The 72,089-nt window shown below is 29.7% G+C and overlaps 2 protein-coding genes across 2 annotated transcripts; both read left to right on the forward strand.

The window, feature by feature from the left end:
• Positions 1-1,435: 1,435 nt before the first annotated feature.
• LOC122502388 lies at positions 1,436-28,017 on the forward strand. Its single transcript, XM_043612409.1, has 6 exons — positions 1,436-1,563; positions 16,643-19,589; positions 23,787-23,882; positions 24,033-24,248; positions 24,381-24,701; positions 27,898-28,017. Exons 1-6 carry the CDS (start codon positions 1,436-1,438, stop codon positions 28,015-28,017), a joined length of 3,828 nt encoding a protein of 1,275 aa, XP_043468344.1.
• Positions 28,018-54,994: 26,977 nt separating this feature from the next.
• On the forward strand, positions 54,995-55,972 carry LOC122502389. The gene has a single exon (XM_043612410.1). The coding sequence runs from the start codon at positions 54,995-54,997 to the stop codon at positions 55,970-55,972; it is 978 nt and encodes a 325-aa protein (XP_043468345.1).
• The last annotated feature ends 16,117 nt before the right edge of the window (positions 55,973-72,089 follow it).

Here is a 72,089-nt window from a genome sequence, read left to right on the forward strand (position 1 = left end):
TGCTCATTGATTGCGATGAGATTAATGGAATTGATTCAGCAATGTTCAATCAATCCCTTCCGGAGTTACAACTTTGGCTGCTAGTTTCCAGTGTTCCCGATTTTCTCGGTCCCTTCTAGGTCCCACGCCATAGTTATTCTTTAACTTTTCTCTAATGTCCAAATCTTTCTTACTTTTTGCGTATGTCTTTCCAAACAGGAGTTCCACCATTTACTACTCCTGTTGGAGTCCACTTTTTTGGCTACACAGCTTCTTTCAAAAGAGCAGATAATCGAATCTCGCAGATATTCCGCTGCGAGTTCTAATTCTTTATATGTTTCATAAGAGGTGGGGAAGCACTCCATGGAGACCTTGCGGTCCTCAATATATGAAGCCCAATCAGTACTCCTAGGATAACGTCCCCATTTATGTTCCCGATCTTTCGATTCCATTCTGAATGTCATAAGTCTGTGGTCCGAAAGAGAATCTTCATCAGACATCCTCCAGTTTCGCACACCACTCCACACAGACTTGGAACAGATCGGAATATCCAACACTTCTATTCTGTTAACAGTAACGAAAGTTGGCTAATTACCGATTTAAAATTTCTAAATCCGTATCTATGAGAAAATCTAAAAGTCTTCTGCCTCTGTCGTTAATGTCAGTGCTGACCCATACGACATGGTGCGCATTGACATCTAACCTATCAAAGGGAAACTTTGCCGTTGACAGTAATCTACCAACTTCTCAACCTCCCTAGGTGGTGCGGGGTCATCCCCCGATCCCGGAAAATAAGCAGAAGCTACTACAACCTCCCTTTTATTTCCGTTCTTTTCCAAGTACTTAGCCTTAACAACAGCGAAGGCCCTAGTAGTTAATTCCAATAGAGGGAAAGCGTCTAGACCTTTATAGATCAAGCAAGCCCTTGAAACTGGTTCCTGTCGTTAACTAATTAGCTCCCCACAGCCATTTAGATCCTTGCAAACCTTGTAAACTCAAGGTTCTTAAACAAAGGCTATAGCTGCCTGCATCCTTTTAAGGATTGGTTAGAATCGCCGAAGCGCCTTTACAATGATGCAATTTAATCTGCATACAGTGGATCACGGAAGCAGCCATATTTCAGACTGACTCACGGTCCTCTCTGTCGCCCCCACACCCTGATCGCCAGCATCGTAGAGGGCTCTTCGACTATCGCGTGGGTGGTTTTATTTTTATTAATTTCTGTAGTATCCATTAAGGTCCCACGAGAAAAGAGGAAAAGAAGGTCTATCCTTAAAGAGCCTCTATTTAAGGAAAAGGCTAATAACATCTGAGAGGTCGCCTGGTATCCTAGAGTCTCGTTTAAGATACCTCCATTCGGAGCCCCACCATGGAAAGGTGGCGCCCAGAAGGACGGGCCCCTCCTGTAACACAACCGCTCCCGAGCTTTACGAGAGCTAAGTTATGCCCTGATATCATGCATCCATGGACACGAGTTTATCGCCATGGCTCAGCCAACCAAACCATGAAAGGGTTTCTGCTTAGTCAGACTCCGCCAGCAGGAAATTTTCGGAATGGACACGCGGTTAAGCCTTTGTCCATCCCGTATATCTCGATGACCCCTCTAAATCACCATGCCCTGGGACACTGCCCAGCAAAACATAGTAGATTCAGTTTCTCGAGCAACCGACCCATTTTAAAGGGTTCGTCCCCTCTGTCCCCACGAAAGGTCTCGAGAAGTAGTTTCCTGCCGGGAAAGAGACCCTCAAAAAAACCTCCCACCAACGGCAAGGTCTTGAAACCCCTAGGGAGGGATCCTGAAGAATGGAAAATTTTATTTATATTTTATAAGTAGTAGTACCCTTACCCGAACGCTATCAAACAATCAAAATTTGGTGAAAAAGGCATTCAAAATTTATAACTTCCAAATTCAATAAGGGGTCATTCACAAACTACGTCACGCTTTTTCGGACTAATTTTGACCCGCCCCCCTTCTTCACATTTTTTACATGCAAAAAATTTTTCTTCCACGCTTCGTCACACACAGCTTAACACCCCCCACCCCTAGGAGTGTGACGTAGTTTATGAACGACCACTTATTCTAATCATCTGAAAATTACCTGAGTACTAGTAAGGACTCACAAGTAACACTACCCAAGTGAAACTCATCGATTTTATTAAAACTTGGTATACATATACTATGTCGAAAAATATTTGACACGTGTTTTTTTATATCGGCCCAATATGATATTTAAGGGCTGAAACTACCTTTTGAAATATTTACATCCCTTTTAGACAAATTATATTATCAATGAAACAAATCAGCCAATTATAGTAAAAATTTGTATAAAAGGGTTTTTGGGGTCGCTGATTACACAGGTCAACAAAAAAAGACTTACTTTTTTTTATGAGATAGCGGAATGGTTTCCTATGTATTTTTGGACGCTGAACACGATCCCGACTTCCAAATTTGCCCATCACGTCAGGATTTTGAGAAAAGTGGGGGTAAAGACCCCAAAAACGCTTTTTTGAGGATTTTCAACATTTCTTTTCTCTTTAACCTGACGTGCTAGAGACTTCCACAAGGTCTTAAATTAAAGCTTGTAATGTGCACTAAAAGACCAATATCCATAAAATAAAAAAAAATTAAAATTTTTTTCAAAAAATGGGATTGAAGACACCAAAAATTTGTGTTTTTGGATTGCTTTAATAGACTTCTTGCAATCGCTTGGATTCGCTTGAAAATGGGTACTTGGGGTTTTTGGGGTCGCTGATTACGAATCCAATATTTGTTTGCAAAAATTTAAAACGGCGAAACCAAGATGGCAGATGTAAGAATTAAGAATTGCTTGGATTCGCTTGAAAATTGTTATTTCAGGGATTTTGGGGTCGCTGATTACGAATCCGATATTAGTTTGCAAAAATTAAAAATGGCAAAAAGTCTATTAAAGCAATCCAAAAACACAAATTTTTGGTGTCTTCAATCCCATTTTTTGAAAAAAATTTTAATTTTTTTTTATTTTATGGATATTGGTCTTTTAGTGCACATTACAAGCTTTAATTTAAGACCTTGTGGAAGTCTCTAGCACGTCAGGTTAAAGGGAAAATAAATGTTGAAATTCCTCAAAAAAGCGTTTTTGGGGTCTTTACCCCCACTTTTCTCAAAATCCTGACGTGATGGGCAATTTTGGAAGTCGGGATCGTTTTCAGCGTCCAAAAATACATAGGAAACCATTCCGCTATCTCATAAAAAAAAGTAAGTCTTTTTTTGTTGACCTGTGTTACGAATCTGCAGTTAGTTTTTCAAAATTCAAATAGGCGGATCCAATATGGCGGACGACATTTTGAAAATTTTATTAGATGCACTTAAAACTCATAACTCAGGGGTTTTTGGAGTTGCTGATTACGAATCTGCATGTTAGTTTTTCAAAATTCAAAATGGCGGGTACAATATTGTGGACGAATTTTTTTAAAACAATCGGTTTTATTTAAAATTAAAAACTTGATGATTTTCTATGTCATTGATGATAAATATGAAGTCAATTTTCAATAATATTTAATTGTGATTGAGTAAAAATTCCTGAAGTGTAACAGCAAATTTTGAGGTACACTGTATTTACTTGGTAATACATGAAAATGAAACATAATTATGAGATAATTAAATGTCTAGAAGGATTTTTCAAAAAAATTAAATTTCATTTAGTTATAAACAATTAAAGTTTTTTGAATTGTTTGATTAAAAAATTAATATTTCGGAACAGAATAAACGAATCGTTATAAAATTTGATATATATACTCAGAAAATGATGTAGTTTCAAATGAAATAATTAAAAAATTAAATTGTTTAATTTTTGTAATTGTTAATGCAAATTTAATTGTTTATTTATAAAATAAACAATGTTCTTAACGTCGTAGAAAGTTTGTTCAAATTTCATCGTAAAGGATATTTTCTAACGATTCCATAACCGTTTGAAAATTCAGTGTCCCGCAAAAATCTTAAAAATAAATTTTTAAGAAACTTAAGGAAGCAACTTTTAGAATTTCGATTTTTTATTATTATTATTTTAATGCAAATAACAAATAAGTCATGACTTTGATTGCTTTTCGTCTCATATATTAGAGAAAAAATTGTTTCTTCTCAATATTGCATAAATCTTATGAGTATTAACATATAAAAGACAGAAAATGATATTTCAACAATAAAAATTTTTTTTTATAATTTTGAACAACTTTTAATTTTTTAAGCTAAATTAACAAATAAATAGCTCGCTTGTTTGTAGTAGAACAAAATTTGTTTCTTTTCTACTGACTTTAGAATTACGTCACTATTAACAGCTGTACATAATTATTGTTAAAAAAATATAATTTATTAATGTTATAAACAAATTAACTTAAAAAATGAATTATTCATTTGTTTATAGTCGAAATGGCATCTTTTTTTCTAATCGTTCTAAAATAATGTTACCAATAATATTTATGGACATTTTTCATAGTTTTTTATTTGTTTATTATATAAACAAATAAAGTTAACTTAAAATGAACTCTTTACTTGATTATAGGAAAAATGGCTTTAAAAAATGTCTATGAAAATATTATTGGTAACATAATTTTAAAACGTTTAGTAAAAAATTCAATTTTTCTATAATCAAGTGAAGAGTTCATTTTAAGTTAACTTTATCTATAAACAAATAATAAAATATAAAAAATGTCCAAAAATATTATTGGTAACATAAGTTTAGAACGATTAGAAAAAAAACGATGCCATTTCGACTATAAACAAATGAACAATTCATTTGTTAAGTTAATTTGTTTATAACATTAATAAATAATATTTTTTGAACAATAATTAGGTACAGCTGTTAATAGTGATGTAATTCTAAAGTCAGTAGAAAAGAAACAAATTTTGTTCTACTACAAACAAGAGAGCTATTTATTTGTTAATTTTTTTAGCTTAGAAAATTAAAGTTGTTCAAAATTATAAAAAAAAATAATTTTTTTCGTCGAAATATCATTTTTTGTCTTTCATATGTTAATACTCATAAGATTCTGAGTATACATACCAAATTTGATAACGATTCGTTTATTCTGTTCCGAGATATTAATTTTTTAATAAAATACTGCAAAAAACTTTAATCCACCATATTGGATCCGCCATTTTGAATTTTGAAAAACTAACTGCAGATTCGTAATTAGCGACCCTAAAACCGAGTTTTTTGAAGAATAGAAAATTTTATTTTAATTTTTAAATAGTAGCAGGTCCACCCGGACGCTATCAGACAATCAAAAATTTGGGAAAAAGTAATTTTTTTTGTTAAATGGCTTGTTGCATAGCAGGTAGCCAAAACACGAGGGAAAATGTAATTAAAAATTTATTTCTTCCAATTTTAATAATTCTAATTATCTGAAAATTGCCTGAGTTTTAGTAGAGACTCAGCCCTACACAATCCTAAAGAATGGAAAATTTGATTTTAATTTTTAAGTAGCAGCAGGTTTACCCGAACGCTGTCAGACAATCAAAATTTGGTAAAAAAGACATTAAAAATGTATTACTTCCAAATTCAATAATTTTAATCATCTAAAAATTACCTGAGTTCTAGTAGGGACTCAGATTTACACAATCTTGAAAAATAGTAAATTTTATTTTAATTTTTAAGTAGTAGCAGGTCCACCCGGACGCTATCAGACAATCAAAATTTTAGGAAAAAGTAATTATAAATTTACTTGTTTTGACTTACCGGTCACATCTTGAAAATAAAACTACATGTGCTATACTCTTCCCTCAAAATTTACGTTAACTTTAAGGGCAGTTTTGACCTACACGTCAAAACTTGCCAAAAGTATAGCCACTTAAATGCATTTATAAAACAGCTAAGACATTAACCCTACTTTTTGACAGAACGATATAAAGCAGTGTACTGTTCTAAGTTTTACCAGAAGATAGGACTGTATCACACTGAAGTATCGATTTTATGATAACTCCATGGAAAAACAGTTCAATTTTGACTTTTAACCTGAAGGTCAAAAAGAAGACCCGTAAAAACTCCCTAAAGCAGCGTCATATTTTAAAAAATACAAAATGTATTGAAATTTCCTGAAATATATATCGAGATTTTGACTCAATTAATAATATTCCAGAAAAAACAAATTTTTTCAGAAAAATGATCAAAATTAATATTAATTAATTTCCGAAAACTACAATGTATTAATTTTTGTACTCTTTTTTAATATTTGCGAATTTTGCAAAAATTATGTTTCGAATTCTTTAGCAGGGTTATTTGGGGTAAATGTAAACAGTAGATGTTTCAGCTTTTACAAATTTAAAAATAAGTACGACGTCAATATTTTTACTTCAGCTCACCTACAAGATGTTATGAGTATTGCCAATATTTTGACAATTGGCAATGCCATAGTGTAAGTTATCTTTTAATGCAAAAAAGATTGAAAATCAAGCTTTACTGTTTCAGTATTTTGTCTCGCATTTGCAAAAAATAAATTTAAAAATCAAACAAAAATATGTATTTCTTCTTTATTAATGCCCTAACAAAAGTTGACTTTGATTTTTGATTTTCATCAATTTAGTTAATAAATAATTAAGTATTTACATTGGTACCTCGAGAATTCGAAAACTCGGGGTAAATGTAAACAGAACTTCAACTACCTTTTAAAAAAAATTAACTATAATAATCTTCGTATTCTTTCATTCAGTCTGTCCAGAGCGTGTACATTCTGTCCGCAGTGAGAGAGAAAGGTTGATAGAGAGAAAGAGAGGTAAGTATCGCCTGTCCTTTTAGTTTAGAGTAGGAGCGAAAGAGAGGCGAATATTATTATTATATCTATATATATTAAGTTAGTCTTTCCTTATATACTCTGTTCACAGTGAGAGAGAAAGAGAGGGAGGGAGGTATTGTCTCTCCTTTTAGTTAAGAGTAGGAGCGAAAGAGAGACGAATAGTTAAGAAAGTAATTCCCACTTTTTGGGTTTAGAAGGGGGTACCATGTTTTCTCCATTTTCCGTGTCAGGTAGAAAGAGAGGAACAGAATTTGATAGGGGAAGAAAAAGTGGGGAATTTTACTTTGAAGCCAAAATACGAAATGGGCGTCTTATTTCCTTATTGGCTAATTATTTTTCTTTTTTCACTCACAGGTAGATTAAGGAGTAAAAGAAAGGCAGATCAAGAACGAGGTATGAGTGAGAGGTATAAATTTTATCGTTGTTCCATAAACCAAATGGACAATTTTTCATCAATTTTTGACTCCCACCCCGCCTCCAGTTGTGAACAATCGCAAATATTTTAAAAAACTAATTCGTATAATTACACTGTGTGACAGTAAAATGGCACTTTAAATCGGACCTATCCTAACTTGTTCGTGTTAAAAAACTGAAAAAAGTAGTATGTTTGAAATTTCCCAAACACCCCCAAAATTTAATTTTAGGGGCAAAAAACCGTTTTTTGTGTTTTTATGTAGACAATTATACGTAACTTCCGTAATTTTCAACCGATTTTCAAAATTGTTCTTTTGTTTGAAAGAGGAAAAGCACACCTTTTCAACCGTGTATTGCTCGTTTAGTCAAAATAAAAATTGATAAAACCGCGGTTGAAAATATTTGCGATTTAACGATTTTCATTACATTTTTTCAACTTTAACGAGCTTTTTAGAATAATATTCGAATTTACACATTTTTTTCATGATAATTTCTTAAAAGTATACTTAATTCTGCGTAAAATAAGCATTTTTTGAAAAAAATTTAATACAAATTGAGGGAGATACGTGAATTTTAAGATTTTAAAATTTTTTCGCTAAATTTACAAATATTTTAATTTTGTTGTGGAATTTACATCAGGGCACTTTAAATTTTGTATTCACTAAATTTAATTGATTAACTGAAACGGCATGCATGTCAAACTTGTTTTTGATAGATTTAAATAAAGACAGAGTCCGTATTTAGAGGGGGTCCGGTTAAATTTTAACTTTTCTATAATTTATATTGTTTAAGTGTGTCAATGTTTTTCAAACATTATTTAGGATTCAAATCTATTCTATGTTATCAAAATTAATAAAATTGTTCAGTATTGCGAAAGAAGCATATGAAAAGTTCGACAATAAAAAATAATTAAAAAATGTGGTAGAAGTTCAAATTTATATTTTACGAAATTTTAAGGCATTCTTATATAAATTGTCAAATAATTATCTGTTATTCTTTATTTGAAGATTATACAATAGATTTTAATCCTAAATAATGTTTGAAAAACATTGACACACTTAAACAATATAAATTATAGAAAAGTTAAAATTTAACCGGAACCCCTCTAAATACGGACTCTGTCTTTATTTAAATCTATCAAAAACAAGTTTGACATGCATGCCGTTTCAGTTAATCAATTAAATTTAGTGAATACAAAATTTAAAGTGCCCTGATGTAAATTCCACAAAAAAATTGAAATATTTGTAAATTTAGCGAAAAAATTTTAAAATCTTAAAATTCACGTATCTCCTTCAATTTGTATTAAATTTTTTTCAAAAAATGCTCATTTTACGCAGAATTAAGTATACTTTTAAGAAATTATCATGAAAAAAATGTGTAAATTCGAATATTATTCTAAAAAGCTCGTTAAAGTTGAAAAATTGTAATGAAAATCGTTAAATCGCAAATATTTTCAACCGCAGTTTTATCAATTTTTATTTTGACTGAACGAGCAAGACACGGTTGAAAAGGTGTGCTTTTCCCCTTTCAAACAAAAGAACAATTTTGAAAATCGGTTGAAAATTACGGAAGTTACGTATAATTCTCTACATAAAAACACAAAAACGGTTTTTTGCCCCTAAAATTAAATTTTGGGGGTGTTGGGGGAATTTCTCACACATCATTGTTCATAGTTTTACTAGACCTACGACTTGTACTAGGTCTCTATAAAAGTGCTGGCAACTTTTTTTATTTTGTCACACAGTGTTATTTAAGATTCAATTATCTTCGAACAATGGGTTAGGCTTTCTGAAGTGTACCGATGGTTTTTTAAGCCTGTTACGCGCTGTAAAAAAGACATGGAGCGTGCAGTTTCACGGGCGGTTGCACTGCGGCGTTACATGCGTTGAATTGGTTTGAATTTGTTAGTTAATGCTTTATTTATTAAGCATTTGACACATAATTTCGAAAATTTTAATTAAAATTAAATTCAAAATGGCGGATCCAATATGGCGAATAATATGGCGCTTAACAAAAATATAGCTTTATTTTGTAAATAAAATACGGGCCCAGAAATTTTTTTTTGTTTTTATTTTCGGTTTTTTATAGTGTCAAGAATAGTCTCCTAAAATAATATTGCAAAATTCAAAGAAAACAAAAATTATACATCCTTATTCTTCGCCATGTCAAAGATGTTTTTGTATGCGGATAAGCAATCGTATGATTTAAATGTTTTCTCATTTGCATTTTTTAAAAAAGACAAACAAAAATGTATTTGGTGTTGCTGATCAAAAATTAGATATCAAATTTTCAAAATTGAAAATGGGGGATCCAACATGGCGGAAAAGAAAATTTTTTTATTTTAATTTTTTTTTTCGTCCACTATATTGTATCTGCCATTTTTAATTTTTAAAAAATTATGTCATATTCGTAATCAGCGACCCCAAAACCCCCCGTAACGATTTTCAAGCAAATCCAATGATTTAAAAAAAAGAATGTCCGCCATATTGGATTCGCCATTTTGAATTTTAAAAATCTGATTCAATATTCGTAATTAGCGACCTCGAAAACCCCCGAGTAACGATTTTCAAGCAAATCCGATGATTTTTTAAAAAAAAATTCAAAACTTATGAACAAAAACTTAAAATGCGTTTTTCTCAAAATGTCTTTTTTTGATCTGGAAAGAGTGATATCTCGAGTTCTTCTAAAGCGATTTTAAAAAATCAAACGGCTTTTGATTCAGCGTCATCATGCCTATAAGTGGAACCTCAAAAACTGGAAAATTTCCAACTTTCTTTATTTTATAAGGGAAATTCTGAATAAAAACACCTTTTTTTGCATATTTTAGAGAAAAAGTACTCTAAAAAAACTCACTTTTTTAAGGTTCCACACCTAAAGAAATATCTAACGAAGAGAATGCCACTTCGTTTTTGGTTTTATGTGTTATAGAAAGTTTGGAATCGATCTTACCACCGAGAATGGGCATTTTCGAAAATGGCGTATATCGCCGCCATTTTGAAATAAAAATGAAATTTTTTTTTACAAATTCTTAAATAAATTATTTTTTACATGTAAAAGAAATTTTTTAAATATATGTCATAGTTATTTTAATAATATATACTAAAAAAGCCTTCTTTTTGCGTGTTTTGAACAGTCATTTATTTGTTCGACCGTATGAAAATAGCGATTTTTTTCCAAGGGTAAAAAAACAGTTGGTCCTATCCTTTTTTTGCCCAAGGTAAAAAAGGCCGCCATTTTCATACAAGTCGAACAAGTGAATGACTTTTACTCCCTGTCGTCTGCTATCTGAAATCGACACTTTTGTGCATTACAAATAAAAAATATCGTATGTAATACGGGAATAAAGGCAGCCAATTTGTTCACGATGATTTTTGTGACACGAGTCGAGGTCTCGGGGCGCCCTCGACCTCGACTCGTGTCACAAAAATCACCGTAAACAAATGGCTGCCTTTATACCCTTGTTGCTTAATATAATATTTTTACAAGATTAATGATTAGGTACAATTTTATTGTGTCATTTGAAGAAAAAGAATAGATATTAATCTTATTTAAAATTTTTTGACAGTCTTTATTGTAAAAAAATTGATGCAATATCCAAATTTTCATTTCGACAATTACACAATTACAACTCCATTTTTAAAATAAGGATTTTTTTTGCAAATGACCGACAAAATGGGCCCTTTTCATTTTTTTAAAGAACCAATGAAATCTATCAGTTTAATTATCGATAAATTAATGAAAACCGCAAATTCCTGGTAATGAGAAAAGTATGAAAAACATGTTTCCCGACATGAATTTTTAGGGAAATAAGAATTTAATATAAGTGAAAAAAATTTTAATTTACTTAAAATAAAAAAACCTTTTCATTTTTAAAACTCTTTTTAGTTGATTTATTTTATATTTTGACTGACTCGATTATAAGATTGCAAACTTTTTTTTTATATAAAGATACTAGTGCACCAATAGAACCTTTTGCGACAACGTCATCGAATTACGAAAAAAGTAGCCATGGTTCCTCGAAACGTCCAGAAAAGAAAAAAGAAAGTGCAAGAAAACTTGATATCTGCATTGCAAGTCTACCAAGACAGAAAATCTGGTATTTCAATAATTATAGAAAAAATTACTATTTACATGAAGAAAATAATTTAAGAAGGGAACCAGTCAAATTTTAACTTATTGAAATTATTACTGTTTGCCCCATACGCTCATTTTGAGAATAAATATTAGTTTAAAAATAAGGTATACTACACATGGTTGTTTTGAAATTCTAAACAACAGTTTTGACAATCTCGCCATTTCAGAGATATTGACATCTGGACGGTTTGTCCCACTCTCCCCAAATATTATAATATTATTTTAATGATTAACGCCTAAAATAAGAAAATTCTTTGTGCAAATTCAACCTATACTTTTATGAATAAAACAGATTATATTTTATACCGCAAGTATGTTTCTTATAGGTATTGAGTGTGCTCTTTTCGATTCCGGGGTGAAAAAAAAAGAATTTCGTTTAAAACAAAAATTAAATATAGCGGTTTTATCTTTAAAAACAGAAAATAAATTTCATTTTTTCAAGTTTGGTTATTTTTTTACCCATTTACCCATCCAAATATTTGGATTCAGTAACCTCAAAAACATAAAATATAATGATATCTGGCATTAAAAGAAATAAAAAAATTTAGCAAAGTTGTGACACGAAAACTTTATTTTGACTACTCTGCTAAGGAGTTAAACGTGCATGAATAATATTCAATTCTCATCCATAGAGGCACAAAAATTGTATACTTTTAAAAAAAGTAAATTAGAATGTAAAATTTAAAGATGGCGGACCAAATATGGCCTAAAATATGAAAGGAACTTTGAAAGGGGTGGTGACTATTTTTCAAAATACTAAAATGTAATTAAATTCGCCTAAGTTTTTCTACTCGAAGGCTTTTGGGGTCGCTGATTACTAATTTAATGTTATTTTTAAGAAATTCAAGATAGCGGATTTAATATATACAACAAAATTTTTTTTAATTTATGCAATAAACCTTAATTTTGTCACTCGGGAATTTTTGTGGTTGCTGATTACGTATTCAATTTTAGTTTCCCATAAATCAAAATGGCAGATCTAATATGGAACAGAATGTTTACTTTATGCAATTAATCTTAATTTTGTCACTCGGTGGTTTTTAGGGTCGCTGATTACGAATGCGATGTTTGTTTTCAAAATTTCAAATGTATAATATGGGAAAGAGAAATTAAAAAAAAATTTCTATACACGCTCGCTGGTCGTGAATCGACGCAAGTGCTAAAATAATTGTCAGTGAGCGCTCCTATGACATTTACAGCTAACTGACTGGTATTAGAACTCTCAAGTAACAAAATTAAGGTCAATTGCATAAATCTAAAAGAAAATTCTGCCATATTGAATACACCATTTTAAATTTATGAAAACTTACATCAAATTCGTAATCAGCGTCCCTAAAAACCACCGAGTGACAAAATTAAGGTCTATTGCATAAAGTAAAAATTTGTGTTCCATATTGGATGGGGGGAGGGTCAAAAATTAATAAAAAATTGTCCTCGTGGTTTATGGACGGCTTATACCTCGACTTATATCATGACTATTAATAAATCTCGGTGTCAATATTTTGACAAAGAAGGAAGAATACTTCAATAAAATAATTCTTCTGATGTATAATTAATATATATATAAAGTCTTTCTATCGCTTGACTGAACTAATCAAAACAAAAACCATTATTTTGTAATTTGACTTGCTTGGTACTTCGAAACGTCTGTCAACACAGCATTTCTTTAGTCGTGTTGCAAATGCTTGGTATGACTTGTTTACATTTAGTTTTGAGTAGAAAATTGTGTGCAATGTTTCCAGATGTTCAAACAGCTGTCCAATATACTGTATGAAACATGAAATTTTTTTACAAATTAATTTATTGCAACTCTCACAGGTATCTAATGACACTTTTTAAACAGATATTTAACCATTATATATCTGTCTCGTATTAAAAAATGTTTTAATAATTTCCTAATTTTAAGTACTTTGTGGTGAGTAAATATGTTTGAAAATGTACTCAATTCCCACAAAACTCAATGTTAAAAGTTAAAAACAAAGACGCTTATAACTTTTTTCACAAGTCCCCACAGGTCTAAAAAATTTAACTACATTTTTTAAAAACTTTTATCTAACAGTGGTACAAATTTCAACAAATTGGTAATGTTAATTCTATTTGCGAAAAAACCTTTCTATTATCTTGAAAAAATCTGTAATTACCTTAACGTTTTATAAACATTTTACAATACAGCTCAGTATGTTAAATTTAATTTTTGGTTTTCGTGTTTTATTTTTTTTAATTCTTCAAAAAAAATTGTAATCTTTTTCCAATATTTTAGAAAAAGAAAAAAACGGATCATAAGGTCTTACATTTTTATATACACACAATAAAAAAGGTCCTGAGTATTAAAATACAGAAACAGAAATATCGCGCGCGCGTAGCTCTGCTAGTAATTGAATAAATTTGCTTTTATTTCACAATTTTATTACTTTGGCAATGTAAAATTACATAGAAAAGGAAATTAGGTCTTCTTGAAAAAAAAAAAATTGATAAAAAAAAAATTTTAAATTTGATCAATTTTTAAAAATATTTTTAGGTTCATCCGCCATCTTGGATCCGCTATTTTGAAAATTTAAAATTTAACGTTAAATTTGTATTCAGCGACCACAAAAACCCCATAGTAGCCAAATTCAAGCAAATTTGATCAATTTTTAAAAATATTATTTTTAGGTTCATCCGCCATATTGGATCCACCATTTTGAAATTTTAAAATTCGATTTTAGATTCTTATTCAGCAACCTTAAAAACTTCTTTTTACCAAGTTGAATGAAAATATATTAAAATTTGTTCAAGTTATTCAAGTTTTTACATTACTAATTTTGTAATGGTTGATTGTTTATTTTATATGATACATTATTATCAGTCATCTGGCTGATTTACTATACATCTACGAAGAATTTTTTTTCAGTTTTTCTATTCCTTAAAACAGTAGTATACTTGAAATAACTTGTTTCTTAAACCTCGCTCAACTACAGTGGTGTTTACAATTACCCCGAATTTTAGGAAAATTTCAAAATCTCGGGGTAAATGTAAACAATCATATTTAGGTGATTCAGGTGCATCAATATTTTTTTGTACCTCATAAAATTTTTCTAGGGAAGTAAAGTAACAAGTTCATGCAAAAGAAATCCGTCCGTTTTACCTTTTAACAAAAAAAACTAAAGTTTTTCGTGAATAATAGATATTCCGTTTACATTTACCCCAAATGACCCTATTTTTTATTATTTTCATTTTACACTAAATAGTAGAATTTAAAATTATCCTAATATTAATTTTAACAATTTAAATTAGTTATTGTAAAAGGAAAACTTAAATAATTGCATTTAGTAATTTTTAATTGTATTTTAGTATGCGTTTATTTATATTTTATTGATTTTTTCATTTACTATTATTTAATTTCTCAGTGCAGCTACAAATTTTTTCTCAGCACTGAGAGTCAATATTGAACCATTATTGTCTTCACATTATTGGCGAAGTACTGGGGGAAGACCAGCTTTATTTATTTATAAAAAAATTAAATCGATAAGTCATAACACTAATTAAAACCTTTTATATTGTTATTAATAGTTTATATAATTATAAACAAGATTTCCATCTTTGCTATTTGACAAATTAAAATGAATATTTTTTTAACAACTTTACTACTGTATAAATCCCCATCCAGTCTCATTCGAAGACCCTGCGTTTACTTTGTACCAACATTTATTAAAACTCAAATACGTACTTAAATAATAATATCGACATTTACAACAAAAATTATTTATCAAAAATTTATCTAATGTATAGAAATATAGTTAAGACCCAAAGTAAAATAAATCCAATCGCAAGTTAACTTATTTTAAATTAATTACTATTTACAATATTTAAACAAAATATGACTTTATGTTTCACACAATTAGTAAAGTCAAAAACAGTTGTAATTTAATTCTCTTTGAAAATATATCATTGAAATTTTAGAAATTTATTACTCAAATCTTTATTATATAAAAAATTAAAAAAGAGAAACAATTTCTAAAACTAAGATAACATACATTTCCACTTGATTAATAGAAATTTTATGTTCCAATTACATTTAAGAAAATTGCATTATAAAAATTTTTATTGGCCGTTTTTTAATTTGTTTTTCTTGTAACATTTTTTATATAGTTTGTATTAAACATTTTTGATTATCCTGACAAGATAAAGAAGTGTTCTAGCACCCGAAGAATGATCGAAATTTTGAAATAGGGAGGAACGTTGGTCGGTAAATGAGAAAGCTCTAATCGATGATTGGTCTCTTAACTTTACAAGGTAAATATTTAGTTACCTAGAGCAACTTCTAACCTACTGTTGATTTTTTGCAATAACATTTATTTATTAACTTAGATTTTTATCCAACGAACTGATGAGAATTCTTAACTGATCATAATCAGAAATAATCTCAATAATCCTAAAACAAGAATAATTAAGTTAAATTTTGTATTATGCAATATTTATTGACAGCATTTTAAGCATGACAATAGATACTACTATTTCATTTATTATTATTTGATATTCAATTTAATCATAATTTACTAATTTGTTTAGTAACTGTCATTTACTAATAAAAATGCAGGGTTTTATTTTTCAAAATTTGTGTTCTTATCCTTTGTAACGCCATCTTGTTCAGAAATTTGTATTCTTCATTATTGCTCGAAAGATAATAGAAAATGGTGAAAAAGTTTGATCAATATCTATCTGAAAATAGTTTAAAATTACAGTAAAACAAAAATTAGTGAATGTTTGGTGCAATAATTTGTTTAATAGATTTTTTTAAATTTGTAATTAACTTATTAAATCTGATAATCCAGTGAATTTAGTTTTAACTTAAAATGTGCGAATTAAGGAAAAAACACGCACTACATTTTCATTATGATAAAACGAAGATGCGTTTTATTAAAAAAACCAGGCAGGTTAAATAACCTTTTTTCGTATTTTGCTATTCTTTTGTAATTCTATAAATTTTATATTATATTATATTGATAATTTAACAGGGTGTCCAGCAAGGATTAAAAAAAAATTCCCTGACTCTTTTCTGACTTTTTACTAACCTTATTTTGCATTTTTCAAACAAAAATAAGGTTAATAACATATTTAACAATAAATTAATATCGAATGAGAGTAACAGTAATAAAAACCATTTTAGTCTTGTTAAATTACAAATTTTTAAAATTTTTTTATAAAATAGAAAATTCCCTGACTTTGAATCAAATTACCTGACTTTTCCCTGACCACTGGACAGCCTGTTTAATTTTATAATTAAAATCAATTAGATTACTTTTAAATAAAGTTAATTTTTATTTTATGCATTACAAATGTTTAAAATAATATTTATACTCTTCTCTAGATGGGAATTACCAAACCAAAAATCTGAATCTTATTGGAATGACGTATGTAATGATTTAGAAAAAAAAGTACGAAAAGTAAGAAATCCTTTCTCTCATTTTCCTTTCATATATCATTCAAATAATAATTTATATTTTGATCCTCTCGATTCCGTAGAATTAAAAAATCTCAGTCAAGTTCAATCTCACGAAGAACCTGTGGTTAAGGTCTCACCACCAACACCTTTACGAAAATTGTCTTTTATTTTCGCAACGGAAAATTTTCACAATAAGAATCATACAGTAAATAAAAATGATATTCAATTTGATGACAATGTCTTATTAGAGTTACATTTGCTCAAGGAAAAAAAAGACCTCTGTTCAAATAGTTTTAGGAAAGATAAAAGTGATATTACCAATTTACAATTTTACACCAAGAAGAAATGTCCTTTTCACAAAAATGAACCTGCCCCTCAAATTTTCGACGAAGATCTGAAAAAATACTTGTCATCGAAAAAAGTTCAACCCTTAATTTCAAAAATATCATGCTCATTACATTCAAATAAAATCGAGAGAGATGATAATGTAATAGAAAAAATAAAAAATCAAACTTCATTGGAAATTGATAATTTGGACAATTTAATAGAAACAAATGATTTACATAAGAAAAATTCCCTTTCATTTAATACTCAAAAACTCATTAAAGCGCCAAAATTAGGAAAAGCCAGTCTACTAGCAAGTTTTGCTAAAACAGTATCAATTCCAAGTTCCATAGAAACGTACGAATCTTTAGACAAAGATAATTCTAAATCTGATATTAATCTTGATACACAGACGGAAAAAAATATTTTAAAAGAATCAGAAGAAAAGCTTGAAATTCCAAAGAGTATCCCAAAAGATTATTTAAAAGTTCCTAAATTAGGGTATGCAAGCTTACATCCGAGTTTTCGAAAGCTAATCCCCATGGATAGTTTTTCCATCGATAATAAAAGTGAAGCTGAAAATAATTCCATTCAAGAAATGGTTTTCGAATATTCTTTTAGTTTCAATAAACCCGAAATTGATGATATGAAAAATGAGAGTATCACCAAAGTTGAAAAAACATTTCAAACTGAACAAAATTCTAAAACTTGTCAAGATAAATCGTTAAATTGTAATGATAAAGAAACACGTAATGGTTTACAAATATCACAAACAAAGACACAAGAAACGAACAAAAGTTCAAGTAAAAAAAACCAATCTGTAAGATATGCTCACCGTGCTCTAAAATATTTAACAAAGCAAAAGGATTTAAATTATTTCCCTCTCAAATACAACTTAGAAATAACAAAATCAGAGACTTCTTCTATTTCTGAAATTAAGCTTACAAACAAGAGTATAAAACGAAGAAAAGAACAAATTGTTTCTACAAATTACAGAAAACTTCATGAAAAATTGAGAACAATATCCTCCAAATATTTAGGTGAAAATTATTTCCCATTGATAAAGAAAAGTGACGAGATAAAAACAATTATCTCCACTACTCGCAGCACTTCTGGATCAAGTACAAAATTTCAGAACATTCAATTTGAATCAAAATCTCTTACGAGTATACCATCCTTAAAAATGTATCCAAGAAAAAATTCCGATAGATGCCTTCCCTGTCTTTTTAAAACTTTCGAAAATACTGTAAAACCTATATTACCTCAACAATCAATTATAAAATCATCTGATGATGAGAGTTCTGTCACCATTCCTGATTTAGAAAATCCTGTTTTGGAATCCCTAATTCCCGTTCGAGAATCATCTGCAAAAGTGACAAAGGATCTGACAAAGGACTATACATTACAAATATCGCAAGAAACAGAAAGTAATTTGCCGAAAGATTATAGTTTGTCACCAAAGAGTACCGATTTAAAGAAACTCAGTTTGAAATCGAGTTCTGCTCAATCGACAGATATCTCAAAACCATCAACACCAAGTGGCCAGAGTTCCGAATCGGAAGACGCTCAAGCCGATATGTCCAATGAAGCAATAGATATAACGAAAAATCTCGCTCCATTACACACTCCACTGATCTGGAAACCCAGTTTAGAGTCATTAAAAGCACTTCGTTCACGAAAAGCAATTTCCATCCAATCGCGTGTCAATTTAATTGTCTCCAAGTCACTCGATGACAGTGATGTTGATGATGTATCGAGTGACGTATCAACGCCAAAAGGTTCACGAAAACAAGAAGAAAAATCACTAATTAAAAGTGTGACAATTCAAAGTCCAAAAACAAAAATCGATTCGAAAAAAGGAGACATTGATAAACCTGCCTTAAAAGGAAAACGAAAAAAGTTATCAAGAACAAAAACCACAATGGGAGAAATTAATGTTTTTGCAAAAGATGAAGAAAAAAAAGCACGTCTCATAAGAGCGGAAACAAGTGTTGACTTAACATTAAAATTTTCCGAATCAAGGAAAATATTTTTTGACACTGAAAACGATGGAGAATCGTATAATAAAAATTTTAATCAATTAATAGCCAACAAAAAATCATTAGAATTATCCCCAGATCAAAAAGAATTATTAGAGATTTTAGAAAAGTGTTTGAATAATGAAAAATCATCTAGAGATATTTTAAATACTTTGTGCAATTGGTATTCAATACGTAATAAAGAAATTCGAAAAAGTGATACTGACCCCGATTTAAAAAAGACTTTAAAGATTTCATTGAACTTGTTGAGATTACTCGCAGAATCGAGACGGTATTTGAATTCTGATAAGTTTTCCCCTGACCTTGAATTTTCCCTACAACAGCCATTCCAATGTAATTCCCGACAACTTCGACGTACCCTACCACTAAAATTATACAACAAATTGGCTCCTATTCTCAACATGCCCGTCTGGTATCCAAAAAATCTCACAGAACTTGAGATTAACGTTCCGCAAAATGAAATTTTCAAGAATGAAACAAGTACCAGTGATTTATTAACTGATTTAATTGTAAGTAATTTATTTCTTAATAAATTCTGAGTTAGAATTATTTCTTAAATTAAAAAAAATAATTTCAAAATTCGCAACTTTAAAATCTCACGAAAAAATATTTTTAGACAAATGGGTCAACTTTTAAAAAATGTGGTCCTCATATTGGATCCACTCTTTTGAATTTTGAAAATCTGACATCACATTCGTAATCAGTGATCCCGATATATATGATGAAATCATATTTATTTGGAAACTTTTTTCCAGGGCGTTTTAGACCAACAAGCGATTTTTAATGAGACTGAGAAGTTTTTTTTTAATTTCTTGATAATTTTTTTATATAAGATAAGTCCGAAGAAGATGTCCATATGGAAGAGATGGCCAATTCAAATATTTTACCTACAGAATTTTCAAAACAAATATTATTTATTAGGGATTATTCTTCAACCATTTGAGACATTCATTATTACAAATGTTAACAACAAAGTGTTGAAAAATAATAAAAATGTAAGTGTAATCCTTTTTAATTTTTTTCGCATCGGTATAAAACAATTTGAGATATTCAAATTTCTTATTGTTGTAATTATGTCAAAAATAACAACACGTATTGTTATTTTTTGACATAATTTTTAACGTTATGTTTTATTGAGTATGTTTACCACTGTAACTCATACAAAAGAATCTTATCAATGTTTCTTTCTTAAAATTTAATGTTGTTCTCTTTTCCATTCCTATTATATTTTTCCAAAAAAACCTTTTTTCTTTTCTTAAAGTTACTACGACTTTAAGGATTACATTCTCATCACTGATATTTTTGTTTGCTGTTGATTACGAGATTAATTAGACTTAATTGTAAATTTTTGGGATCGTTGATTACGAATTTGATATTATTTTTAATTACTAACGTTCTTCGTAGAAACATGGTGAACTGCAGAAACTGCAAAATTAAAAAAATTACCTTTGAATTGCTTTACACTAAAATATTACTCTCATGTGTTATCTGCAGGCATGCAGTCACCGAGCTGTAGTGCTTTTACAAGGACTTAGTAAATAACAACAATTATTTTCTTTAAACACTTTCTAAATTGTCAGATTCATGAAATATCTTCATATTTTATTGCCTAACTTGTTTATTTCCAATTTGAGAAAAACTAAGTTTTAAGGTTCTTTGCATAAGGAGTTAATAAATAATAACAATTACACAGGGCCACCAAATTTTTTAAAAGAAAGTATTGACTGGACTATGTTTATTAAATGTTTTTTAAGTCACTGAATTCGAATCCGAACTCAGTTTTTCGCCATCACGTCAAGTTTCTTCACAAATTAATAAAATTCGAAAAAAACTGACTGTAAACAAGATTTAAATAAAAATAAACAGAAGATTATATTAAAAAACAACTTTAAATCACTGAGAAAATATTATACTATAATGTTCAACAATAAAAAAAACTCGTAAATATTCAAAATTTAAGATGGCGGATCCAATATGGCGTCGATTTTTTTTAAAAATCACCCAATTCGCCTGAATCTTGTTTCTCGGGGGATTTTGGGGTTGCTTAATACGAATTTCACCTTAGTTTTCAAAAATTCAAAATGACGGATCCAATATGGCTAATCAATTTTTAAAAAAATTATTGGATTTACCTGAAACATTATACTCGGGGGTTTTCGGGGTCGCTGAATACGAATTTCACCTTACTTTTCAAAAATTCAAAAACTGATAAATTTTTAAATAATTCGTTAGCCATATTGGATCCGCCATTTTGGATTTTTTAAAACTAAGGTGAAATTCGTATTCAGCGACCCCACAAAACCCCCAGGTAACAAGTTTCGAATAAATCTGATAAATTTTTTAAAAATACGTCAGCCATATTAGATCCGCCGTTTTAAATTTTGAAAAATTAAGCTGAAATTCGTATTCAGCTACCTCAAGAACCCCCGAGTAACAAATTTCAAGTAAATCTGATACATTTTTTAAAAATTCGACAGCCATATTGGATCCTACATTTTGAAGAAACTTGACGTGAAGGAGCAAAACTCAGTTCGGATTCGAATTCAGCGACCCAAAAAACATATAAAAAACATGGTCCGGTCAATACTTTCTTTAACAAAAATTTTGGGGTCTTATGTTATTTATGTAAACAATTGTTAAATTGGTAACACCTCAGTGGGCACAAGGACATGGTATGTCTATAGGATGTCCGCTCAAAGGACGTTCTGAAGATATATTATGTCCTATTATGGCCTTTGGGTTTTATTGTAATTTAAGTTTTTATAATTAAGTAGGTATTTTATTGAAAAATCGTTCTAATCGAGGTTTCATCTTCCTTTTCACACTTACGTAATTTAGGATCTCCCACAATACCTATATTATACCTATGATTGCTTAAATCACCATGACCGTTAAGCAGCCTTGTTATGATTTTCGCCTCTTTTCTATTGAGTTTACAGAATTCCGCTTTTCTCCTCGGATTTCCGTTCGTTAATATGAGTGTTTTGGCTTATCTACACCCCTCAGTCGCCTGCAATTCCTTTTGGTACTCTATCACAGGCCTAATAACTTGTCCTCTAGCCTCTACCTTGGTTAGTTCATCCGCTTTATCATTACGAATGAATCCACTTGACCAGGGACCCAAAGAAGAGTAACGCGGTTAATTCCAGTTAGACTGTTAAGTACCTGATGTAGTTTCATAGCGTTTCAAGGCAAAAATCGCTGCCTTGATATCCGAAACGATAAAATTGATTTGATCTTGACAAATTTCTAGGGCCGCAACAACACCATAGAATATTGCCATAATTTCGGCATGTAAAACAGTAACAGTGGGCTTTGTGCACACCGCGCCCGTAATGCCCCTCAGTACCATTCCCCTTACCCTCTCCAATTCTGTTTGTGATGTTTTTAATTCGACTCTACCCCACCAGACCACATAAGCATAAGTCAGCCTAGGGAGTAGAATCGCTTCATAGCTCCACAATAATGTATCAGATTTAAGACCCCAGCTGTCACCAATGGCCCTCCTACATAGCCAAAGAGCAGCTGTAAGTTTCTTGCACTTCTCCTCTAGGTGCTTTTTCCAAAGCAGCTTACTATCCAGAATTACCCCTAGATATTTTGTCTATTCTGTAAATTGAAGATCCTTCCCAGACAGGGCGAGGCACGATGCTTTCCACTTATACCGTATGGTATTAAATCAAGGTGGGGCCACGAACGATTAACAGATTATCGTCTGCGTAGCCAATTGCATGATACCCTACCTCAGTCAAGAGTCTCAGTAGTTCATCCACTACCAAGGAACAATGGAAAGGTGAATTAACTCCACCCTGTGGGCATCCAGAATTAACTGTTCCTTCCAGGACTGAGTTCCTTTTTGTTGATAAGAGGTCTCTGTTCTTCAACATATGACAAGTTCAATCAAGATTTACTGTAGGGATATTCAAAACTATCATAGCTCTTTTTATAGACTTTGGGGGCCCTGACAAAAATCCCCTTCTATGTCCATACAAACACATACTGCAAAACCTTGGTATTGTAGTAGTCCATCAATGAGGTCAACTGCTTTAGTCAGAGCTGTCTCCGTAGAGCATCCCGCTCTATACGCCTATTGATCTTTATGTAGCGGATACCGCTTCAAGATCTCACTGCGGATATATATATCCACCAGTCTTCCAACTAACTTTAGAATAAAAGATGTGATGCTAATAGGACGAAAATCCTTCGGTGAGGTATACCCGTTCTTGCCCGGTTTAGGTATGAATACAACTTTTGTACCCCTCCACGCTTTTGGGGTATAACCTAGAGATAGACTTACCCTGGCAAGACTCACCAACAGTTCCACAGCGTGCTTTATCGCCCTTCAAGATTGCTTCGGGGTTTTTCGTAAGCAGCTTATCAAGTCTTGCTGAGAGATGTTCTGAGATATTCTAATTTCTATTTCACCAGCACACTCTTTTTCCTGAAAATACATTTGTCGGTTTGTAGCTATTTTCGTAAGCTGCCTTGATGGCCTTTGTAAAGTTACTAGCTGCTTCATCCAAGGTCTCACGATCTCTAATTTTACCCGGTAAACCAGAAATGTCTCTCTGAGTTTTGAGTTATATCTAGCCTGAACCGTCTTCCTGGGGTTACGAATCCACCTGGCTTTAGATCATTATGATGTATGGAAAATGTTCTATGATGTAAAATCATATATGAAGATAAGTAATATTTCTTATTTTTAGGTACATCCACCTTCTCAGAATCAGTCATCTCTAGATGATCGTCAGATGAAAAATTTAAATCCATACTATCGATTTTTAAGAAAGCCACGACGAAAGGTGCCAAACTAATTATTTCTTAACTACAGAATTTTGATTACATTAGTAGAGAATTTAAAAAATTGATTGTAATAAAGAAAAGTAACAATTATTTTTTTGTTTTGTTTAATTCCATACTGAAAAATAATATTCTTTTTAAAATTTATATAGTCTGTAATATGGCGTTCATTAAATGCTGAAGATTTAAAAGGTTACAATCCCGATGATTCGTTGCATAATAGAGCCACTAAAATCACTGACAAAATTTCTCAAGAGTTTTGCGAATGGCTACAGGAATTAAGTGGTCCATTACAACACATAAATGAAGAAGTTCTAAAAGACATGTTTCAAATTATATTTACCGCAGACGCATGCCAATCCACAAAGGTTACAATCACTACTTTGTACATACCAATCAATATTAATTAATTATTATGTTAATATTATTCAATAATAATTTACTTCCACAGTTTATAAACTAAATTTGTTAATATATTTATTAAAAATTATTTACCTTAGGTGTTTATAAAAGAACTTCCAACAGTACCAAAACCAGTAGCCTTAGTAAGAAACTCTGCAAATGCAATTGAACTACAGATGACTCGTAAAGAACTGATTCATGACAGAAAGATTGAAAATAAACCAAAAACAACAATAGCATTTGGAACAGCTTTGCCGAAAAATATGCGCTTTGTTCCACCGAGCAATAAAGTCAAAGAAAAATGGTTTTTACGTAAGAATATCTGTGACGATCTTAAATCAATGGAAATTGTCTGGAATGGAATAAAACATTTAGAAGTCACTAATCGATATATCGATTGGATAAAAATTAATACCAATGTAATTATATTTTTTTTAAACTTTATCATTTTTGTAGTGTTTTGTTGAGTTTCTAAAGTTTTAACAGTCTAAATAGGTTTTTATTAAGTTTTATCCATTTTTTCAGACCACATTTATTTTTGATGATTTTATCAAGTTTGTAATAATATTATATACTTTGGAAAACTGTCAAGTAATTTTTATCTTTAGTTAATTAAAAAACTATAGCAGATTGGGGCTAAATGTGAAACTGTCAAAACTAAAAACCACTCCCGTCTTATTCTGGACTTTTCTTCAACCCACGGAACCACCTAATGGCTTTAAACTTTGTAGGGTGAAGGTCCCATTTAGTCGCTGACGCTACTCTTCCGTGCCCCTCTTGTACTGGACTATTTATTTCTTGTTCTTGCGTGCGACATGTTTGATGTCAGTTTTGTCACCGCACTTTGCTTTGCATAAGAAGCAGCATGGGCTCTTCCTGCAATCTGCCACCATATGGCTGCGTTCTTCGCACTTAAAGCACGCGGCCGACCTATCTACTGCTTGACAGTTTCAACCTATATGGCCGTAATCAAGGCACCTATGGCACCTTGTGACCATAACTCCTCTTCTGACCTTGCAGGACACAAAACCAATCTTCACGTGCCAATCTTTCTCCAGCTTGTTAGCGTCTTCTTTTCTGGTGACCACGACATCGATCTTTACTCCTCGCTTATTTGGTCCAAGGACCGTCACCTTCCAGCTGGTACCGTAGAGATTTTCTCCAGGGCATTCTCAACGTCGTCCTTTTCGGTAAGGGCATCCTCACGAACCTTCTTGAGCACTGCGGCGAACGACGCTCCTTCAGCCACTTTGACGATCATCGTTTGTTGTGACAGTCTTCCCTTGTGGACAGGACCCGACTGTGGTGCCGCTTTAGTTCTGTTGTCATCAGTCTTTCTTGGAGGTCCTTCTTCTTTCTTCTTCTTGAAGCTGTTCGTAGACTTAAGACTATCTCTCTTCTGTTTCTGAGCATCTAAGACGAAGTTTCTTAACACAATTGCGTTACACTGAAAAAAAAATTCGACAGAATGTTCTTTTTACTTAGGCAATTTTTGCCTAAGAACAAAAGCTTGATATCCACCGGCCCCGCGCTAGGCGCTTGGAAACAGTGAGGAATTTAGCCGAAACATTACCCCGCAGGTACTCCTCGTTTTTACAATCGGTCATTTTGGTCTTCCTGTTTAGTTGTCCTTTAGTGAAAAGCCCCGCCACCACGGCAAGGTCTACCGAACATATCCATGATGTCAGTCATGTCTGGAAGTGGATAAGCATTCACTAAACCCAGCACATTGATGACATAGACGATATTCGGTAATAGACAACCATCGGCGGTTTCATTAAGACGTATGTTTTGTCTTACAATTTTTTAACAAATCTAACAAGTAACATTATCCAAGTGCCTATCGCCGATTGACTTGGGTTCTTGCGCATTTTTTAGAGAATCCAAAAATATTTTACATGGATATATTATAGGGGAGATTGGGGCTAAATCTTAAACTGTCAAAACAGTTAAAATTCATTATATTTCGAACGGAAATAGTTAGTTAGAGCATTGCAATTTGGATTATAGAAAAGTGTTCATTTTTGTGGTGTCCCTGCTCTCTAAAGTTTGTAAACTAGTGAAGTAGACTTTAAGGAAATTTTTGCGTATGCACTGCAAAAATTCAGTATTTTGAAGGTAACTTTGTAGTCCCTTTTAAAATGCTATTTTTTGCAGTGAGATTGAAATTTCTTACAATTGCATAGTTTGTGCCTGTTTTAATATTATAACGTTTGGAAAAATTACATCATTCCCAAATGATTTTTAGAACAAATGCTATATTTATGTTATGTTAAAGTATTTTTCAAATGTTTTTTACTTATACAGTAACAAAATAATATTCTATTTTAGACCTTCGTGAGTTCGTTAGCAACGTTTTTTGTTTCTTATTCTTTCCTTTTTCGCAATGTTAAACAACATTTTTTATTATGTAAACAAGTTGTTCATTTCATGATCATTAAGCTTCCTCAATATAATATATACCAATCGTTTAATTTTTTATTTTAGAATAATTATTTTAAAGTGTTAAGATAAAATTTCAAAAAATACAAAATTTCAATTTTTTGTGAAAAATTAAAATATTTATTAATTCTACAAATTTGGATAAAATATATACTTTATATACATGAATCGATTCGTTTTTATTTCAGGTATGCAATTTTGCCAAGAATTAATAAAAATTGTAATATAGAAAAAAGTTATTTCAAAAAATCCAAAAATTAATTTTTTCAAAAATTAAAAAATTGTTGAAAAAAATTTTTTTTAGATATTTTTGAAAATCCTTCTGTATGATTTTTGGTATTCGTGACCGTAATACACCTACAAAATTTTATCAAAATCCGTCAAGACGTGTAAGAGAAAATTTGTCCACAAGAATCGGTGACATACACACACACACACACATACATACATCCGGACACTTGTTCCTCTCGACGAATTATATATACTACACTTGAAAATTTGTAAAAATAATTGATTCTAAAAAATTCGGAAATCGACATCACTATAAGGCTTCCTTTAAGAGGAAGCAACACTTACACTTGTAAGTTCACAAGCTATTCAGAATTTACCAAAAAGATGCATTAAAATATATTTTAAATTTTTGGTTGTTGTAACTAAAATTTATCAGGCTCGGAATGTGTACCAAATGTGCCTACAATGTGCCATGCCAGACTAATTCCTGTCCAGATAAAAATCGTGTCTAACACGTTAGTGGACCGATAACAATCTGCGGACCACTTTCAGGCTTATGTATTGTCTATGCGAGAATTGGTAGCACAATTGTTTCGAAGACCATTGTGACAATAACATAATATGGTTTTTTAAGTATCTAACATTAACATAAAAACTTTTAAATAAAAGTCATTAATGGCAATTTCTACCAATAATACATGTCAAAAGTAAACATCAAAATATTAAATAAATAAAATAATTTCTTCTTTGAGTTTTTGTTTATAACGAATCGAGTTTTGTAGTAACTCGAATGTCGAATAATTTTGCACAGCTCTAGATAAAATCTTTTCATTTCCCATGGACACTATTAAGTTATATTTACATTAATACATTTTTTAACTTTTCAGTTTAGTAGTTGAGTTATATAACAAAATTAATTCAAATATTTTAATGAATTTTCAGATTAAAGTTCCAAATATTTTGAATTGTGATGTTCAAACGAATGTGTCAGTTTCAAAATTTTCACAGGCGGATACAATCTTTTCAGAGGAATACGAAAAACAGAACATTATCTGCAATTGATGTGCATTTATATAAATAATATATTAAAATTTAATAAAGGGAATTATAAATCTTAATAGAATAACATTTTCTTTTGAATTAATGATAATTAAATTGTTTTATGTAAGTGTAAAATATTTTGTCATTTAATAAAGTGGCATTTAATATAACTTATAAATGGTGGAAAATCGAGGAAATTTATCAAGAGTAGATTGATTTCAAGAAGAAGCATCGGAAACTGCTTATTATATAAATTGTGGACGTGGATTTCCGAAATCTTATGTGGAAATCATCATACGAAAATAATTCGCATCAAGGAGAGTCTTATTTTATGCATTTGACATTATTTGATTCCTGGCGGATGTCGTTTGATTATAATTTTGCAAAGCACGCTGACCATTCTTCGTAAACTGCCATCTTAATCTCCATTGTTCCCCCCCTATTGGAAAATACGATATCGTATTCGATGAAGTATACGATGTTATATGGGGTATTGCATTCAACATCGCATACAACAACAAAAGCAATATTGTATATGTTGTAGAAAATGAAATAGTAATTTGGTATAGAATGCTACGTTGTTTACGACATCGATAACGATTTGAAAAGTAGCTCAAATATTTAAAAGTACACCCTGATGCTTTAAATGCCTTCCTTCCGGTTTTGACGCCGTTTTAAAAAATCGTGACATATCTATCTAAATTTAGTTACTTCGGTGAAAGAACTTATACGTCACGAACTAACAATATTTTTATAGATGTGTCACGACTTTTTAAATGCGATCAAAACCGGGAAGAAGACATTAAAGCATCAGGGTGTATGTTATATTGAACAGTGTTATGTAAACTAACTTACATGTCAATTAACGTTGCATTGCATATATTACGCATTTTTGTATTTATAAATAAGAAGATCTTAGAATTGAGGGAGTTTAAGCTGTCTGCTATTTTCTATGCTCTGAGGCCTTCTTATGTTGAAAATATGAATTATTTCTAGTAAAAATGATTTAACTTTGTCTTTTTTAAATATTATTTTTAGAAGGAGTAAAAAATTATTAACAATATTAAAGTCCGTAATTCCGTTCGCATTTCTGTCTGTTCACAGTTAGAAGGGTAAGAAAACCCCCGCTGCGAGCGCTACATGGAATTGAGTCCGAGCAACCCTCACAGCGGGGGTCTCTCGGACCCTTAGGCCCGTTGCACACTGGCCGATTTGTGTCGGCCGACAAAAATTTTTTAGTTAACTGAAGAAGAGCATGGGCGCTTGCACACTGGCCGATTTTAAAACGACACGACAAAATGTCGTTTGGTTGTCGTCCAAATCGACTGGAATGGACGACAGTCGGTGAATGTCGGCGATGCAGTCGCGCATTGAAATCAATGGTTGCTTGCACACTGGACGACAATTTGTCGTCCGTCGTCGGTAGTTTTTCAGAATTAAGTATTAGAATAATGAAAATTAAACCATTTTTTTAGAACTACAATGAAAGAAAATGAAATAAATTAATTTGTTAAATATGATTTATTTAAATAATGAAATTAATTAATTATTTTTTCAATATCTTTTATTTAAACAATTTAATTAATTAAAGAAATTTTTTGTAAAAAATTTATTAAACTGTTTTTCCTGTTCTCTCATCTGATTGATTGGATGAATCCAGTAAGCTCGTTTAATCCTTTGAGGATTAATACGACGCCGATGCAACAACCAAATTGCAAGAACTTTTTTTGAATTCACCATTATTTTAAAATATTCTCTTTTCGTTGCACGCAGCGAACTTTTCGCAGGTTGACATGGTACTGAAAATGAACCTGTAAACTGCACAGGTATCTAGTCGAAAGACGAAGGGTCGGGCGACAAAAATCGTCCAGTGTGCAAACCTCGCTCGACCGACATTCTGTCGGCCGACACGAATCGGCCAGTGTGCAACGGGCCTTAAACCCTCATTAAGGAAAACTGTTAATGACTTTTTCTATAAAAATATACATTTTTTAGATAGTAACATTTTTAATTTTTCATTAACATATTAAAATTCCTTACTTTCTCACGATTTTATACGTATGTTGTTTACCAAAAAATGTTAAAATTTAAAAATTAAGTTAAATGGTATTTGATTTAAATACTTCAATTCTTGGGTCAAATAGCATTAAATTAATTTAGATAAAACCTATGTGATACAGTAAATATTTATTTAATAATAGGTAAGGTTTTTGGTAGAGTTAACTTCATTCTATGTATCTGAAAAACATAATACATTTTTTTAATTTTAACTTTTTTTGGTAAACAACATATATATAAAATTTTGAAAAAGTAAGGAATTTAAATATGTTAATGAAAAATTAAAAATGTTACTATTTAAAAAAATTATATTTTTATAGAAAAAGTCATTAACAGTTTTCCTTAATGAGGGTTTAAGGGTCCGAGCGACCCCCGCTGCACTGTGAGGGTTGCTCGGGACTCAGTTTCGACTTGGTGTGCCGCATGGTGGCGGAAGGCTACTTCCCCTCACGGGACTAACTTGGACATGGCCCTTGTATGTAGTGTGGAGAGTTAACGATCGTGCTTCGTGAGTGGTATATTCATTTTTTGAATATTAACTATAATAATCGGCGAATTCTTTCTTTCATTCAGTCTGTCTACAGCCTGTATATTCTGTCCAGCGTGTACATTCTGTCCGCAGTGAGAGAGAAAGGTTGATAGAGATAAAGAGAGGGAAGTATCGCCTGTCCTTTTAGTTTAGAGTAGGAGCAAAAGAGAGGCGAATATTATTATATCTATATATATTAAGTTAGTCTTTCCTTATATATTCTGTTCACAATGAGAGAGAAAGAGAGGGAGGGAGGTATTGTCTCTCCTTTTAGTTTAGAGTAGGAGCGAAAGAAAGACGAATAGTTAAGAAAGTAATGCCCACTTTTTGGGTTTAGAAGGGGGTATCATGTTTTCTCCATTTTCCGTTTCAGGTAGAAAGGGAGGAACAGAATTTGATAGGGGAAGGAAAAGTGGGGAATTTTACTTTCTAGCCAAAATACGAAATGGGCGTCTTATTTCCTTATTGGCTTATTATTTTTCTTTTTTCACTCACAGATAGATTAAGGAGTAAAAGAAAGGGAGATCGAGAACGAGGTAATTGAGTGAGAGGTATAAATTTTATCGTTGTTCCATAAACCAAATGGACAATTTTTCATCAATTTTTGACTCCCACCCCGCCTCCAGTTGTGAACAATCGCAAATATTTTAAAAAACTAATTCCTATAATTATTTAAGATTCAATTATCTTCGAACAATTGGTAAGGCTTTCTGAAGTATACCGATGGTTTTTTAAGCCTGTTACGCGCTGTAAAAAAGACATGGAGCGTGCAGTTTCGCGGGCGGTTGCACTGCCGCGTTACATGGGTTGAATTGGTTTCAATTTGTTAGTTAATGCTTTACTTATTAAGCATTTGATACATAATTTCGAAAATTTTAATAAAAATTAAATTCAAAATGGCGGATCTAATATGTCGAATAATATGGCGCTTAACAAAATGAAATTAAAAAACCCTTTGAAAATCATGAGTACACTTCAGAAAGCCTTACCCCAATGTAAATAAAAATTTATGAATATTTACTTTTTGGACTCATTGAATTTTTTGAGAAATTATGGTCCTGTTCATAATTAAAATTCTGCAAAAATTTGATCATTTTTATTAAGATTTTTTAATAAAAATTATATTATTTGTAAAAGGTTTTACTAAATTTTAAATGTTTTCTTTAAAAGAGTTTTTGTATAATTAAAAAAAAACTAATTAATTTTTTAATGAATGTCAATTAAAATTTTAAATATAAATTTTTATTCCAAAATTTTAAAAATAATTCTAAAATATTATTTTTGTATGTATTAAGATTTTTGGAAATATAAATTAAAAATACTAAAAATATTGAATTTCTAAAAATTAGAAGCTAATTTTCATGTTTAAATTGGGCTTTAAAGACTTTTTATTCTTTAAGGAGACATTCCAGTTCAAAATGTCAAAAAAATCCATTTTTTTTGTTTTTATTTTCGGATTTCTTATAGTGTCAAGAATACTCTCCTAAAATATTATTGCAAAATTCGATGTAGAAAAATAGTTATACATCCTTATTCTTCGCCATGTCAAATATGTTTTTGTATGCGGATAGGCAATCGAATGATTTAAATGTTTTCTCATTTGCATTTTTTAAAAAAGACAAACAAAAATGTATTTGGTGTTGCTGATCACAAATTAGATATTACATTTATAAAATTCAAAATGGCGGATCCAACATGGCGGAAAAAAAATTTATATTTTAATTTTTTCTTCGTCCACCATATTTCATCCGCCATTTTTAATTTAAAAAAATTATGTCATATTTGTAATCAGCGACCCCAAAATCCCCCCGTAACGATTTTCAAGCAAATCCAATGATTTTAAAAAAAGAATGTCCGCCATATTGGATCCGCCATTTTGAATTTTAAAAATCTGATTCAATATTCGTAATTAGCGACCTTGAAAACCCCCGAGTAACGATTTTCAAGCAAATCCGATGATTTTTTTTAAAAAATGTCGAACCTTGTGAACAAAAACTTAAAATGCGTTTTTCTCAAAATGTCTTTTTTTAATCTGGTAAGAGTGATATCTCGAGTTCTTCTGAAGCGATTTTAAAAAATCAAACGGCTTTTGATTCAGCGTCATCATGCCTATAAGTGGAACCTCAAAAACTGGAAAATTTCCAACTCTCTTTATTTTATAAGAGAAATTCTGAATAAAAAAACATTTTTTGCATATTTTGGGAAAAAAGTAATCTAAAAAAAGGGGGGGAAGAAAATTCCACTTTTTTGAGGATCTACACCTAAAGAAATATCTAACAAAGAGAATGTCACTTATTCGTTTTTCGTTTTATCTGTTACAGAAAGTTTGGAATCGATCTTACCACCGAAAATGGGCATTTTCGAAAATAACGTATATCGCCGCCATTTTGAAATAAAAATGAAAAAAATTTTTTTTTACAAATTCTTAAATAAATTATTTATTACATGTAAAAGAAATTTTTTAAATAAATGTCACAGTTATTTTAATAATATATACTAAAAAAGCCTTCTTTTTGCCTGTTTTGAACTGGAATGTCCCCTTAAAAATTAATTTTTTTAAATTATAACAAAATACTTTAAAAAAATTAATTATTTTTTAATTCAATTTTACAAAATATCAACTATTCAGAAAGATTTTCATTATACATAGGGGAGAGTTGTCAGAGTTGGGCAGGGTTCAGGGTTGGGCCACCGCGTTTTTTTCGTTTTATTGCACTAGCGCCATCTATCTTTTTACGTAAATTCTTGCTACTAAGTGTCAGCCATTTTTTCATATGAGTCGCAGTTATGTATATGAACCTATACTTGACCAGCGTACTAATTTGTGATATAGGCTCAACAAAAACTTTTTTGTGGTGTCAAAAAAAGAGATCTAAATGTAGAAGAAATGTGCCAAAGACAAAATAAGTTTACAGAAATTGTTCATTAGGATGATATGTGAAAATGTGTAAAGTATTTTGGATTTTGTGTCACGCGTTTGTGTTCTGTGTCCCAATGACGCAAAACGACGCGTGAGTCAGAGTTGGGCCATGAGGGAAATTTTGCAATTACAAAGCGTACTTGCAACAGAAATTTATTTTTTCACTTAAAGAGGTGTTAAAAACTTCATTTCAATTGGAAAGAGAGAAAAAAAAATTTTTGATAACCTTTTTTTATTTTTTCAATTTTTCAATTTTGGATTTCGTTCATGAGGAATAAATTATCTAAAGTTATATGAAAATGCATAATATAGGATTTTATTTTAATTTCATGGTTCCTTTCCTCATTCCCAAGTGTCATTCTATCATTTGAAGGTCATTTTTAATCATTCACCTAAATATTTCATTGATTTTCTACAGTGGCCCAACTCTGGCGACCATGATCAACTCTGAAAAATTTTTTATTTTTTTGAATTGCTTATAACTCTGAATCTTTAGGTCGAATTTTTTTACAATGTTCAACAAAAACATTGCATTTGAGTTGATCTTTCCAAAAATATGCGCGAAATCGCGAAATTCGTTCTACAAGGGAAGATATAAAGAATAAGTCGACCGACAGATTAGCTCGGTCGTATAAATGCCTGGCTCGGTGGGCGGACCAAGGGTACTTGGTTCGCGCCCATTAGCCTGGGATTTTTCCAGCACGTGAGATAATCTGAGCGGGAGGTTTAACGTCGAAGTATAATGATGTGCACCGTCGATTATTGTCCAGTACACACCATTAGAATTCGACTGTCGATAAACCGGTTGTACTCGGAGAGGTTTTCTACAGTTTCCCTCTCCACTGACGAGAAAACCCATTAGACGGGTGGTCCAGGCAAATGCGAGTACTCCTAATTTTCAAGTCGCTCTGTAGGCGCAAAAATTTAGTATTAAGAAATGTTTGTAAGGAATGTTCTACGGTTGTAAAAACACTTGTATAGCCAAGATTGTAGGCTTAAGACGGGTGTATAAACAAATAAATTTAAAAAATATAATATAACGAAAAAGTCAAAACTATGCTCAACTCTAACAACACTCCTCTATATTTCAAAAATTTAATTATGTCTTAAAAAATGCTTCAAAAAAATTTTTTTTTAAATTTGTTTATAGTTTCTTTTCGCATTATCAAAATAAAAATAACTTGCATTTTTTTGCTAAAAATTGTGGTATTTTTATGTTTGAAGTTTGAAGGAAAAGACGAAAAAGTGGCAATTTTTTAAAGTAAGTCGAAAAAAGTCTGAATTTTCTTAATTTCCCTGAAACCTTTTTTTATTCCACATGCACAAAAATGGCGCTTTTAGACAATGGCGACAGGGAGTTAAGTCATTTATTTGTTAGGCCGTATGAAAATGGCGATTTTTTCCAAGGGCAAAAAAACAGCTTGTCCCAATGCTTTTCTTGCCCAAGGTAAAAAAGGCCGCCATTTTCATACAAGTCGAACAAGTGAATGACTTTTACTCCCTGTCGTCTGCTATCTGAAATCGACACTTTTGTGCATTAGGAATAAAAAATATCGTAAGTAATACGGGAATAAAGGCAGCCAATTTGTTCACGATGATTTTTGTGACACGAGTACCCGTGCTTTACTTTTAATAAAAAAAATGAACAATTGAAGAATACAATTAAAGAGAGTAATTATACTATCGTTTTAATAATTTTTTTATTTTGTGGGTTTGACCAGAATTTCTGGCCAAAACCCCAAGTGAGGTGTTCACTAGATATTAAATAGGGCTCTGATCAGGGCCTCGACAGTTTTCCTCGTTTGAATAAAGTGTAAATGAATTAAGTTTTTTAAATTAACTTTTTTAAAACAGTTATTTAAGTTAAAAAAGCGTGTTCTTTTAAAACACTTTATAAAATAATTATGGTAATATATTTAAAAAATAAAAATACATATAATTTTTTTTCTTTAAGTACAATATTATAATAAAGTTTATTTATTAATAATAACAACTAAATTATATAACGAATAATAATAGTTATTAAATAATTAATTATTATACATTTATTTAAAAATAAAAATTATGAATTTAAAAAATAATAATTAATAAACAATTATTAACAAATTATACTTAATGAATTTTAATAATTATTAATTTATAGGATGAATTTATCATTTGGTTTGTATATATATTATATTATTTTAATAATAATAATTATTTTATATTATATTAGCTTAAAGTGAGAAAATGATTCGGAGAGATTGTTAAATTTAACACCTTCAATATTTAATAACTATTTTTTAAACATAATTAATAAATTTGAATAAAATATTTATTAAATAAATATTAATTATTACTTATACATTTGAAAACAAAAACTAAAACCTTTATTAATATTATAAAATTAAGAAGGCAGAAGGAGCGAAAACCTCCAAAAGAAAAATGAATTAATCATAAAATCAAAAATTATATTTTTCAAAAATTTTTAAGTTTTTCTATTCTTGAAATTATATTATTTTTATCATTTTCACTTTTAAATTAGTCAAAATGACTATAATACCTTATTATGTTATGTATAAATATGTTGTGTTCATTATGTTTCTAATATAATAATATTTTTAATTACAGTAATTTTATTGTAATTTCTTTTGAATAAAATTAACCTCACAAAATAGGACAATTTTAAGAAAAACTGACGAGGCCCTGACCAGTTTTTCCCTAAGTAGGGCATTGGTCGGGAACAGCGTCACACACTAGTCGGGCACTGGTCAGTTTCTCTACCCAGAGCCACACCAGAGATCGGGAAAACTGTCCAGTACCCTTGTTACGTACAAAGTACCTAACAGCTATTTCTTTATTAATATCTTATTATCGCTACAGAAGTTTAGACAGAAATTTGTCGAATGCGTATTCTTTTCATATTACATTATATTGTATATAAATTACTCACAAATTTATAACCAATATTAATGCTCTATTTCTGTTTTAAAATTTATACAGTACACATATTTTATAATTTAAAATAGCAAAATATAATTTCATTTGAGAAATAATTAAATGTATGGCATCCACTGACTCCGCTGACTACGAAAACTAATACAACCATAGATTCCTTGTGTTACGGTCACATATACAAGCTCGCTATACATGCCTCTTCTCGTTGCCTTATCTATCATATGGAAACCCTCCCTTTTCCCCTTTGGGCCCACAATCTTACGGACTAGAATAGTATAACTAATTCACATGAATTGTCAGCTGACAAAACTCTTTATGATGCATACATATTTTATTTTGATTTATGCACAATTCCAAATCAATGAAATAGTAATTCGACAATAGATAAACATTTTGTTGTAACTTTGGTTAACAACAAAATGCCGGAGGACATTAAATTACATGTATATGTGTATATGTATAACTATGCGAAATGCAAAACACATATACAAGTAACTTATATCATGTAGGACTAATATAATTACAACAAAATAAATTATATTTACCAGTATAACTAAGACGAATAATAATTTTATTAATTAAAATAATATAATTATTATTTATTTCTTAGTTATTTTAAAATAAGGTGTCGAAAAATATCATATTAACAGACTATTTCCGTTCTCACGGAGCTACCGTGAGATCTAAAACGTCAGCAAAAATGCAACGTCCAATGGGTCCATGAGTTTTCCCTACTCCTAAATTTTTGTTTTCCCCACCTTGACAAAGAAGGCAAGGGTTAGAGGCTTGTCGCAAAATTTCAATCATTGCAGTACGATTTCTCGCTTCTTCTTGAAGACACCTCTCCTGGGTCTAACCTGGCAAGTGTTTTGGGACAGAGAAATTCGCGATTCGCCCGTCCGCGACCCGGAACCCGAATTTCTCGTTGAAATTTAGGGCAGACGTTAACTTTTCAAATTCTCTGAGCGGGTGGATTCCAGTGCGGGCTGATTTTGGAGAGATTTCGGAATTGTTAATCTAATTATCAGTTCTAAAATCTTGTTATTTATAACCGGCCGGTTGCATAGATATTGCCCGCGTCCGTCTCAAAAATCGGTGGCCCACGAGCGCGATCATAACCAATTATCGAATTATCAGTTGCATAGATATTGCCCGGACTAATTCGGTAAAAGGTAGATCCGCATTGAGTTTTAAACAGTTGTGTGAGACGGCCGGTTGCATAGATATTGCCCGCGTCCACTCACCACAAGTGCAATCTCGCAAACAAAGGAAAATAGCGCGAATCTTACGTCGCGATTTTCGGTGAGAACAAGAACAAAAGAATTTTCGCCCGACGGATGCTTTGTGATTCGAAAGAGGAATAGCTCCGCCGGTAGTTGTAAGTAAAATAAGTATCGTTTCAATTACATATTCTAACACACACACACTTTCTATTTGTAACACACACTATAACCATTCTGTATTCAAAAGGTATTTTGCTATTCTAAAATAAATCATGTATTCATAAAATCAATTTATTTACTTACCTAACTAAACCTAAAATTCAAATCATTCTAAAAACAGTGCATTTAACGAATCAGAAGGTAACTTTTAAAAGTAGGATAACGTCCCCACAAAATTAAACAGAATAATAAAACATTCTGGCAGCTTGGTGCCTCCCCAAATCGAGATAAAAGGCCATCTCAAAAGCCTAATTTATAAATTTATTTCTGGTTTGTAACACCCTATCAGGCCCACATTTTAATTTCTGCACGGGTAGAGGTCGAGGGCGCCGTAGGCGCCCTGAGACCGGAACGAGTGTCGCAAAAATCACCGTAAACAAATGGCTGCCTTTATACCCTTGTTGCTTAATATAATATTTTTACAAGATTAATGATTAGGTACAATTTTATTGTGTTATTTGAAGAAAAAGAATAGATATATTAATCTTATTTAAAATTTTTTGACAGTTAAATTATCGATAAATTAATGAAAACCGCAAATTCCTGGTAATGAGAAAATTATAAAAAACATGTTTCCCGACATGAATTTTTAGGGAAATAAGAATTTAATATAAGTGAAGAAAATTTTAATTCACTTAAAATAAAAAAACCTTTTCATTTATACAACTCTTTTCAGTTCATTTATTTTATATTTCGACTGACTCGATTATAAGATTGCAAACTTTTTTTATATAAAGATACTAGTGCACCAATTGAACCTTTTGCGACAACGTCATCGATTTACGAAAAAAGTAGCCATGGTTCCTCGAAACGTCCAGAAAAGGAGAAAGAAAGTGCAAGAAAATTTGATATCTGCATTGCAAGTCTTAAGACTTTCTGTCTTGGTTTCTACCAAGACAGAAAATCTGGTATTTTAATAATTATAGAAAAAATTACTATTTACATGAAGAGAATAATTTAAGAAGGGAATCAGTCAAATTTTAACTTATTAAAATTATTGCTGTTTGCCCCATACGCTCTTTTAAGAATAAATGTTAGTTTAAAAATAAGGTATACTACACATGGTTGTTTTGAAATTCTAAACAACAGTTTTGACAATCTCGCCATTTCAGAGATATTGACATCTGGACGGTTTGTCCCACTCTCCCCAAATATTATAATATTATTTTAATGATTAACCCATTATCGCCTAAAATAAGAAAATTCTTTGCGCAAATTCAACCTATACTTTTATAACCTATACTTTTTTATATTTCATACCGCAAGTATGTTCCTTATAGGTATTGAGTGTGCTCTTTTCGATTCCAATGTGAAAAAAAAGAATTTCGTCTTAAACAAAAATTAAATATAGCGGTTTTAATTTTAAAAACAGAAAAGAAGTTTCATTTTTTCAAGTTTGGTTATTTTTTTACCCATTTACCCATCCAAATATTTGGATTCAGTAACCCCAAAAACATAAAATATAATGATATCTAGTATTAAAAGAAATAAAAAAATTTAGCACAGTTGTGACACGAAAACCTTATTTTGACTACACTGCTAAGGAGTTAAACGTGCGTGAATAATATTCAATTCTCATCCGGGTAGTTCTACAAACGAAGGAAGAAAATGAAGAAAATTTTGGCACAACATTTTTTTTACGTTCAGGTCTTAAAAAGTAGGTTAAATTCAAGTTAATAGTATTATTAAAGTTACCCAAAAGTGGCCAGTCAAAAAATTACAAATTGCAAATTTTACAGCTATTTATAAACAATTCAACCACGAGACCCAGGTTGTGAAAAAAAAATTAACAATATCTCACAAAATAATGTATAGATTACTTTTGTTACTCGGGGGTTTTCGGGGTCGCTGATTACGAATCCGATGTCAGATTTCCAAAATTCAAAATGGCGGATCCAACATGGCGGACGAAATTTTTAAAAATTCCTCTCACTTACTTAAAACTCGTTACTCAGGGGTTTTTGAGGTCGCTGATTACGAATCCGATGTCAGATTTCCAAAATTCAAAATGGCGGATCCAATATGGCTGACGAATTTTCAAAATTTGCATGCAATTTACACGAAACTCGTTACTCGGGGGTTTTTGAGGTCGCTGATTACGAATCCGATGTCAGATTTCCAAAATTCAAAATGGCGGAGCCAATATGGCTGACGAAATTTCAAAATTTGCATGCAATTAACACGAAACTTGTTACTCGGGGGTTTTTGAGGTCGCTGATTACGAATCCGATATCAGATTTCCAAAATTCAAAATGGCGAACCCAACACGGCTGACAAATTTATAAAAATTACATGCAATTTACACTGAACTTGTTGCATTGTTTAAATCAAATTGCTTTAAGGTGTTTGGTGTTGCTAATTATAAATCCAACGTTAGGTTTTAAACATTAAAATCTTTGAATCTAATATGTTTGATAAATTTGTAAATAATTTTTCTAATTTTATAAAACTGAGTATCTAGAAGTTTTTTGGATTACTAAATTTTGAAAATCTAATTTGAGATACGTAATCTTAAATTTCTTTAAATTAAGGATGAAAATAAAACATTTAGTAATTTATTTATGATTTATTTCATCCATTCTAGGAACATTTAAAAACATTATGTCCAGGATATTGAGATCGTAAACAGAAAATTAACATTTACATAAAAACAAATGATCATAGTTTTTATTTAACGGGTAGTAATTTATTAATTGAAAAGTAATAAAAGTTCAGTAAATTAAAACAGAAACATTTATAAAGAATGATTAATTATTCAGTCTTCAACATTAAGAAGTAGATGAACACTGTGGGCATGTAAAAGTTGAATGGTTGCTTTTAATGCACTGAAGTTGGGCCCATCCCTGACAGAGGAGACACTGAACCCAATCATTTCCCGTTGTATCTTCGCTATACAAAGCTCCACAGATGAGACAAAAGCAATCGTCTGATTCGTTGATATCACTTGTTGCTTTTTTAATTTTTCTTGTTTTTAATTGTTAATTTTTTTCTGCGCACGTGTCTGTTTTGTCTGATTTTTTCCCACTTGTTCACGCTTATTTTTTTTATTTTTATCTGACTTTTGATGCTGCAATAAGTCTGCTTCATCTTTTTCTTGTTTACGAGTTTGTCTTTTTGATGTATAATTCTTATTCTGAGATTTTTTTTTCCTCTAATAATTGATGATTCACTGTTCACATTATTTGGATTCAGAACTGAGTCAATTTCTGGATACAATTTATCACCTAACTCTTTTGATTGTATTTCATTTAGCAAAAGATTGTTGACTGTACTCGGTGTATTTTCTATATCAACAGTATTATTTCGAGTTTCAAGTATATCAGAGTCAGAATCTTCGAATACAGCATCAACATTTAGATCTGATTTTGAACTGTACTGTAAGAGACCCAACCGGAAATGAGAACAAAAATCTACAGCACAAAAACAACTTAAAGATTTCATCACAAGCTTTTGTGGTAAAAGTGCATTTCCTTCGACCTGATGGAGTTTCAAAGTACCGTTAAAAGGTATTAATTGCGGTATGCCTTCCGAAATGAATTGCGACATGCTTTCTATATCAATGTTTGTCACAATCAAAATTTTTACATTTGGACATCCACTTTGGACTGCTGCACAAAATTCCTGTATATTACTTACGTCACCTCCACAAGCCACAAAATTGTCTGCAGTTCTTTTGCAAGCTGCTCCTACGCCATCGGGTGGACCTTTACCATGTCCCGCCTCATGGTAATTCCACGTCCACTTCTTTATTTCAAACATACTTGTTAGTTTGCACGATAAGAAATAAAACATGAGTTTATTTCTGTATTGTGTGACCGGTCCGTCACTTACAAAGTGTATAGTTTCAATATTAGAAGGCAATTCTTCTAAAACTGGCTTTAAATGAGCCCAAATAGCCTCAACATTATGAGACAAATTAGTTGACACTGTGCAATAGGATTTTGTGGATTCTTTGAAATATATTACGACAGTATGAAGCGATAACTGTGTCCGTGAGCCGCCAAAATGAAACGATTGGATTTCTTTATTATATTTACTTTATTTTAAAAAAAAAAAATAATTAAAAAAAAAATAAATAAAAATAAATAAATAAATAATTAAATAAATAAATATTAAATATAAATAAATATTAATAAAAATAAATAATATTATATTATAATATATATATATATATATATATATATATATATATATATATATATATTATTATATTATTATATTATTATTATATTTTTATTATATTATATTTATTAATATAAATAAATATTTAATAAATAAATAATTAATAATTTTTTTTTTTTTTTTTTTTTTTTTTTACTTTATTTTTTATTATATTTATTTTTTTTATTTATTTTTTTTATTTTATTTTATATTTTATTATAATTTTCTGAAAAATCCATATGTATTATAACATCATTTTCAGTTAAAGTGTCTTTTAAAGTTTTTATTGCCTTATATTGGTGTATGATATTTCCTTCATGTTGAAAGATTTTTTCTAAATCTTTCTTCAGTTTTATCATCAAATCTTGAGTCGTTGTTTCCATGAATTCTTTTTTTTGCTTCGTCACGATTTTTTCTTTTTTTGTTTTAAGATCCAAAAAACTTTCTTTTCCTGACACCCACTGTCTATATTTTATAATTTTTGTCTCATTGAGTTCGTCAGATAATTCGATACTTCTTGTAAAACATGCTTCACACGTTCTTCTTAAACATTTTTCATGGTATCTATCGCAGCACAAAGATTTCAGTAAATTCTCGTAGCTCGAGACTTTTAACACTTTTGCATTTCTCAAAGAATTTATAATTAATTCTATATTATTATGTGCGGTACACATACACGTATCTCGGCCAGATACTTTTGGTGCCACTACCCAGAAAGGCTTTAATCTCGCCAATAACGAATAGCTAATAATATTTCCTCCCTTTAAAAATTCTTTATGCAAATTTCGAACAGTATTCAACAGATAACGCTTCTGTTTTCTTACTTTTTTTCGTGTAATAAATTCTTTCTTACCTGCACATAATCTACTGTACCTATCGTCTTCAAAAAACTGTTGTACAACATTTTTTAAATTCCGTAGATTTCTTTTCCGCTTTTGATTAGAAACTCGTTGAGTTCGTGAGTGCCACATCTTTTTATAAGTAATAATTTTATTTTTAATTTTCCAAACTTTATTTTCTGCAACAATAGGTCCTAATAAAATTTTATTAGCTACTTTTTTTTCTTTCAAAGTCTTTAAATTTTTAATATTCTCTGCTATTTGATTTTCAAGACTTTCTCCAAGCACTGCTTTTTTTACAGCCTCACGTCGTATCTTTGGGTCTTCTGCCATCATTGTCATTTTAGCCTTAAGTGAAAGTGCTTGCGGAGCTTGTTGTTGATTAGCTTTTAATCTTTGATATCTTCTGTTAAATGTATTTATTTTTGTTTTTAGTTTGCTTATAATTTTATCTTTCTCATTTAGTTTTAAATTTCGTTTGCGACGCTGCCTTTTTGACCGTTCTCGTGCAGCAATTAATTTCGGTGTTATAATTTGCACTTGCGGATCCTTAGATTGTATCGGTTGTACTTTATCATTATAACACAAACTGCTGGAAGTACTTGGTCTAATAGAATCTATACTTAATTCTTTTAATGACTTTTGTTTTGAATAATACCTATCGGAATAAATTTTCCATTTTCTTTGAGCTTTATCTTTTTCAGCATTTGACATTATTTATATTAGTTTTCTTCGTCCCTCGTTTTTTTTAAATAATATAATTTCTTTTTTCTTTCGCAGCCATTAATTTTTCAGGTTCATTTTTTATTCGCTGATATCTCAGCCTCTCAGCTAACCTCTTCTTCTCCAATCTTTCTTCTACAGTGTCTTTTTTCTTTCTTTGCGCCATCCTCACCTAAACAACTAGAATAACATTCATGTTAAAAATACTAATATTATTTAATAAAAAACTTTTAATTTGATTATAAAGTAATAGAGACTGTTTACACCAAAATATTATTTTATTTATGCCTTTTACATTATTATTTAATGGATTTGATTTTACAATCTACTTCTTAAAAAATTACTGTTTTGGCCTTGCATCCTAGTTTTACTGAACAAAATTCTGTAAAATTTTAGGAATAAATTATCTTTGTATAATGAATCTACCTATGAAGAACTGCGATACGCCACCTGGCGTCGACCTTGTAGCCATTTTTATTTGTATCTCTTTTTTAACATATGTTTCGGAAAGAGATAGAAAATCAAGATGGCTAACACAACGTGGTCAGTTCCACTTATTGTTATACCCCAATATAATTTTATAAATTTCACTACAATAACCAAATATCATACCTAATTAAAAAATGTTATTTAAATTATGAGTTTTACATTTAAAACAATAGTAGTAATTTCAATAATTTATTTTTTTTAAACTTCTTTAGTGAGTTGAAACTGAATTTATAATATTATATATGGAAATTATTCTAGTCAATAGTTATTTTAAGGTTATGTCACTTTTTCAGAAAAAATCAATTTGAGATGCCAAAACCCTTTTTTTTACTTAAAATATTTAATTTAGCGAATTAATGGAAAAACAATATTTTAATTAGGTTACTTACGTGTAATAAATAGAGATAAAAATAATCTTCTTCGGAATAATTTAGTCATTTAAGAATAATATAAGCTCAGTGTAAACAGCCTCAAAGATCGTTGAAAGAAAACATTATCCACAAACCTGAGAATTATTTCATTTCTAAATTTTTTTTTCGAATAAAAACTGTAAGACAATTTAAAAAAAACTGTATTTAATTTCTCGAAACTTTATTAACTTTAAGCGTGCTTAGCTTGCTTACAAAATGTCAAAAGCAGTGACTCTTGCGGAGAAACTTAGAACTAACAAAACTTAACCTTAAACTCTGTCGGTAAAGTCGAAAAAAGAATAATAACTTTAAGCGTGCTTAGCTTGCTTACAAAATGTCAAAAGCAGTGACTCTTGCGGAGAAACTTGGAACTAACAAAACTTAACCTTAAACTCGGTCGGTGAAGTCGCAAAAAGAACAGCGATTATTACCGACGCCCCACAAAAAAATGTAACAAGTGTTATTTTTACATCAAATTTAGAATTAAAATGCCACGCAACAAATTTTTTTTATTATAAATTTCGTATCAGTCATTAAATTTAATAAAAATTTAACATTTATTATCACAGTAAATTGCAAGGTGTTATTTTTATTATTTCAATTACTGAATCATACGCTACACTTCTGGTTAGTTATATATTTTACAAAACATTTTGCATTTTTGAAGTCTGACATCAGATTTTAATTCATTTTCAAAATTTCGGGCGTCATATTGACATCAATTTTTAATTGAGAGATCAAATTTGAATTTAGTAACCCCAAAAGAGTCCGAGTAAATATTTTGAACAAATCCGACAACATTAAAAAAATTTGGTCGCCATGTTGGATCCGACATTTTGAATTTTGAAAAGCAGACATCAAATTCGAATTCAGCGACCTCAAAAACCCCCGAGTAACAAGTTTCGTGTAAATTGCATGCAAATTTTGAAAATTCGTCAGCCATATTGGATCCGCCATTTTGAATTTTGGAAATCTGCCATCGGATTTGTAATTAGCGACCCCGAAAACCCCTTAGTAACAAGTTTCGTGTAAATTGCATACAAATTTTGAAAATTTGGTTGCCATATTGGATCCGCCATTTTGAATTTTGGAAATCTGAGATCAGATTCGTAATCAGCGACCCCGAAAACCCCTGAGTAACAAACGTTTTAGAGATTCATGAATGTTAATGTCTAAATTAATAATTTGTTTATAAAATTTGTTTATAACAAATTGCGTGTATGCTGAATTACATAATACAGATTAACTGTAGGAGTGAATTTAAATTTTAAAGTACTTAAAAATAAAAAAATTATTTGATTTCATTGGAATTAACATTTTACATGGAAAAAGTACGTTTTTCATTTGTTTATAACAATATAAATATTTATGCAAAGTAAAAATTAAATATTAGATTTCACCAACCTTTTACAAATTTAATGGGAATAATAAAAAAAAATTTTTTTGAAACGGTTGAAAATTGTTAGCTCTACGCTATTTTGAACATAAGCACATGTGTATTCTGCCAGAAAGTGCCAGGAAACTGAGAATCTGGTCATTTTTCGTCTAAAAAATTGAAAAATATCGCTTAATAACAAAATTTGGAATGCTGGTCAACAGGGAATAAGGTTCTACGACACCTAGAGCAACAAAAGTATAAAAACATAAAATATTTTTTTTTAAATGCATGCCAGGAAACTGAGAATTTGTCTGACCAAATAGCAATTTCGATCACAAAGTACAAAATTTTAGTTAATTGAACTGTAAGTTAAGTAAATTGCAAGTGATATCATATTTAGTTTACCTATACTATACCTATACATATTTTTATATGTATAGGTATACATATAATATATTTTTTACCTATATTTTTTACCTATACCAAGCACTGTAAAAAATTGTGAATTAATCAGAATGAAAATTCTTAATAATTTTAACGTTTTTTATGATGCCAGGAAACTGAGAATGAATTCGAGGGACAAAATTCAAGATAATATTTTTTAAATAAAATATAAAGTAATCTAACAATTATTTATTCTTTGTAAAGTACAACTATTTAAAATTATTATCCAAGTGTAGATTTGTATTTAAACGCTTAAAAATAATATTTACATAATTTATTAACTTTCATTTTCACATTGGGACATGCCAGGAAACTGAGAATTTAGCACTTGAATGCTTTTTTTTTTGAAAAAATATTTTTTGAAACCGGTTAACGTTTTGTGGCATAATAGTAATCATTAGGCACTACAATTTTCATTAAAAATAATTATATTTTTTTCAAAATTAATGTAAAAAACAATCTTGGACATCATATATTCCCTCGTTTGTAGAACTACCCATCCATAGAGGCACAAAAATTGTATACTTTTAAAAAAAGTAAATTAGAATGTAAAATTTAAAGATGGCGGACCAAATATGGCCTAAAATATGAAGGAAACTTTGAAAGGGGTGGTCACTATTTTTTAAAATACCAAAATGTAATTAAATTCGCCAAAGTTTTCCTACTCGAAGGCTTTTGGGGTCGCTGATTACTAATTTAATGTTATTTTTAAGAAATTCAAGATAGCGGATTTAATATATAGAACAAAATTTTTTAAAATTTATGCAATTGACCTTAATTTTGTCACTCGGGAATTTTTGTGGTTGCTGATTACGAATTCGATTTAAGTTTCCCATAAATCAAAATGGCGGATCTAATATGGAACAGAATGTTTACTTTATGCAATTAATTTTCATTTTGTCACTCGGTGGTTTTTAGTGTCGCTGATTACGAATACGATGTTTGTTTTCAAAATCTTCAAATGACTAATATAATATGGGAAAGAGAAATTAAAAAAAATTTCTATACACGCTCGCTGGTCGTGAATCGACGCAAGTGCTAAAATAATTATCAGTGAGCGCTCCTATGACATTTACAGTTAACTGACTGGTATTAGAACTCTCGAGTAACAAAATTATGGTCAATTGCATAAATTTAAAAGAAAATTCTGCCATATTGAATACACCATTTTAAATTTATGAAAACTTACATCAAATTCGTAATCAGCGTCCCTATAAACCACCGAGTGACAAAATTAAGGTCAATTGCATAAAGTAAAAATTCGTGTTCCATATTGGATGGGGGGAGGGTCAAAAATTAATAAAAAATTGTCCTCGTGGTTTATGGACGGCTTATACCTCGACTTATATCATGACTATCAATAAATCTCGGTGTCAATGGTTTGACAAAGAAGGAAGAATACTTCAATAAAATAATTCTTCTGATGTATAATTGATATATATAAAGTTTTTCTATCGCTTGACTGATCTAATCAAAACAAAAACCATTATTTTGTAATTTGACTTGCTTGGTACTTTGAAACGTCTCCCTGGTAAAAATTTCGGACTAATTCCGGATTAAATACGGACAGAATATTACGGATTAGTCCGAAAATTGTACGAAAAAGGTCCGAAAATGATCCGCGTTAGTCTGATATTAATCCGAACGAAAACCTGAATCCGAAAATACTCCGATGTAATCCTAAATGTCTACGAATTCAGTCCGTAATTAGTCCGCAACAATCCGAATTTATGACCGGTGAAGAATTCTTTTAAAATAAGTACGGAATTATCAGAAATCAATGTGTACAGAATATGGAATCAGTCCGCAACAATCCGAATTTAATCTAGTTATAAAAACTTAATCCGTAAAATGTTTGAAGCAATCCGAACTCTGTAAGCAAGAAATCCGATATTAGTCCGCAACAATTTGAAATTAAGTGTTGCAAAATCCTATTCCAAAACAAGTACGAAAACTGTATGCAACGAATTCGGAAATTGTCTGCAACGATTGAGATTTAATCCAATTGAAAGGCATAATCCGAAACAATCCGAAATCTATATACTAAGTATCCGAAAATTGTCTGAAATAATCCGGATTTAATCCAATTAAAAGGCATAATCGGAAAAAAATACTAAACAATCCGAAATATGTATGCAAAGAATCTGGTACTAGTCAGCGGCAATCCGAATAATATCCGATCAAAACACCCCAGTCCGAAAAGAAGTCTTATAATAATATGGAATTTTTAAATATATATATATATATATATATATACAATCCACAGACAGTTCAAAACAATCCCTATTTAATACAATTCAAAGACTTAATCCGGAATGATTTTGGTCAGATAAATTCAAACTATAATTATAATTTCGTATGACAAATACCTGACCATAACCAGATTAATTCCGGACTTAATTGGACTATTTGCAAGTTGCGTATTACCAGACTAACTTTAAACTAGATCGTATTAATTCCGGATTCACTAGTTATACACAAACCTATTGAGTTTGGATGTATCCGGACTAATTCCGAGCGACAAAAACCTGACCATAAGCAGACTGTTTCGGATTAGGTGCGGATTCACTGGTTAAACCAATCGGATTACTTCTGCATTTACTAGTTGCATATAATCTAACTTCGGAATAAATAGGACTAATTACGGATTCAATAGTTATAAAAAACGGTATTGATTTTAAACTTAATTCAGGGTGAAAAACTCTACAATAAATCGTACTGTTGCGGACAAATTCCGGATTAGTCCGAAATCAATCCCACTTTTTAATCAGGGTATTTACTTATGGTAAATAAAATATTTACTTTTGCAGTAAATTTTATTTTACACTAGTATTATTAGTTATCTTTTTTAATATTATAATTAACACTGATGCGTTAGTTTTTTGTCATTTCTTTTTGTAGCACTTGATAAATTTTATTATGAATTTTAAATCCTATGCGAGCGTGGTATAGTGGTTAGTGTATTCGATTTCGGTGCGATATAATGTTAGATAGGTGTAGGTTTGAATCCTTAAGCGTTAGAAATTTTAAGTTAATGTAAATAAAATTGCGACAGGTAAATCGAAAAATAAGTTGAATGTACCATAAAGTAATAATAATTAATATGTGTAACTTGTATAATTATTTTTTTATTAACATTCACTAAATTGTTCGGACTAAATTTTGACTGTTTCGGACTAATTCCAGATTCACTAGTTAAAATTAACTGATTAATGTCGGACTTTATCGGACCAACTCCGGATTTACTAGTTGTTAACAAACCGTATAGAGTTCGGATTTATTCGGATTAATTTCGGGTGACAAAAACCTGACCATAAACTGCACTGTTTCGGACAAATTTCGGATTAGTCCGAAATCTGTCCGGTTTTTTAACCAGGGCTGGCAACACAGTATTTCTTTAGTCGTGTTGCAAATGCTTGGTATGACTTGTTTACATTTAGTTTTGAGTAGAAAATTGTGTGCAATGTTTGATGTTTAAACAGCTGTTCAATATACTGTATAAAACATGAAATTTTTTTACAAATTAATTTATTGCAACTCTCACAGGTACCTAATGACACTTTTTTAACAGATATTTAACCATTATATATCTGTCTCGTATTAAAAAATGTTTTATTAATTTCTTAATGTTAAGTACTTTGTGTTGAGTAAATATGTTTGAAAATGTACTCAATTCCCACAAAACTCAATCTTAAAAGTTAAAAACAAAGACGCTTATAACTTTTTTCACAAGTACCCACAGGTCTAAAAAATTTAACTACATTATTGTTTTATGTATTATTCATTTGCAAATGAAAATTAACGTTGCTATTGTTTGAACACATTTTAGAATGTGTATATGTTTGCTCTCTCGACCGTACCCTTAAAAAGGTCGTTCTTTAGACATCTGGTCATAGGTTATATTACAATTTATGGTTTCCTTTAACATTTGGAAACACTTTGACTTTTGTTCGGAAAATGTATTTTTTCTAGAAGGTTAAAGTTAACTGTTAAGAAGGATGAAATTTGAACTGCCTTTTTCACGGTACAATCTGTGAGCGATAAAAATGTTGTGTGAACGAATTTTCTTAAAAAAAAGATAATTTTGAAATGTTTGTCTAGTCTGTTTAGTGTAACTGTTATAGGGCCCATTTTAAGTTATTTGAAAAATATAATTTGAAAAATAAAAGTGAAAAATATACAGGATGTAACAACCATACCCTAAAAAATAACAATTTTTAAAAAACTTTTCGACAGGAATTTAGAACTAATTTAGTGCTCTAACATAACGTTAAAAAGAATTTTCCAAAACTACCCTTAATCTCAAAAACTACCTAACAAAAAAAAATATTTTTTCAAAATTTTTTTTCATAGAAATTTAGAATTAATTTAGTGCTCTTACATAGAATTAAAAGAAGTATTTTACAAAAACTACCCTTAATCTCAAAAACTACCTAATAAAAATTAAGAAACAAATTTAAAAAAAAAATTTTTTTCAATAGAATTTTAAAGCTAATAAAGTTCTCAAACTTAGTACTGAAAGATATTTTCCAAAAACTAATTTTAACCTGAGCTAATTGAGTTCTTAAACAATGCACAAGAAAAATTTTCCACAAAACTACCTTTTACCTCAAAAACTACAAGAAAATAAAGACATAATTATTTCTTAACAATTTTTTCAGAGCAATTTAGAGATAATTTTGTGCTCAAGAATAGAAATTAAAAGTAATTCACAAAAACTACCTTTTACCTCAAAAACTATCTACAGAAATTAAAAAGGCACATAATTCCAAAATTCTTTTTATATGATTTTAGAACTAATTTAGTGCTCTAACATAGCATTAAAAAGAATTTTCCAAAAACTACCCTTAATCTCAAAAACTACCTAACGAAAAAAAATATTTTTTTAAAAAAATTTTTTCATAGAAATTTAGAACTAATTTAGTGCTCCCACATAGAATTAAAAGGAGTATTTTACAAAAACTACCCTTAACCACAAAAACTACCTAGAAAACATAAAAATGTATATTTTTTCGAAACTTTTTTCAAAGGAATTTAGAGCTAATTTAGTTCTCTAACAGAGCATTAAAAAGAATTTTCTAAAAAATACCCCAAACCTAAAAAAGTAGACAAAGGAAATAAAAAGGCATTTTTTAAATTCTTTCTTCACAACAATTTAGAACTAATGTCCGCACAGAAAGTCTTTGCCCCTCAAAATTTGTTGACTTTGAAAGCTTATAATTCTATTAAAAAAAATTTTTCAATTTTGTAATAAACAGTAAATAAAGCCTAGTTTATCTGCGCAAATAAAGATATGCTATTCATAAACACAAAAAATTTTCTTTCTTATTTGTAATCAAATATGTATAAAAATGTCCCTTAAAAATGACACTTTATAAAATATATGCACTTTCACTAGTCCCTGTGATGTTATTAACAATGGAAAAAATTTACAAAATGTATAGCAGATTTGTTAATATCTAACCTTTATAAAGAAGTTTAAAAAATCCTAAAATTATGTTAATTAACGTTGTAATGAGCAATTTTATGCTAATGTGCTATCTGGCTTTAGAATAAAGATACAGCTTCGCGATAAATTGTAAAATATCAAGTAAAATATTCAAAACTATTTAAGTTAACAAGTTGTTAATTAACAATTTAAATGTTCAAGAAAAAAAGCGTTTTTTGAATTGAATATTGAATAGAAAAAAAATGTCAAAAAAAAATTTACTGCCACTTGCTGCTCGGAAACAGGGATCACCAGTACTACATCTGGGCTTTGGGGTCAGGGATGTATCATGGAATATTGCAGTAGGTGAAGGCCCCTTTAGCATAAAAATATTTAAGACTAAATGAAAACTGATAAATAATTAATTATTTATAATTAAGTATAATAATAAATAAATACTAATAATAAATTTAATTTAAATTATAGGTATAAAAAAGTAATTTAAAAAATTCAAATATTCATTATTGCACGGCTAAATAGCCAAGTAACAAGTAATATATGTTACTGCAATATTAGTAATAATTCATTGTATAATTACTATGATATTACATGTAATATTACAATGTATTATTACAGTAATATTAAAATATCCACAAAGAGGTAATAATACAGGTAATATTACAGTTATATTTTACGGTAATTGTGAAAATTTCATGAAATTCTTCGTATGTAGAATTTTTTGTACATTTACTGTAATATTAATAATTAATTAATTAATAGTACAATTAATGTAATATTACGATAATATTGTTGTCAAATTACCTGCAGTATTACAGTTATATTACAATATATACCATGTAATATTACCAGTGATATTATCTTAAGGAGCAAATTTTAATATCGCTATAATATTAAATTGTAATATTTTAATATCGCATGTAAATATTATATTAATATTGCGTGTTACTTGAGATTTTTGCATAATTTATATACTCTCTAAAACTGAATCAGTGAAATTTGACTGAGAATCAGTGACTATATTCTCGCGATTTGAATCAGTGAAATTTCACTGAAGATCAGTTTAAAATTAGGGACCGTCCATAAATTACGTAACACGTTTTTAGTGAAATTTTGAACCCCCCCTCCACCTATGTAACAAGTTGTAACAAAATCGTTTTACACCCCCCCCCTCCTTATCAATGTTACGTAATTTTTAAAAATATTTTTTTACTAACGTTTTTCGAAACAAATTTGTTTATTACTGTTATTTTTAGTATTTATATCGTACAATAGCAATACAAAATTAAGTTAAATATAAAAAACATTTAGAGGAATAATTTTATTAATCATACTGAACAACCAAAAATATAACATTGATTTTTTAACAATAAAAATTGTATATTATTCCCAAGAATCGGTTCGCGAAATAATTCGATTTTTACTTATATTGAAGTGGCGGCAAGGGACAGCTTTTCAAAAATTTATCCATTATAAAGAGATTAAGTTCCTTATAAATATTACGTAACAATGATGATTGACCCCCCCTCCCATGTAACATATGATAACATTTTCTCGAATCCCCCCTCCCCCCTAAACGTGTTACGTAATTTATGGATAGCCCCTTATTGAAATTTCAGTCCTTTTTCACTGATTGGTCAATTAAAAAATAACTGAAATTTTCAGTAGTTTTTAATTGTCGAATCAGTGGAAAATGACTGAAATTTCAGTTATTTTTAACTAATTTTCAATGAAATTCCACTGATTCAAATCGCGAGAATAGAGTCACTGACTCTCAGTCAAATTTCACTGATTCTATGTCAAATTTCACTGATTTTCAGTGGAATTTCACTGATTCAGATTTAGAGAGTAAAATCATTTTATTGCGAAACGTAAAACAAGTGTTTGCACAATTTTATATGCAATGGTTAGCCTGTAAGAAATATTTAATGATTATATGATGGTTGAAACTTTTAGGCCTAAGTGTATACTTCCTAATTAGATTTTAAGTAATTTTTAAGTAAAAAGTAATGGTTCAGTAACGGCAGGGTTTTACTTTTGGTTTCAAAGCAAGTCTAAATTTTCCAATTTAGTCTCTCTTTGCATACTCTGCTGTTATGACAAGGTGAATAGTTTTTGAGTGCATTTATTTTTCGTGTGTTCAAAATGGTTGAATCAATAATTGTGAATAATAAAGAGTTTGAAGTACGAGAAACCAATCGCAATGGGAACTGTTTTTTTCACGCTCTTTCTATTGCTTTAAATATTCGCAGTGCATATGAAATTCGCCAAAAAATAGTGTTGCATGTTATTAACAATTGGCCTGTTTACAAAGATGAAATAAAAAATGTTCTTGATTGCAGTACCTCTGCAAAGTATAGAGATCTTATGAACAAAAGTAATGTCTATGCTTCGTTATTAGAATGTCGGGCGGCTTCTGAATGTTATAACGTTAATGTGACTGTTATTCGGTTATTACAAAATAAGGATTTCTTTACTTTACCATTTGAAATAAATACAAACTCCCCAACAATATTCCTGCTTCTGACAGGAATGCATACTGCTAACAGTAATACTGGACATTTTCAACTTTTAATTCCGAAAGTTGTAAATGAAATTATGGAAACATGTGAAGTTTCTGATGACAATTGCAACGTTATTGGAATAGAAGAAAGTGAAGTTATTGAAGTTCCTGTTGACTTATCAATGCCTGTGTTACAAAGTGAAATTTGTGATAGTACTATTGACTTGTCAGTATCTACAGAAGAAAGTGACATAAGCGATATTGAAAATATAGATCCAGCCGAATTAAGTTATTGTAAAAAAAATTTTCAACCCAGAGAAAAGCAAATAATAATCAATGTAAGGAAATACTTTCAAGCAGAAAAAGATGCTGGAAATTCAAATGATATAAATCAAGTAGTGTTACGGACTTCTCAGTGTACAAAAATTTCTGAAAGAACAGTGAAAATGATTAGTAAACAGTGGAAAAGTAGGCAGCTGTTTGAGCAAAAAGAAAAAAGTGGAAGACCTCCTATTGAATGTGATGAATTTTTACAGAATGCAATAAGAAGGAAAATTTAAGAATTTTATGTTCAAAAGCAATATCCAACAGTGACAGACCTCCACACAAAATTAAGGGAAGATATTTTTGACCTACCAGAATTTAGCGACAGCACACTACGCAATTGGATGAAAAACTTAAAATTTTCGTTTACCAAACTTAGACATAAGCCAATTTGGATGGAGAGTAATAAAATACGTGCACAAAGGGCAGATTATCTTATGGAAATTGAAAAACATAGGGAGAATGATTTTAAAATTTATTATACCGATGAAACTTGGTGCGGAAAAAACCATACACGTCAATTTGGTTGGATAGAAAAAATCTCAGAGAAAGATTTTTCAAATTTTGATCAATATCGAGGATCAGTTCAAGAAATTGACGGATTTCGTGGTGGATTTGTGAAACCGTCAGGAGCAGGAAAAAGAATTATAATTCTTCATATTGGAAGTTCTGATGGCTTTTTACCGAACGGTATGAATTGTTTCATTGCAAAAAAAGACTCAGCAGACTATCATAATGAAATGAATTCACAACATTATGAAGAATGGTTTCGTACAATTTTAAATTTAATCCCTTCAAAGTCAGTGATAGTTTTGGACCAAGCAACCTATCACACAACAATCGATCCTGAATTTCGGAACCCAACAACAGCATGGAGAAAAGATGATATAATAGAATGGGCTGAGAATCGCAAAGTTCCTCTGCCAGAAGGAAGATTAACGTATTATTCCCTTACAAAACCACAATTAATTGAGCGATGTCGTCCGTACCATTTCCCGAAAATATATAAATTAGACACTATTACAAAAGAAATTCGTGGTGATGAAGTTAAGCTACTTTGGTTACCAGTTGCACACTGCGAATTCAATCCGATAGAGCTAATTTGGGCATTTGTTAAGAATTATGTAGCGAAGCACAATACAACTTTTAAATTGCAAGATGTCTATAACTTGTGTGTGCATGCAATGGAGAATGTTCCTGAAGATTTGTGGTCAAAGTGTTGTAATCATTCCTTAAAAGAAGAAAATAAATACAGAGAATCAGAATCAATAGTACAGCACAATGTTGATAATATCATAATTCAAGTAAGAGCAAACGATAGTGACACAGATAGCTACAATAGTAGCGAAAATGAGGATTTAGAAGAATATTAAAATGTTTCTACTGGTGAGAATTTGTAATTATTATTAATATTATTATTCCATGACAGTACATAATCTTGAGGCAAAATTTCTGCAATGTTTATGCGAGCTAAATATGTCTTACCTCGCAACCTTGAAATGCAACGTTGCCACAAAATTGAACAGTAATCATGCCGTGTAAAGTTGCTGCAAAGTTATTGTGCAATGTAGTCACAAAGTACCTTACTGCAACATTGCTTACACTACGTGGGAACATTGCGACAATGTTGCCGCAAGGTTATATGCTGTCTGGGTTATTATATTTATTATTATTATCTTTACTATTATTATTTCTGCGCAGGTAATGGTACAGCAGCATTGGAAACCTATAATGCACGAGCACATTTTATTTAACATAATACGTTCAATGGCTGTTCAGTAATTTTATTTTAAAGTAAAAACATTTACAAAAATTTGAAAAATAAAATATGTGCAAATAGTAAAAAAAATTAATTATAATAATTTCATGACGCCTATTTATTATCCTAAGTAGCAAGTAATATTATAGGTAATGATACAACAATGTTACACGATAATAATAGAGTATAAAAAATTCTTCTTATACAAAATTTTGCGTTCTTTCTTTTACTGTAACATCACAGTAATATTACCATGTAATATTACCATGTAATATTCACATGTAATATTACCATGTAATATTACCATTTAATATTACCATGTAATATTACCATTTTAAAATTACCATTTAATATTACCATGTAATATTAGCATTGAATATTACCATGTAATATTACCATTTAATATTACCATGTAATATTACCATTTAATATTACCATTTTAAAATTACCATTTAATATTACCATGTAATATTAGCATGTAATATTACCATGTAATATTACCATGTAATATTACCATGTAATATTACCATGTAATATTACCATGTAATATTATCATGTAATATTACCATGTTAATATTACCATGTTAATATTACATGGTATTATTACATGATAATATTAACATTTGGCACAGCATTGAAGGGTCTTCAGCTATTCTGATTTCGTCGGTTGAGTGCAGAAAGGTGTCAATTCAGACTAGTCGTGAAAAACGTGCCGTTTCAAAAAACACATGAGAAACTTGCCATTTCAACTGAGATTTGAAAAACATGCCAACTCAGAATTGACGTTCATTTTTTTATTTTAGGTTGACACTTGTCAGTACAGAAAAAATTTGAAGAAAAGGTTATAAAGTTATACAAAAATGATTTTTCTAGTTGCATTTTGCATAATTGTTATTTTTTTAAAGGAATATTTTGGACTAATTTATTAAATTAATTTGTTGATTATTTATTATTTGATAAACAACCTCTTTCTTGTACTTCAAATTAAAAAAATGAACGTCAATTCTGAGTTAGCAATTTAGCATGTTTTCCAAATCTCAGCTCAAATGGTAGATTTCTCACGTGTTTTTCACGACTAGTCTGAATTGGCACCATTCTGTACCCAGCCGACGATTTTCCATGACACATCCCTGACTTTAAAGGCCTACAAGGGATTGGCCTTGAAATTGACCGTAAGAAACTCTCCGGTCGGCAAGTTGCACTTGTCTATGCGACCCTTTTTTTCTACGTTTTTTTTGCTAAAAGTGAAATCGACACCTCATTAAAAATTGAAAACTTTCTAAAGGGATAGAGAGCAAAATTTAAATTGCATTCAAATACAAGTCTTCAAATTTTGTTTAATTTTCCAAAATATACATTTTACAATTTATCGCGAAGCTGTATCTTTATTCTAAATCCAGATAGCACATTAGCATAAAATTGCTCATTACAACGTTAATTAACATAATTTTAGGATTTTTTAAACTTCTTTATAAAGGTTAGATATTAACAAATCTGCTATACATTTTGTAAATTTTTTCCATTGTTAATAACATCACAGGGACTAGTGAAAGTGCATATATTTTATAAAGTGTCATTTTTAAGGGACATTTTTATACATATTTGATTACAAATAAGAAAGAAAATTTTTTCTGTTTATGAATAGCATATTTTTATTTGCGCAGATAAACTAGGCTTTATTTACTGTTTATTACAAAATTGAAAAATTTTTTTTAATAGAATTATAAGCTTTCAAAGTCAACAAATTTTGAGGGGCAAAGACTTTCTGTGCGGACATTAATTAAGTGCTAATTTAGTACCATATATAAAAATTAGAACTGTTAAATTTTTTAAGAAAACGTATGGTACTACAGGCTTGACGAATAGCTACTAAGTACGATACCCTAAAAAATAACAATTTTTAAAAACTTTTCCACAGGAATTTAGAACTAATTTAGTGCTTATCTAGTACCATTATATAAAAATTTAGAGCTGTTAAACTTCTTAAGAAAACGTATGGTACTACATATGCTTGACGTATATAGCTATAAGTTCCTGACACAAAGAAACAAAGACCGCATAAATTAATTGCTTAATTAAAAAAATATACATCGATAAATGTAAACCTAGCGCCTTTGCCCCACTCTCCCCTACTACTACACTTTAGAAGGCTCTTAAAAGACCAAATTTAAAAAAAAAATTTCTCAGGTCTTTTATTATAAATATTTAAAAAACTTTTTTGCCTATATTAGTACATATTTTGAGAATAAAAATAATGGTTTGTTTTTAATTTTTATTTAACATCATAATCTGCAGACAGCATCCAGATCGAAACTCCAAAAAGTTAGTTGTCCAATTGCGGACAGTTTATCTCAAGATTGACAAATCGGAAACAAAAAATTCAAACTGCTTTTTAAAAAGGAAGGTGTCTTGCATAGAAATCTACCACCAATAATGAAAAATCGACTAAAATAAAAAATAGCAGATGTTTCAATAATTTGTTTAAAAATACACTATGTTTTTCAGTATTTTTCTAGTATGCAAAAATGTTTTTTTTTTAAATTTTTTTACCATTTTCTGGTAAATTGTCACACAGGACATGCTAACAAACAAAACGAGTTATCATTTATTAAAATCGGTTCAGTACATTCAGAGATAAACTGTCCACAATTTGAGAAAAACGCGTTTAAACTTATATGTATCGTTAGAGGCCATCCATAAATTACCTAAAATTCTTTTGCAAATTGAAACCCCACCATTTTTTTTATTTCAGACACTGTTACATACATTAGCACCAATGTTTCTAGTGGTCGTAACAAAAAGCTGGACCCCACCATCCCCTTAAAGACTTACTTAATTTGTCAATGACTTTTTACATTAATTAAATATTTTTTGAAAAAATTACTTTTATTTTTTACAATTGGTTATAAATACTTTAGGAGGTGTTTTCTGAAGTCATAAGGATTTAAAAAATACAATAAAAAAAATAAAATTTTTTTAAATTCTAAAGTGTAGTAGTACCTTAAAAAATAATTTTTGCTTTTCTACATATTTAACTAACGTTTATAACTTTTACTACACTTCAGAATTTTTAAAAATATTTATATTGAAATAATATTTCGTTTATTTGATTATTGAGAATTTTCAAAACAAAAATTTACTGGGGGAACTGTGAATTAAGTTTTCTTGAAGCTAAAATAAAAAAATGTGATTGTAAATTGTTGTTTCAAAGCTTTATGTCATTGTTTCACATCGAACAGTCACTAGAATGCGTAAAGTAATCATTTTACGCACTGAAAATCACTTTACACACTGTTTTCAGTGTTTAAAATTGAAATTTACAGGTTAGTGTTGCAAAAAATATGTTTCCTATGGAAAAAGTTTTTGAAAAATATGCCTTTTTATTTGTGTTAGGTAGTTTTTGAGGTTGAGGATAGTTTTTTGGAAAATTCTTCTTAATGATATGTTAGAGCACTAAATTAATTCTCAATTCCTGTGAAAGAGATTTCCAAAAATTCTTACTTTTTAGTGTACCATACGTTTTCTTAAATAGTTTAACTGCTTTAAATTTTTATATATGGTACTAAATTAGCATTAAATTAGTTCTAAATTCCTGTGAAAAAGTTTTTTAAAAATTTATATTTTTGAGGGTATGGTACTTGTAGCTATACGTCAAGCATATGTAGTACACGGAAAGAAAAGGTCTGGAAGAGATATCCATAAAAATATTGTTGAGCAGAATATTGTTGTGTTATCCAATTCAATGGAAGAGACAACTTTTAGAATGGAAGCACATTCCATATTCAATGGATGAGGGAGCCATATTATATTGTTGAATCAAATATGGATGTGACATCCATAAGCATGGTTGGGCTTACAATTCATGCTATGGATTTTCACATATGGCTGTCTCATCCATATAAACTTTGGTTGGGAGATCCATAGTTAGTTCAAAATTTCGATACATGTTGCGCGCAATTCATTATCATGGCATCCATTTAAAAATGGTCGTCTCAATTTGTCCGTCGCGTCGGTTTCCTGTCACGTCTATATAATCACGTTGTGAGTTTATTGTGTATAAATAGTGTTATAATTGTTCATTATTTATTATCGGTATTGTCTATTAGTGTTTATGTAAATTCATTTTCATGAAATATGTGTATAGTATATAAGGAATATTATATGCTCAAATATTGTAGTTGCGTGTATAGTGTAGTGGATAGCGTTAGTGTTTAGTATGCGTTAGGTCTAGGGTTCGTGTCTCCCCCATCGGTTAATAATTTATTTCGTAAATATGCGGTTATTCAATAAGTGGTGTGTATTAATTAACAAAAATGTGTATAAAATATCTCAAGTGACATAGAATTTAATTAATTGAGTGATTCTAATTTTTTTGTTTCCCATTTCCATTACTATGGATCACCCAACCATAGATCTTTTGCTACTCCAACAATATACAGCCAGCCATAGAATATGGATGCAGGAACCTTAACTATGGATATCCCGTATTTTTCAATATAATATGGCTGTGATATCCATGTATCTGGATGTGTCAACTATTCCTTTTTCTCCGTGTACCATACGTTTCCTTGAGAAGTTTAACAGCTCTAAATTTTTATATATGGTACTAAATTAGCACTAAATTAGTTCTAAATTCCTGTGAAAGCGTTTTTAAAAAATTCTTATTTTTTAGGGTATGGTACTTGTAGCTATTCGTCAAGCCAGTAGTACCATACATTTTCTTAAAAAATTTAACAACTCTAATTTTTTATAAATGGTACTAAATTAGCACTAAATTAGTTCTAAATTCCTGTGAAAGAGTTTTTTAAAAATTCTTATTTTTTAGGGTATGGTACTTGGAGCTATACGTCAAGCATATATGTAGTACCATACGTTTCCTTAAGAAGTTTAACAGCTCTAATTTTTTATATATGGTACTAAATTAGCACTTAATTAGTTCTAAATTGTTGTGAAGAAAGAATTTAAAAAATGCCTTTTTATTTCCTTTGTCTACTTTTTTAGGTTAGGGGTATTTTTTAGAAAATTCTTTTTAATGCTCTGTTAGAGCACTAAATTAGCTCTAAATTCCTTTGAAAAAAGTTTCGAAAAAATATACATTTTTATGTTTGCTAGGTAGTTTTTGAGGTTAAGGGTAGTTTTTGTAAAATACTCCTTTTAATTCTATATGAGAGCACTAAATTAGTTCTAAATTTCTATGAAAAAAATTTTGAAAAAATATCTTTTTTCGTTAGGTAGTTTTTGAGATTAAGGGTAGTTTTGGAAAATTCTTTTTAACGTTATGTTAGAGCACTAAATTAGTTCTAAATTCATGTGGAAAAGTTTTTTAAAAATTGTTATTTTTTAGGGTATGGTACTTGTAGCTATACGTCAAGCTGTCAGTACCATACGTTTTTTTTTAAAGTTTAGCAGCTCTAAATTTTTAAATATGGTAATAAATTAGCACTAAATTAGTTTTTAATTCTGGTTTAGAAGAAAAATTTTTTTGTGAAAGTGGTACTTGTAGGTTTACCTACCTTTAATATTTGATATATTTTTCTATTTTGGATAACATTAGATATTTTCTTTTCTTTTTTTGATATAATTTCTTTACAATTTGTATTGAGTTTTGAATTTAAAGGATATGGAAATTCACATTTAATTTTTTTTCTGTTTTGAATAAGATTTGATACTTTTTCTATTTTGAATAACATTTGATTTTTTTATATAAAAGATAAGAAAATAAATATTAGATAAAATTGAAATTTCGATTGATTGGATATTGGATGAAATTGGAATTTGACGTATATTTAAAATGGATTAAAGAGAAATATATTGGATGAAATTGGAATATGACGTATTTAAAATGGATTAAAGAGAATATATTGGATGAAATTGGAATTTGACGAATTTGAAATAGATTAACCCCTTCGCAGTCAAGACTAAAATCTCATAAGTGGGCTCAAAATGTCGACAACTTTTTAGAAAACTAAAATTTGCGCAAACCAGCATACTATTGTATTTGAACTCGCTGATTTCGAATCCGATATCAGATTTTGAAAATTAAAAATGGCGTATCCAATATGACGGATGACATTTTTAATAATTTATCTGATTCACTTAAAACTTTTTACTCGGGGGTTTTCAGGGTCGCTGATTACGAATTCGAAATCAGATTTTGACAATTCAAAATGGCGGATCCAATATGGTCGACGACATTTTCTAAAATTCATCGGATTCATTTAAAACTTGTTACTAGAGGGTTTTCGCTGATTACGAAAAACTTTTTAAACGATAAAAAATACTAAATCCCCCCCCCGCAGTCAGCTGGTAAATATACTACGTTACTTACGACTACAGAGTGTACCACGGGGAGGAATGCGGTCGGATTTTACACTCCTTTTTTTTGTTTTTTTATATTTTTTTGTTCTTATATTGGATTCGCCATTTTCAAAACCGATATTACATTTCTAATCTACGACATCAATAATGACATAAAAAAAGACTAGTTCTTATATTAGATCCGCCATTTTTAGAACCGATATTACATTTTTAATCTACGACATCAATAAACCCCAAGTAATAAGTATCAAGTGAATCCGATGAGTTTTTGAGAATGTCGTCCGCCATATTGGATCCGCCATTTTGAAATTTTGAAATCTGATATCGGATTCGTAATCAGAGACCGCGAAAACCTCTGAGTAATGAGTTTCAAGCGAATCTATTTTTTTTTAAATTTTTGTAGTCGTTATTTTGGGTCCGCCATTTTGAATTTTTTTCATCTGACATCAGATTCGTAATCAGCGACCTAAAAAACCCCCGAGAAATGAATTTCTGTTGAAACGCATCAATTTTAATATTATCCGCCATATTGGATCCGCCATTTTAAATTTTAAAAACTAACCTTAAATTTGAATTCAGCGACCCCAAAAACCTTATATATCATGAAATCATCTTTTTTGTAAACTTTTTTTTTGGACAGTTGTTGGACCATAAGCGGTTTTTATCTGGGCTGCGAAGGGGTTAAAATAAATATTACAATTTTTTGTAGCAGCATCCATTCGAAATAGAAAGCAATTTATCGCAAATTAATTAGTTAACTTTTATAAGAATTACATAAAATTTTCTAAGTGGGAAATATTTGTCTCGGAAGTACGAAAGGGATAATATCTACACAAAAAAATTTTTTCTAGCTCATTCTTTTTTTAGTTTACTCTGAAATATCTAGACAAAAAATTTAATGAAGCAGAAACAATTAAAAAAATGTTTAGGCAAAATTATAAAAAGACAAAGTTCGATGCATAAAATAGTCCCATCCTGGGGGTTATTTTGTGCACGACTTTAAACGACTACAACTTAGACAAAAAAATTTTTTGATTGCTCAGCTCATAGGAAATCTTTAGAAGAATGTCCACAACATATATCAATAGTTGATTTTCTTTTTTCGTTTAATTCTGAATTTGAATAAATCATTGAGTCAAAAAAATGCTATTTGGTGCACAAAATAGCCCCAGTAGACGGTATGTAATAAAAAATAACGTTAAAAAAGCAAAAACGTTAAATAAATTGAAATTTCTTTTAAAAAGTGATTTTTCTAAAAACCAAAGTTATCGATTTTCGATATTTTCCTTTAATTACAATCACTGATAAGGGGCCATCTATAAACCACGTATCCTCTTGAGGGGAGGGGGGGTCAAGCATCTGATTACGACAAGAAGAAAAAATGTTGCTAATACATGTAATAGCGTACTACATGGGGGAGGGGGGGGTCAAAATTCCCCAAAAAATGGGGCTACGTGGTTTATGGACGACCCCTAAATAAGGAAATTTTTCCCACTTATGCTAAATAGGTGTTCTTTTAGGTTTAAATGATATTTAAAATTATGTCAGTCGTTTAACAGTTTTATTCACTTGCTAGAAAATCAACGACTGACATAATTTTAAATATCATTTTAACCTTTAAAAACACCACTTTGGCATAAATTGGATAAATTTCTTTATTTATCAGAGGTTGTAATGAAAGAAAAAATCGATTACTTCGGTTATGAGAAAAGTCACTTTTTAGAAGAAATTGCAATTTATTTAATGTTTTCGATTTTTTAACGTTATTTTTTTTACAGATTTGAAATATTCAAGAAAAAATAAATAATTTCCATACATTAGGGGAGATTCATATTGGTACTGCAAATAGTACTTAACATTCAACTTATATTAACGAACTTTAGTTTAGTTTCATGAATTAAACATAGAATCAGAGGCGATCAAATGTTTTTAGAGGTGTCAGAAAAAAACAGTCTTTGCATTTCTAAGTTTTTTGATTATTATTTTTGAGCCTTAATTTATTTGGCTAACTTTTTTTATGCTATTGGATGCCCATTTTCGAAGTACATAATTATATAGTTTTGTCTGATTTCAAAAAGATTTAATTAAATTCATTCTGAAATGTGAGGAATACATTCGGGTTAAAGCCGCTCACTTAGTTTGAAATTTAAAATTTAGAATAAAATAATAAAATTTATAACTTGATAAAACCAAAATTATAACTACATTTTACTTTCTCTTAATAAAATACAACATTATTAAAATCCATAGTTGTAATTCATGAAACTAAAAAAGATAAATCAAAAACTCTTTTTTATAGAAATCATAAGCTTTCAAATGATGTAAATTAACTTGGATTTAGAGAATAATTTCCTAGATTTTTACCGATCTGAAAAAAATGAGCGGGTTTACCCCAGTCTCCCCCATTTAATTAAATTATTTAATGCAAATACTGGATTATTTAATGCGAATAAAGTAGTTAACGAAAACAAATAAAAAAATATTTACATAAAATAAGTCGGTTGCATTGACGATGTAAGGATTTAACCCTTAAAGCGCACACTTGCGAATCCATCCTTAAACCGCACACTGGATGTGCGACACCCGGGGACTTTTAAGTGGGTTCTCCAAGCTGAAATAGGTATATTATCTTTTGTAAAAATTATCTTATAATCAGTACATCTATTTTGGAGGAAAATAGGTTTCATAATGATTTATTTAATTTTAATAATTAAAAAGAGTTTTTTAAAACTATACTGAAATTACCTTAAACCAAAAACTGGGTGTCAGACAAGCAGAAATTTTTCGCCGTCAACTTCATAAAGTTATCATATATATACAAAGACACTTGACAGACTAATGTTACTCACGAAATATAAAATTAAGTACAAAATGTACTGTCCAATATCAACACATGTTCAATTTAAAATGACCAAATTTAAAAAAAAATTCTTAGGTCTTTTATTATAAACATGAAAAAAACTTTTTTCCTATATTAGTACATATTTGGAGAATAAAAATAATGGTTTGTTTTTAATTTTTATGTAATATCATAATCTGCAGACAGCATCCAGATCGAAACTCCAAAAAGTTAGTTGTCCAATTGCGGACAGTTTATCTCAAGATTGACAAATCGGAAACAAAAAATTTAAACTGCTTTTTAAAAAGGAAGGTGTCTTGCATAGAAATCCACCACCAATAATGAAAAATCGACTAAAATTAAAAAATAGCAGATGTTTTAATAATTTGTTTTTCAGTATTATTCTAGTCTGCAAAAATGTTTTTTTAAATTTTTTGACTATTTTCTGGTGAATTTGCACACAGGACATGCTAACAAACAAAACGACTTCTTATTTATTAAAATCAGTTCAGTAGATTCAGAGATTGTCCGCAATTTTAAAAAACGTTATTTTGAGAAAAACGCGTTTAAACCTTATATGAGGCATTTTACGTGAAATGTCCTAAGTTGAAATTTCAACTTCTTGAAAAAAATTGAAACTCAGGAAATTTGTTGTTCTGTCAAGTAGATATGTGCCCCAAAAAATATTTTTGATTTTTTCGAAAATTTGGATAGGGTAGAGGGGGGTCAATTTGACCAATTTCGCTAACACCGGCAACTTTGTGAATTTTTTCTGAACATAGGGGAGACTGGGGTAAACCCGCGCACAGGGTAAACCCGCTCACCAGCGATTTAACGCGATGAACTCAACTTAAGATGGAGATATTGATACTGTGAATAGTACTTACCATTCAACTTATATTAACGAACTTTCGTTTAGTTTCATGAATTCAACATAGAATCAGAGGCAATCAAATGTTTTTAGAGGTATCAGAAAAAAACGTTTTTTGGATTTTTAAGTTTTTCGATCATTATTTTTGAGTCTTAATTTATTTGGCAAATTTTTTTTGTTGCTATTGGATGTCCTTTTTCGAAGTACATGTATAGTTTTATCAAAAGATTTAATTAAATTTATTCTGAAATGTGAGGAATACACTCGGGGTAAAGTCGCTCACGTGAAGTCGGGGTAAACCCGCTCACTTAGTTTTTAATTTAAAATTTAGAATAAAATAATTTCACGTATTATATTTCAACAATAACACAATTTATGACTTATTAAACCAAAATTGTAACTACATTTCACTTTCTCTTAATAAAATATAACAATATTTAAATCCATAGTTGTAATTCATGAAACCTATATTCATTATTTATTAAACCAATTTGTTGTTTATAGAATTGTTTATAGAACTCATAGTTTATCAATAATAAATCATACTTAAGACGGGAATAAGAAGAATTTTAATATTTAAAAAATAAAACTGTTCCACCTTGAAAAGATAAAGTGAGCGGGTTTACCCTGGAAAATTGTGATTTCGAAATTTGGTATATGTGTATTAAAAAGTTTCTCTAAGTAAAACTAAAAAAGATAAATCAAAAACTCTTTTTTATTTTTTTAGTAGAAATCATAAGTTTTCAAATGATATAAATTAACTTGGATTTAGAGAATAATTTCCTAGATTTTTACCGATCTGAAAAAAAGTGAGCGGGTTTACCCCAGTCTCCCCTACTTCTGATTGGAAAAATTTTTTAGAATATGTTTCTGAAAGGTTTTTTCGTCCTCTTTTCAATGGTGAATTTTATTTTTTAATATTTTAAAAAATTACCCTAATTTTTCACGGAGAGAGATTCTGTTTTAATATTTCGTATTATTATATTAGTATTTAGTAAAACCGATTGCAATTTGGGGAAATCATGTACATTTATGAATTAATATTACCATTTTTAAGAAAGTTTATAATCAAATTATTACTTTGTATTATTCTGAAGTAATAGAAATTGAAATAGTCAATAAGAAGTTGTAATATTATAAGTAAGAAAGTATGCAATAGTAAAAAGCATTACCAGATGATTATACTAAATACTATCGAAGAATTACATAAGTTGTTAATTTAGTTATGAATAGTATTATCGACTATAATAAAAATTATGACCAGCCTAGTAGCAGGCCATAGCAGGCTATGGGCTGACGTCAGGCTGACGTAGAGCGGTTACGAAGCTGTCCGAGATTAGCCGAATATTTCAGTCGAGCAGTTCCGAAATTATCCGAGTCAAACCTCGTGGCAACATGTGCACGTTGTGTTTACCCCAAAATATTTTAATTTGATGTGTCAAAATGTGTCGGAATTGGGTGAACAATTTTATTTTGTTCATTCAATAATTTTAATCGACAATGAAGATTTCCTAATTGTAGTAAAAGGCATAGTCCATTGTCTTTTAAATGAGCATTTGAGAGCATTTAAAATTTATACGGAAAAAAATTAATCTCTAAATTAGAGATTTAATATGAGATTTAGGCATAAACTATCACTGGAATCGGATGTGTGATTTGAACAGATCTCTAAAACTGAAATTTAGAGTTATATCTAATCCGCATATATTATCAGTGTGAAGAATCCGTATTTTTATGCCTGAAAATGATATTAGAAATCTCAAATTTGATGATTTATCACAATTTAGAGTGAGAATTATTCAAAGAATGTATATTTTTCTTTTAGTATGAACTTATAAACAAATCCATTGACAATCATAAAAAATTGGACATTTTTTGAAGATAATATGAATTTTTTATTATTTCATTTCTTTATTTGAATCAAATTATCTCAACATCACACAATATAAACATTCTTTTTCTATTTCTTAATAAAAAAACATGGTTTGGTACAACTTTCAATATAGGTTAGGTTTTCAAGTGTCAAACGAAAGTTTAACCTGAAAATACTAATAAATAAAAATATGTCCCACACGTGATAACGCGAAAAACATTCGTAAAATATGGAAAGTGAAAACTGGGAATGAAACTGCATTTAAAATATAAAATTAATACTTAAATAATTAAAATGGTTTAAATATTCTTTGACAATGATGAACTTAAAACGCAATGTAATTCACATCAGATAAGTTGTGAAATTAACAAATCTCTAAATCAGAGATGTGAATTTAATTGTGACTATAATGTCTATTTTAGACATACTTACATTCCATTGGATTTCAGATTAATATTATTTCAAGTTTAGATATTAATTTTTTTCCGTGTACGAAAATGAATTAGGACATTGGAAGGTATTTAAAAAAAATGATTTAAGATATGCTGCATTTTCTTATGCCAATAAATTAAATGATGGGTTTTTTTATATAACGAAAAATTGGATATAATTTCAATAGAAATCATTTTCCAGAAACAAACAATTTTAAAAACAGTATTATGATAAACATTTCTGAATAAAATTTTGACCCAGCATACAAAAGTATGTATTTATAATCCTTATTAATAAAATCAGATGTCTGTCTGTACATTGCTTAAAACTTCAAAATGTTAACATGATTAGTTATTATGGACATCAGAGATTCCAAAAATGTTCTTAAAAAATTTAATGTATGTATGTATGTATGTATGTATGTATGTATGTATGTATGTTTGTCTGTCACAAAAACTTTGTACCCCAATCACACAAAAACATGTGAATCGATTTAAGTCCAACTTGGTAGGTTATTAGGTATTGACCCAAGGAAGGTTTATAAATTTACAGATTTAAAAAATATTAATTAGAACGGGAGATATTCAATTTTTTCAAAAAATTCAAAAAATCGAAAATTTCAAAATTTTTTATTTTTCATGGATTGCTTTTGAAGTTTATATACTTGAGTATTATATGTTATTTAGTCACATTATAGCATAACTTTGCAAAAAATAAAGTCCTATAACTAATATGTAAGTATAAAAATGTTTTCAAAAAATCGAAAATTTCAAAATTTTACATTTTTTTATGGATTGCTTTTAAACTTTCTATATTTGAGTATTACATGTTATTTGGTCACATTTTAGCATAATTTTTCAAAAAATACTATTCTACAACTAAGATGTAAATATAAAAATATTTTCAAAAACTTGAAAAATGGAAAATTTCCAAATTTCACAATTTTTAATGGATAGCTTTTAAACTTTCTAAAAATGAATATTATATGTTATTTAGTCAGATTTTATCATAATTTTGCAAAAAATACTATCCTACAAGAAATATAAAAAAATTTTCAATATATCAAAAAATCGATACTAATTACTATATGAAGTATAATTCAGTAGTATTTTTGGAGTCTCTGATTAATATTTTGATGTCAAAATAGTGCAATTCAAAATTATTTATCAAATCAATCTAATATTTTCAAGAAGTTCAGAAATATTGAAAATGGAAATTTTTTATGATTAAAATGATTTCGCAGGATGTCAAGAATTGTAAGTCACCTGTGATACAATACAAGCATATTATGCCACTAGGCAAAAACTTACATGTTAAAACGTTTTTTCATTTTAACTCTAGATTTAACTTTAAGAGATGTTTTGAGCAATGTAAAGACAAAAGTTAACACGGTGTCTATTTTTGTTTAACAAAATTCCCTGCTTTGTCCAAACTTTTCACGGTTTATCTCTTTTTTGTCAAATTTAAATTTACTTGATTTTATCCATAAATAAATCTACAAATGGCTATAAAAATTTACTTATTTTATGAAAATACTGTTTCTTAAGTTCATATAAATATAGATTGTATTACTTGCTGTCGTACAGTTTTCTGTTTATACTAATACATTTAACTGGGTATCTACCAAACGGGAAAAACTGTAAAAAGCTGGGAATATGCCGAACCGGGAATTTTCCTATCAAATTAAGAAAAAGTTTCATTATATTAATTCGCTTTTAAAAAATTGCTTTTTACTTCAATTTTTATTGATGTATAATATTTATGAAAACAGACCCGAGTCAAAATTTAAGCCCTACTTTCAGCCTAAAATTTAGGTCTTATGTTAGGTTTTAGCAGTCGTAACGTAGGGTCTACTTGCGATACAATTAGTTCCAATTAGACTCTACTATAACTCCAAAAACTGTATGGAAAATTTAATTTTTTTAATACATTAATTAAAGTACTACAAATTGATAAATATTGTTCTCTGCATTTGAATTGGTTGAAATAACTAATTTGATAACAAAAAGTCAATCACTGATTCAAATAGTAATATTTTCCTACTAAAATAGCTATAATGGTAACTAATTATTATTTTTTTCCGGTCAAATTAAATTCCCTAGCTATTTCCTGATTTTCCAGATTGGTAGAAACTTAAATGTATTGGTAGAAACTAAAACCCGTCGAAGACGGGTACGACAGCTAGTGTAGAATAAATTAAGAACTTTTTTAAACAAAATATGGAGAAAATATCACTTTCTCACAAGTTCAGAAAATTTCTCGAGTTTAGTATATAAGGAAGTTGAGAACTGTATCTCACAGCGTGCGTGCGTTATTGCGTTTATTTGTATTTAAGTTAAGTTTATATGTATGCGTTTATAGGTTTTAACATAGATCTCCGAAATTGTATATAGTTGTGTTTGTATAGTATGATGTATAGTATGATGCTTGCGTTAGCTCATTGGTGTGTGTGCGAAATACTTTCGAAACGACAATTCTATCCTCCTCCTTCCTACGTCTTTTTATTTCCTGTCCTTTTCGACTCACTCATAATTTTTAGTATTGACTATATTAAAGATTGAAATATGTATTTTATTCTAAAATTTAAAAGAACTATTTCAATTTTTCTTATTCTTTCGATACTTTCACGGACTGCGATTTTAATATAGTCATTTTTAAAAATTATAATTCTTTTATTAAATTGTATTACAATTTTATTAATTTTTGTAAAATATATCAAGGGCTGCCTACTAATATGCACAATATTAATTTTTAATATAAAACACGATTTCCCTAAATTGAAAAAGAATATATTAAATTCTATTGCCAATTTTAACAAATATTAATACAAAATCTCTCTCCGTGTTGATAATTATTATTTAATTTTCAATTTCCTAAAAATTGGTCTGTTTTATTTAAAAATAAATTATTGCAAACGAAAGCTGAGGTTTTTTCCTATCGGCATGTAAATTTGCAGAATGCCCTTTTTTTGTTTTTGAGTTATTAAATTTCAAAGAATAAATTGCGGCGCGCTGCGTCGCGGTTGCACTGAGCCGCGCGGCAAATTTCCTAAGTTTCGATTTTCTTCAAGAAGTTGAAATTCCAACTTAGGACATTTCACGTAAAATGCCTCATATGTATCGTTAGAGGCCATCCATAAATTACCTAAAATTCTTTTGCAAATTGAAACCCCTCCACTTTTTTATGCCAGACACTGTTACATACATTAGCACTAATGTTTCTACTGGTCGTAACAAAAAGCTGGACCCCACCATCCCCTTAAAGACTTACTTAATTTGTCAATGGCTCTTTATATTTATTGAATAATTTTTTAAATGATTTATTATGAATATTTGATACAAATAAATCTGTAGTTCTTTCAAAAAAATTATTTTCTTGATTCAAATAAATATTTGAAT

The sequence above is a fragment of the Leptopilina heterotoma genome, unplaced genomic scaffold (genome assembly GCF_015476425.1).
Source record: "Leptopilina heterotoma isolate Lh14 unplaced genomic scaffold, ASM1547642v1 Lhet_228, whole genome shotgun sequence".
NCBI classification, from domain to species: domain Eukaryota; kingdom Metazoa; phylum Arthropoda; class Insecta; order Hymenoptera; family Figitidae; genus Leptopilina; species Leptopilina heterotoma.

Bases quoted from the DNA above. Each gene is read 5' to 3' on its own strand.
- LOC122502388 (XM_043612409.1), top strand. From the start codon at position 1,436: ATGCATCCATGGACACGAGTTTATCGCCATGGCTCAGCCAACCAAACC. The intron at 23,883-24,032 runs GTGCCAAACTAA...AAATTTATATAG, and splicing joins TAAGAAAGCCACGACGAAAG to TCTGTAATATGGCGTTCATT. The intron at 24,702-27,897 runs GTAATTATATTT...ATGAATTTTCAG, and splicing joins GGATAAAAATTAATACCAAT to ATTAAAGTTCCAAATATTTT.
- LOC122502389 (XM_043612410.1), top strand. From the start codon at position 54,995: ATGGAGAGTAATAAAATACGTGCACAAAGGGCAGATTATCTTATGGAA.